This window comes from Zootoca vivipara, chromosome Z1, assembly GCF_965207765.1.
Source record: "Zootoca vivipara chromosome Z1, rZooViv2.hap1.1, whole genome shotgun sequence".
NCBI classification, from domain to species: Eukaryota; Metazoa; Chordata; class Lepidosauria; order Squamata; family Lacertidae; genus Zootoca; species Zootoca vivipara.
In genome coordinates this window covers 45,902,977-45,975,065 of record NC_142583.1, presented here as the reverse complement: position 1 = coordinate 45,975,065, position 72,089 = coordinate 45,902,977, and the positions used below count along the sequence as shown (strand labels likewise).

General features: G+C 41.3%; 1 protein-coding gene across 1 annotated transcript; it reads right to left on the bottom strand.

Moving 5' to 3' along the window:
• Positions 1–39,773: 39,773 nt before the first annotated feature.
• Positions 39,774–70,939, bottom strand: LOC148687361 (uncharacterized). Its single transcript, XM_088660798.1, has 4 exons — positions 70,794–70,939; positions 70,466–70,529; positions 68,709–68,894; positions 39,774–40,202 (listed from the first exon to the last, which is right to left on the bottom strand). The coding sequence occupies exons 1-4, from the start codon at positions 70,937–70,939 to the stop codon at positions 39,792–39,794; spliced, it is 807 nt and encodes a 268-aa protein (XP_088516924.1). The 3' UTR covers positions 39,774–39,791.
• Positions 70,940–72,089: the final 1,150 nt, after the last annotated feature.

Genomic DNA, 72,089 nt, shown 5'->3' with positions numbered 1-72,089 from the left:
TCAGTTAGCCAGTTTACTTCCCATTCTGCCAACGAGTGGTTTGGATATTGTGGTTTTATAGGACAGAAACTAATAAAGGATGAGCGAGTTCAACGTTTCTTTAGGCTGTCTTCATTTGCAACACTTGATCATCAATGTGGAACGCTGTCACTTTGCTTCCTTTGTGAGAAGCAGAATTGCGTACCTCTTAGATTGTGTTTCTCCACCCTCCAAAAAGATACGAGTTACACTTGGGGGTTGCTTTGAATGGTCTGTTCCCTGATGTGCCCTCATATCTAATCTCATATGTGTAATCATTTCTTTCTGTTAGATTATGCTGCAGAAATGGCTATGATATACCATAGGGAACATAGGGGAGTTTTCCTTTCTAATGGTGACTAGATGCAAAGGAGGAAAGAAGAGGGGGTTTGGGGTGCTGCTGCTGGTCTCACAACAGAGAGGAAAGCTACGGCAGTGGGAATTGATCATTTGACCCATAATCCTTTGCACAGTCTCTTCTAATTTGACTTTTTAAAGTTGAAACAAGGTCCACAAACATTAAGTTGGCCCCTACTATATTTTATTTTCTACTAACTGTAGGACAAATGAAAATTCTGAGGAGGGGAAGTGTGTGCGACTGGGTATCTTGTTCTCTAGAGGTCCAAGTACAAGCTAGCAAACAGATTGGTAGATAACATTGATATGCATCCTCTCCATAAAGAGGATTGTGCAAAGCAAGAGATTTCTGACTCTCTGGGCACTCCCTGCTATAAAGGAATCTTTTTGCCCAACGTGGGGCTCGAACCCACAACCCTGAGATTAAGAGTCCCATGTCCCCATGCCCTACCAACTGAGCTTAGTCTTCCAACCCTATCATGCTATAAAGTTATTTTATTCAAAAGACTGATGGCAGAGCACGTGCTTTTCAATCCCTGACATCTTCAGCAACAAATAGGAAGGACTCCTGCCTGGAATTCATGGAAAGCTGCTACCAATCAGTGTCAAATATGCTCAACTTCTTGGAGCTGTAATTCCCCAGATCTTGAAAGCCACACAGGTTCACCATGCATGTCCTGCATGAATGAATTATGGCTCTGCACATTAGAGGTTATGGACTGATGGACATTAGGAATGGGGTCTACCACCAGGGTCATCCCCCAGAGTTCAGTATCCCTGGGTTTTGGTTGCATGAAGACTGGACACTAGAACAAATGCCTGCTTTGTACTATGGAAGATCAATAGCTATTGATAACTATCAGATTTGGCAAGTTTGATGTATTCCTGTTAGGATTCCCCGCCCCCCACAACTCGAGAATAAATATGATAGATATGCCAACACTTTACTACTGATACTTTGGAATTATCCCTATTATTTTGAGTGTAGCAGACATATGATGCTAGAAGGGTTTCATATTTTAGCTTTTGTCCTCTATGGCAGCCTTCCCCATCTTGGTGCCTTCCAGATTTTTCAGACTACAACTTCTCATCATCCCCTGCCAGCATGGCTGAGCTGATGAGAACTGTAGCCTCACGGTGCTCTGGAGGACACCATGTTGAGGAAGGCTACTCCATGGCAACATAACAAAGATGTCTGATGTCAAGGTTACAAGCTTATTTTTCATGTGCATGAAAAACCCTAAATCACAACTTCAAGCATGAATAATTTCCGATTTGTTAAGTTTTGTACTTGGTGCATCTCCTTCATTAACACCATTTATTTTGTGATTTAATTCCTGGACTTCCGAGGTACCTTGGCTCTGAAATGAGCTCAAATGCCGATAATAGCATTGTTCTTATCCTAGGATTGCTTTAAGTTGGCATGCCAGCACAAAAGTTCACTAATGACAAATTATCTCATGGAAACATTCATTTCTGTTTTGTTCCTCAAGGACAGGTTTTCCTTGAGATTTTATTTGAGGCCTTGATGAAAGAAGGATTTTGTAGTAAGTGGGGTCATTGATAAGTTGGACACTTTTGGTCAGGTTCAGACCGGGAAAACCAAAGTATTTATCAAAAATCTGAAAAAATGTGCACATTAATTTGAAGCACTACTGGACCTGCAGCACACCTGACTGATCCTACCCCCCTCTTACCTGCTCCCTGCCTACCTCCATCCCATCCAGAACCTGAGTATGATGCCTACTTGGCTCATAGCTAGAGAAGCATTAGAGGTTTGTTGGAGTTGGGGGAAGACCTCCCTATCTCTACCCATTCCATCACAGCTGGAAGAAAGGAGCAGGGCTGACCAGGACTCAGGGCTGACCAGGGGTTGGGCAGCTGCAGAGGCCCCAGAAACTCTTTGTGCCAAAGAGTTGGTCCACCCAGAAATGGAGAATGATGTCAATTTGAGATGGTAGGGTGTAAGGCAGGCATAGGCAACCTTGGCTCTCCAGATGTTTTGGAACTACAACTCCCATCATCCCTAGCTAACAGGGCCAATAGTCAGGGATCATGGGAGTTGTAGTTCCAAAACATCTGGAGAGCCAAGGTTGCCTATGCCTGGTGTAAGGCAAGAGGGCAACAGTGGGTGGAGTCAGAGCCAATAACAGACAGGGAAAATTAATTGTAAACCATCCCCATCTTCCTTCCTGCTGACTTCTACAAGTACAAGACTAAGTCAGAGGAGGAAGCAGGGAGCCAAGGGCCACTTTTTGGACTGATCGTAAGCAAGCAAGGAGACAGGTGATAGGTGACAGCAAAATGAGGGCAGTGACCCATTCACCACATTGACAAGCCTCCTGCGCCAGTCAGGCACAGCAAATGTTTGAGCAGAGGTAGAAGCTGCTCTTTGCCAGAATCATTCACCAACTCACACCTCTGGGAGCATGGAGAGGTACTAATAGAGGAGAGGAGAGCATGTGGTGGTGGTGGGGAAAGCCCTGCAGGGTATTCATAAAGAAAATGAAACTCAGAGGAGATAAGTAATTAAAACCAACAGGAATGTCTCTTGAAATGCAAACAACACCTCAGATTTATGTGGGAAGAGGGGCAGGGTGGGAAAGAGTTGAACTTCCTCTCCCAGACCCCATAGCTGCTCAGGTTTCCCACAACTGTTATTTACTTAGCAAAAATAAGCATGCTCATTTCATTTACACAATTAATGCTACATCTATGGTAGTTTCTCATTTTTTCCTAATTTATTATGAGCCTCCCCACGTGCCAAATGTTGGCTTTTATTTTTTGCCTGTTCCCCTTAAGCTGGCCAAATTTCCATGTTTTGTTTTAAAAGCAACAAGCGTGATATAAATATAATGGCTATTAGATTCCACTTTTCTTGGAGTCTGATTGCACCGAATGGAGCTTGAAGCAGCTGTCCGTTGCCTGAAGTTATTAATGCTAGAATGTATCAACCTCTCATTTTTGTAGGGATTCATTCTATTTTTGATAAAAACAATATCCTGGACAGTTTCTAACATCCTCAAGCTTACAAGCAAATGCATTCCTGACATTGTTTGTACTTACATTTCATATTTTGCTCAACGTTTTTAATGGAGAGAGACTGTCTGCCTCATCCACCTTAAAAACAAAAAGAAAGTTTAAGCATGCTCTTCCCAGGCTTTTTCTCACAGCTTCTTTTTTTAAAAAAATAATAATTCAAGGTGCATTTGAAATATCCGAATTGCAATTTTGCAGTGGCAGGAAAAAAGGAGTTGAAATGCAAAAGAGGATTTATCTGCCCCTTCCTTTGTGACTGCCAAAAGCCAAACACAGTTTCAAACACCCTTAGCATTTCCTGGCACTTTTTTTAAAAAAAGGAAAGGAAAGGCATGCAGCAATAGTAATCAGTGTCTTTAAGGATAATCAGTCCAATTTATGTTTCAAGTGTGAAATGCCCAGAACCAACACAGCAGGATGCCTTTCATCATTTCATCTTTGAGCAACTAATTAGTGGAAGAAGTGATAAGTCTTTGGATTCTATTTAATCCACCTTAACTTGATAGGAAGATGACTCCAGATCATTAAATGGCAAAAGCACATTAGTGAAGCACCATAACCATTTGATTCAGTTGGACTGAATGTTGCCTTAGGGGCAGCTAAAACAGCAGGGTCTGCCATTGCTTTGTTGCTAACATCAGAAGATGGTGGCGGAACAGAGGGGTATAGTCACCTTTAAGGACCATGTGAAACTGTCACCCAAGTGATTTTTGATTGGCTCCTTTCCGCTCATTTCTATAGCATGTAACAGCATCCTGTTATCTGAACCTGGGCTGAAGTTAGATGTGGCTTTATACCATGTCTGACGTCTTCTTTTGGGTCACTTCCATGGTTTCTCTTTCAGGAATGCATACATTTGGAAACTTTGGGTGTGTTATCAGAAACATCCCACTGCATAGATTTCAGACATGGCTTTGTATGATGGATGCCAAGAACTGCAGAGGCCTCACTCAAAAATGCAGCTTTAGATGGGCTGTCTGGAACTATTTTAATGGGGATTCTGCAAAAGAACAGCTGTAGAAAACCCACCTAATTTTGGATAAATTTTCTATTTCATATTTTTATTTAGGTTGCCCTGTCAATGTTGTTTTACGTTAACCTGCCAGCGTCCTTTTTACTTTGCATTTTCCCTCTTAATGATTTTACCTGAAACTATTCTATGTTCTGTCTATTTGTCATTTGAAATAACGCAGACTACATTTGATTGTAGCTTCATTCCTCTGGGTTCTAAAATGGTGTCTTGTGGTGGTGTTGCACATTTAAAGATCATTGGGAAGGTCTGAATAATGCATAAAAATGGTTTCATTCTATTTTTATAGCAAGGGTGGCACAGCTTCTATTTTTAAAAGAGAGCATCAGATTTAAAATGCAGCTATTTTATGAACATGTAACATTCTTCCAGAAGATGTAATATTCTTTGCTGCTAAGGCTTAGGCTGGTGGCCAATTGCTAGCCAGTGCAATAATTTCAGCAGTGGTGTAGCACGAAGCACGATCATGGAAGCCTGCCCTATTCCTGCAGGTTACAAGTCAGTCTTGTCTTGGGACAGCCCCACACAGAGTACAATAAATAATAAGACAAGGAATATTTTGTGGTGCCACTTCTCTGTCCACTAACACTAGGACTGGCTCCCTTTGCATAATCAATTTACTGTCCAAAACAGCACTACAGTTCCCCAGGTATTATAAGTATCATATTAGTAAGTTGAGTATGGGTGTTGTCCTACACACAGCAGCTAAAGGAGAAACCGCTCAACAGAGCTGGGATTGACTTCTAAGCAGATGTGCACATCAGATTTAGGGTAATTTTTATTTTATTTTTTAAAAACCCACTTATTATAAATTGTTTGTCACTTAACACTATCTCAGTATCTTTTCATATTCATGATATGAATGGTTAAAGTGCAGGCTGTCGTTCAATCTTCCAGTCCATTATTACACATAGATAGATTCTAAAAAGCCTTATTGGAACACATGATATCAAAACTTTTCATGGGCAAATGAAATAGGATGTTGCTTAAAGTCCAGTTCAAAGTGAATTTGCATGTTTTCGTTCCGGAACAACATTCACAGGAATTTCAAGGGAAGTAAAAATAATTTCAATAAGGTTAGCAACATTTCTCTCTTTTTTCTTCTTCTAAAGCAGGCATCCCCAAACTGCGGCCCTCCAGATGTTTTGGCCTACAACTCCCATGATCCCTAGCTAACAGGACCAGTGGTCAAGGATGATGGGGATTGTAGTCCAAAACATCTGGAGGGCCGAAGTTTGGGGATGCCTGTTCTAAAGAGTAATTATTCTAGATTAAGTGGAGTAAAGTGTGTTTAGTTTATCACTGGAAGATGCAGAGCTACAGTAAGTGTCATCTTCCAGCAGGAAACAGAATTAGCAGAGACAGTAAGCTGATTCAGACTATGATTATCTTGGCTTAACAGGCCAAGATATGAGAAAGCCTTTTGCCCTTTTACTCTTCCTCTACATGCATGCAATTAAGCCTGTAATTCTTATTAGTTACACACACTTTCCCATTTCATCTGGACTAGAAAACTATGGTTACCAGCTTTGGAACAAACCAGGATCTTTAGCCTACTTCAAGATCCTTGCTTGCTCCAAAGCCAATAACCTTAATTTTGCATGTTGGGCAAAGTGAGAAACTATGGATTATTGGTTTAAGAACAGTTTGACCAAAACACAACTAAATTGGATAGACAGTCATTTTCAACTGATTCCTCCAAGACATATTTCAAGACAGTATGGGATAGTCAAAGGTTTTTTATATACAGTGGTACCTCTACTTACGAATTTAATGCGTTCCGAACGCACATTTGTAAGTCGAATCCCATAGGAATGCATTGGGAGAAAAAATCCGTAAGTAGAAGCAACCCTATCTAAAAATTCGTAAGTAGAAAAAAATCCTATCTAAACCGCATCCAAGATGGCGGACGGAGCTCCATTCGTAAGTAGAAACATTCGTAAGTAGAGTTATTCGTAAGTAGAGGTACCACTGTATATAAAAAAATCATTCCAAGCATGAAATGTACATTTCTGGGAACAGTTGCCAAACCTCAGTGGAATGTCATGAATTAAAACGGTTATAAATGCAATGCATTAAAAAAGTTAATGTCGCTGTGAGAATAGCTGTAGAGTTTGTTTTTTGAAAAGTTATCTGCAAATACAGCCGCTTCCAAGAAATACATCAGGGACCAGAACTACTGAAGAGTTACTAATTCTGTCCTTGACTCTGCTAATGACTTTCTGTAAAACCCAGTGAAAGCAAATCCATCCGTCTGCGAAATGTTGGTGGGAGATTGACTAGTTTAATCTTGCAACAGATGGCCTATACTCTTGCCACAGCTGAAGGACTCTCCTCAAAGATATTTTGGGTACATTCATACAGCATTCAAAAAGTGCCTTAAAGAGCGTCATTTTAAAAGGACATGAACTACTTAAATGTAAAGCTATATTTATGTAGCAAAGTTTACACCTGACTATGTCACAGAGAACATCATGAGAACCTCATCTCCTAGTGAGCCCTGTAAAAGCCCTTTAAAATATTCCATGGTTTGATGGGCCCAGGTGTCTGCCAGTGTTTACAACAGTGCCCATGAAATGTCTCAGTAAATATCCTCTAAAAAAAATAAATCCACAATTCATGAGAGACTATTTGCTCTTCCTGATCTCAGTTCATGTATGCATTGGATTGGCCTTTCCTGCACTGAACACACTCCTTAGAACATGCACACATTTCCTCCCTCCTTTTTGTTCTGAACAGAAGAGTGGTGGAAAAAAGCTTATCTTTCAGAGGAGTGTGACAATGGTTCATGTAGGCACCTTTCCCCACACTGAAATGGGGAAATGCCCATGCCTTTTTGTAGTCTTATCTTTTTCTGCTCTTTTAAATGTGACAGCCATTTTTTAAAGTGTAATGCCACACCTCCACGGCATTTTTTAAACATTCCAAATATGACTACTAGGCCCAAAAGTTTGGCAAACCCTAGAAGATTGTAACATCAGGACAAAACTGTGCCATGGTGTCTCTGAGAGGAGCGACAGAGCCTCAGAATGGATGTTCACATATGATCACTTCAGAACAAATGGTCTTCTATTTCTCACAGGGAAATCTACCAGAAGTCTTTCAGTGGAAAATCTCAGGCTTCTTCTTTAGTCTTTCACAGAAAACTGGAGAGTTTTCTCACTAAATCCTAAAGGCAAAGCAAGGCAGTAGTTTGACAGAAGAGAACACTACTTATTTCTTGCATCCGATTAAGTGGACTCTAGTCCACAAAACCATAGGCCACCGTAAAACTTGTTAGTCTCCATTTAAGGTGCCACGGGAATCTTGTCAATTTTGCTGCAACAAACTAACAGCCTGGGAACTGCTATTTCTTTGTACTTTTTGCAAGGCAGGCCAAGCAATGTTGACAGGGTTAAACTTCCTTCCTTCCAAAGGTGTTATAGAAGGGCTATAAACTAACCATTCCTGCTTCATACAGGATGTGTGACACTCTAAAATGGTAATTTCTCCCCTATTTAACATTTTGCACCCAAGAGAAAGCATTGAATTCAGCAGCCACAATGGCAGTGTGGAGTGTTGGTAAACATGTGACAAGGAGAGAAGATTTAGGGGGCGATAATAAGTCTGTGGGTCTCAGAAGGGCTTTCTTTTGTCCAGGTCATTATGTCTAAGCTGCCAGTGGCAACTAATGGCTAAAATAAACTCTAATCTGTGAGTCATTGCCATGGGGTCCCCTTGAAATCCCAGGCAGGAGCTGAAAAACCCACCCCTTTATTTGTCGGCTAACCTTCCTCCATTCAGCACCTCGTTGAAAAGAAAGTAAGGGGGGACCTTAAACTATCTGTCGCTACTACAGGTTGATGGCTGGCTTCTTCTTCCTGCGTTTTACACTCCCTCCTTTTAGGGCGCAAGCCTGAGAGCAAAAGAATTACAAGACTGCTAAGCAGGGTGCCATTCACAAACTGAATAGGAATGAAACTCTGCAAGACAAAGGGGCAAATTGATTAATTGGGGGCTCTAAGTTCTACACACACTAATCTTACAAAGAGTGGGAGGAAAGAATGCAAGTCAGTGAAGACAGAACAATGATTCTTCTCTGTCTTCAGTATTCAGGCCAAATAGAAATTGCCCCTCCCTTAAAAAACACACAAGAAGTGGCTATCTTTCTCTATTGCTAATAAGCAGTGTTTGCATTTCTGGAACATCTCCAGCTAAAGGTATCACACCCCTCCCCGGCACTGATGGTTAGATTAGATAATTGTCGTCTCCATGTAAGCTAAAATAAGAGCCAGATGTGATACCATTTGGGTGACTATTCTGCTGAGCTTCAAAGAAGCAAAGCGCCCGTAGTCAGAAATTAACTTTGACACAGCTAATGGAGAAATTAATTGAACAGAATTTAGGGTCTAAAATTTCAATGTTTGTTTAATGTACTTGGAAGTCTAAAAGACTGGCTGTTGGATGGAGGGATGGAGGATGTGCCTACTTTTAAATGAACCTATGCAGAGAACGCATCGGTGGGACGCAGGTGGTGCTGTGGGTTAAACCACAGAGCCTAGGGCTTGCCGATCAGAAGGTCAGCAGTTCGAATCCCCGCGACCGGGTGAGCTTCCGTTGCTCGGTCCCAGCTCCTGCCAACCTAGCAGTTCGAAAGCACATCAAAGTGCAAGTGGACAAATAGGTACTGCTACAGCGGGAAGGTAAATGGCGTTTCCATGTGCTGCTCTGGTTCGCCAGAAGCGGCTTTGTCATGCTGGCCACATGACCTGGAAGCTGTACGCCGGCTCCCTCGGCGGCCATAACGCGAGATGAGCACCGCAACCCCAGAGTCGGTCACGACTGGACCTAATGGTCAGGGGCCCTTTACCTTTATGCAGAGAAATGGGTGAGTCTACCTGACTGAGTTTGGGCCACATCAAACCAAAGCATCTTGAGTAGGGTGTACACTGAGCCACTGTGTTATTGTTGTTTTTAATAAAACTGATTAAATATAGGCAAAATGCGTGTATATATTACATGCAAAAGCTTCCTGTGATACTATTAATAATTATAAAATTATGCTGCAGGAAGATAGTATTTTTTATACTTGTATAGGCATTGTGGTGTGTAGCTTTTTATGTGTTGGATACTTTAGGAAACCTGGAGTGCATATGTGTATCATGTTATACATTTAACAATGTGCAGCAACAGGTTGTTGTGAGGAGAACCATATATGCCACTTTCAGCTCCTTGGGGAGGGCGTAGGTGGTATATAAATGTAATAATATTTTTTAAAGTTTCCTTTCCTTCTCTATCCCACACTACAAATTGCCCCCTAATCTCCCACTATAGATACGGTAGCTCTAGCCCAGCTTGGCAGGTGTTTAGTGGCAAAACAGATTCCTAAGCACAGGTCTGTGTCACCAAGCATCTAGTTTTGCCTCTGGAAAAGGACTGTTTCTCTGTACAAGTAAAACAGCTGCAATGATTATGGAAATGGATGCCCACTGGATATACACTGTCTGAATAAATACAGGCTTTTTTTAAAAAAGAAAAAAGGAAAAAATGTGCGTAGGGAAAGCAGAGAAATGTTATATGAAAAAGTAGCACAGCTTGTGTTAAAACGATGAGATGTTTTCTTCCGGTGCTGACATCTGAAGCTATAATGGGTCATGGTTAAAGTAAAGTGGAAATAAGCAGTCACCAAATGGTCTTTTTTATTTGTCTGGACTTCTGTGTTCTAGCACTGCTAAGTAGCTTAGCCTTGCCAGAGAATGCATAGAAATCAGAAAATGAAAACAATACCAGCTGTCTACAGTGTACAAGAGACGCAGGATGCACTTTGCAAAGATGCAAATTGACAAGAACAATGCAATCAAAAACAGCAGTGGGGAAATGCAGCCATTCACACTTTTTCTGTGCTACTGATTTGCAAAGAATGATTTGGGGATTCAAATACCGTACAGTTCCTTTGCTCAGTTCACTTCCTTTCAATCAAAACAAATTTGTTTTTATTTTATTTTAATCAGAAACGCTAAAATATTATAAACAACAAATATGAACCATTATTGTGACAGGCTATAATTTTCTTTTAATTCTTCATGGCTACCTGCTTGCTATCTAAGCCTATAATCCGCAGGGATGTGATGCTCTTGAACTTGTACAATCAATGTATTTCCTAAGGCTCCAAGACTATGCATATTTACTTGGAAGCAATCCCTCCAGAATGTAGTGAAATTTACTTGAGAAAACAAGTGGTGTGCTATTTCAGAAAATACATTACAATAAATACATAATAGAAATAATGCATACATATTTATGAATGTCAATTTGGATGCACAGAAATAGATTCTGTTTTATTTGATTTTTAAGATCAGGCTTTCACAGGAAATAAAATCCAGGAAAGTTGAACACACTATAAAGTAGGTAAAGTGTAAAAACTTTTTTTAATAGTTGAAAAGTCATAAGCAAAATTGATTGATTGATTTATGTTAATTACCGTATATCTCATATTTCCTCTAAGGAGCTGAATCTGGTGTGCATGGTTCTCTCCTGTAAGATAGGTAAAGGTAAAGGGACCCCCCTGACCATTAGGTCCAGTCGTGACCGACTCTGGGGTTGTGGCGCTCATCTCGCATTATTGGCCAAGGGAGCCAGCGTACAGCTTCCAGGTCATGTGGCCAGCATGACAAAGCCACTTCTGGCGAACCAGAGCAGCAAACGGAAATGCCGTTTACCTTCCCGCTGTATTTATCTACTTGCACTTTGACGTGCTTTTGAACTGCTAGGTGGGCAGGAGCTCACCCTGTCACAGGGATTCGAACCGCTGACCTTCTGATCAGCAAGCCCTAGGCTCTGTGGTTTAACCCACAGTGCCACCCGTGTCCTGTAATATAGTTTTGATTAAAAGACGATGAGTTGCCCTAGTCCACCTATGGCTAATTAAGGAACTGAACCCTGATCTCTCTAGTCCAACACTCTAACCACTAGACCACATTGCCTCCAAGTTTGTTTCAAATTAAAATAGCTAATAATTTCAAAAGTAGGCAGAGCAGCTTTAAAAAAGAATAAATATAAATTTTAATATGTAAATCCATGAAGTGACCAATAGTTTGTTTTTGTTTTTAAACCAAAAGGATATCATATTCAAATATTGTATTCAAAAAATTCCTTAGCCTATGTTCATCAGTTGAGCCATCACAGAATCATAGAATTATAGAGTTGGAAGGGATCCTGAGGGTGATCTAGTCCAACCTCCTGCAATGCACATAGTCTCTCAACCAATTAGAAAACATACTGGACCCTGCTTAGCTTTGCAAATATGCTAGCAGTTTTATTGCTGCACCACTAGGAGGTTGACAAGATCATGTTGCTTGGCCACACTGTGTGATTGTAGCATTCAACGGATAGAAGAAGAAGAAGAAGAAGAAGAAGAAGAAGAAGAAGAAGAAGAAGAAGAAGAGGAGGAGGAGGAGGAGGAGGAGGAGGAGGAGGAGGAGGAGGAGGAGGAGGAGTTTGGATTTGATATCCCGCTTTATCACTACCTGAAGGAGTCTCAAAGCGGCTAACAATCATCTCTTTCAACAATCATATCAAAGCAAGGGGACAGAAGCATATTCCATGTCAAAAGTAGAAAGTGGCTGACATCTCCAAACTGGAGCACAATGAACCATGTAACCTTATGTCCAATATTTTAAAAGGTGAATGTGTCCCCCCCCCCCACGTCTGGATGGAGAAGCAGAAGCAGTCTACTGTGTATAAATTGGGATTTTTAGCCTTATCTGGTTTTAAGGGAGAAGCCCAGTGTGAGAAAAATTGATAGCAGACAGAAAGATGCCAGTGTGTGTGTGTGTGTGTGTGTGTGTGTGTGTGTGTGATGTGTATTTAACTGGGTGAAGGGTGGTGCCCCAGAACATATTACAGTGGAACCTCAGTTGCTGAACGCTTTGGAAGTCGAACATTTCAGTTTTCGAATGCCGACAACCCAGAAGTGAATGCTTCTGTTTTCGAATACGCCCTGGAAGTTGAACGGCTTCCAAGGCGCGTTTATCCATTTTTTCAATGGATTTTGCCGACCATCCATTGAGCCTCGGCTGTCAAACGTTTCGGAAGTTGAACGGTTTTCTGGAATGGATTATGTTTGACAACCGAGGTTCCACTGCACTACCATTCAGCGTCTGCCATCTCAACTGACATTATTAATACTAATTATTATTAATTATTATGACCTTGCTGTCAGCTGTCATTTTGTGATTGTGCATTATGTTTAATCCAAATATAAGCTGAGCATGCTTAGAAGCCTCCATATGATCAGCAAACCCAAAAATGCTGGGTTCCTGATCACAGCGTATCTTCTAAATACCGGTATCTTCCTCTGAACGCACTTCTAAGCCTGGGAATGTCCGGGGTTAAGCAGGCAGGGAGCTGGAGTAAGTACTCCTCTCCACCATGGAGGGGGAACCTGTGGCTCTCCAGACCTTGTTTGACTCCTTTTCTCATCAACCCCAGCCACAACAGCCAATGATCAGGGAAGAGGGGGGGTGGGGTTTACTTCAAAGACCAATAGCAGTTGTGTGTAGAAATTAGCTTACAGCACAAAGGTAAATATTTGTACTCATTGCTCCACCCATTTTTGACTCTCATGCTTCCTTGTGAGGAATGGGAAGCCTTGGTTCTGTGACTGCCAGCTGCTTGCCTGAAGGTTTATCCTATTCATTTAACTGTGACACATTATTTTGCAAGCGTGGTCTTCAGGTGAGATTTAAAAGTGATGAATGTAACATGACAGGTGTCGACCAACATGATAATCTCATTAGCTTCCCGTTTGGCCCCATAAGTCAGTTAATTACCTGATATGATAAGTGGCAATGCTGATTAATGATGACTGATCTTGCCAGCGGTGGGGAGAGCAGTTTAGCAGTTTCACACGTTCAGGCTGTCAAGAGATAATTGCGGTTCCCATGCAAATAATGCGATATGCGGACTCACTTCAAATTGTTGCTGAGGTTAGTTTCTAATAAAGTCCCTTTCACACACACAAAAGGCACAGTACTCCCAGATCGGGGAGTGAGGGGCTTAATTTGGAAAGTGGGACATTGCCAAAAGGGGTTCATATTTTCACCTATCAGATTTCCCCAGCTTGCATTTTGATGCCAACAATACCATGTGAATGCTGCTAGATGATATGAAGACCACTGATGCCACGAAGTCCACTGATGCCACAATAAACACCCACCTGGAGGTGCCCCAAAACAATAGTGCTTTCAGCATCACCAACTTGGACCTTTTACAATCTTAGTAAAAACATCACTACAAAATATTGGACCATGCATATCTCTGCCACCCATAAAGTGTGGCCATTATCTATGTTTAAGAATGCAGAGCTATTCTCCATATGAACTAAAATAATCCCAGTGAGACCATAACTAAGAGGAAGTGCAAACCACCCTCAATAAATACCACAGTTGCATAGGATTCTAAGTTTCCAACAGCTGAGCCTTTTAATTGGAGGGTGGGTACCTCAGCTGAAATGTGGGCCCATGTGAGAATAGAAAGCAAATTTAAGGAAAGAATTGCCTTTATGGCCTATCAGAGGCGGCTGCCCTGGTTCTTGCATATCTAGCTGAGCAAGAAAATGTCCCAACATATTAGCTTAGGATTTGTGGTACTTTGTTTTGTGCTGTTCTTTGTTTTGCATTTTATACACATCAGAAGCACAGAAGAATGGAGACTTGTTTCCCAGAAATGAAAATTCAGATGCATACCACCTCCAATGTAAAATAGCTAAAAAACCATTGACAGTCGTATCCTCCATGAATTTGTCTAATTTCCTTTTAAGGCTCTCCAAATTGGTGCCCATCTCTACATATTGTGGTGGCAAATTCCACAGTTAACTATGCAATGAATGCACATAAAATATAATAATATTATAATATATAGTAATTATTTTATATAAAATGTTTCCTTTTGTCTGTCCTGAATCTTTTAAGATTCAGCTTCATTGGATGTTCCTGAGTTCTAGAATTATGAGAGAGGGAGAAAAACTCCTCTATCCACTTTTTCCACACCATGCATAGTTTTATCTACCTCTATCATGTCTCTTCTTGCTTGCCTTTCCTCTGAACTAAAAAGCCCAAATGTTGTAACCTTTCTTCATAGGGGACTTGCTCCATCCCCTCGATCATTTTGGTTGTCCTTTTCTGAACCCTTTCCCCAGCTCTACAATACCTTCTTTGAGGTGAAGTGGCCAGAACTGCACATGGTATTCCAAGTGTGGCCTCACTATACATTTCTATAAGGGCATTATTATATTGGGAGTTCTGTTCTCAATTCCAATTCAGGCTGCTGTTAAAGGTATGGAAGCAGGCCAGTAAAGCATGGCAATTCTAGCAAGATGTGGGGAGAAGGATGCTGGGTTGAGAAGCTGAAGTACCGGTACCTACTCCTCCTCCCCCTGACCCAAGTAAATTGGGTGGGTCCTTTGCGGGGAGGGAAGTGGCAGCAGCTGTTTCAATCAACTGAGTGTTTGGAACATACTTATTATGCACTCGGATCATGTGCAAAGCAACACATTTGTGTGTGTGCATGCACAAGGGATCCAGCCTCTTTGCAGTGAGCATAGGGATGCCCATATGGCACCCATATGAATGAGTTGGGGCATTGGAAGACAACATTCTGTGATTTCCTGTACCAGATATCTAGCTGAGCGTGAACATATTACAGAGAGCATAGCCTCAAAGCAGCAGCTAGGGAATAAACAAAGTTCTTCTTTTGCTTGATTCCTTGATAGAGGAGCCCTCTGTGCTATTGCAAATAGGCACATCCAGTGCCTTTTTTAGAGAGAGAGAAAAGTGTCAGTACTCACTATGAAGTTGTTACAATAAGTGCCACACTTTTAATATTTGAAAAAGGGTACCAGGGTACCTACCATTGAGTAACCCCAGAAAAAAGCACTGTCACATCTATAGAGTAGAAATTCAATTCTGAACAAATACCTTCCCTCATATCAGTAGCTGCTAAGCTTGTGTTCTTTGGGAACATGCAAATACAACTTAGCTGTAATTTTATGAATGTATGTTAAGTTGAGGCATGGGCCTGCTAGATCAATGGAAAACAGTGGGAAGATTGAAAAAGCGAAGACCATGCCAACACAGTGACATTGGCATGGAAGCAACAGCATCAGTCCCCTGCCCCACATGGCATCGCTGACCACACCATGCTGCTAGTATGATAACTGGTTGGGCCTCAGTGTGAGGCAAAGTTTACTTGGTTGCCAGGCAAACATTTAGCTTGGTAGAAAATGCCACTTAGCTTGCCAGCCACAGTTAGGTGTTTGTGTCATGCCGTGAAAAGCAATCAAAAGTAGGGGATTGGTCTTGTAGCTGCTGTAACCTGAAAACCGAACACTTTTGCTTGGGGTTTTCTCTATCAAAATTTACCAGAGCTAAGGGGCCTTCTGCTAAAGGGATGCAGCAAATGAAAAGCGACTGGTTCCAAAAATACAGCCAGGCGAAGGGTCTCAAACCCTTGGTGAGTTTGGGACTTCCTTTGCATGCGGAGACAGGATCCCGCAATTAAGTGGACAAGACCAATAATGGGCCAAATGGCCAAGAAGGCAGTTGCACCCACTATTGGTCTCGTCTGCTCAAACTGTCAAGAAGGCAGTTTCTGCATGTGCTGCAAAAGTGACAGAAAGTGAGGGGCAGATGGGGCTCATCAAACATGGGACAAAAAAATAAATAAACAGAACAAATAGGGTTTGGGGAAGAAGCATTGATTGGAAGCAAAGTAGTATGGCTGCCTTGAAACCTTTGCTGGCACAAACAGCGTTGCCATCATGAGCACAAATCATCATGAATGCACAACAAACAAGACTTCTGGAAGGGTCTCCAAGTTAGGCATTTAACCTCTACATTTTTTTTTACATTTAGATCTAAATGTATTTCTATCGTGTACATTACGCATAAAAAGAACAGAACAGGGATATATGTTCAGTTTCCCTAACTGCAATAATGCAACCGCTTCACACATGCTATGCCATTCTTCTGTTGCAATAGTTATCTTTAATTTGTTTCTTTCTGCCTGCTACTGCTTTTAATTGCACTGTTTTGTCTCTCATTTCCTCTTATCGGGTCCTGGTGCTCTGAAAAGCAGTTACCAAACAAGCAGCTAGCCAAAATCTTTTCACTTTGCAGATAACAGCTAAGGAGCAAGGAACTGGTAAGTGTCTAACAATCATGAATAGTTTCATTCTTTGATTAGCTTGGTATTCCCATATCCTCCCGTATCTTTGCAAAAGCTCAACTTCCTGTATGTATGTGTATGTGTGGTAAGAAAAGGAGAGAGAAATCTCTGGAGAATTTCAGTTCTCATAAGAAGCATCAACATTTCACACAGGACCAAGAAAATCTCCACATTCTCTAATTTAAAAGGGAAAACAAAACCCATTATAAACAGAAATAACAAAACATGCCACCGGGGAAAAGAAGATGGCAGGAGCCCATTAAGTAAATAGCAAACACCAGAAACAATGTGAAAATAAATATAAATACCCAAAGCAGGTTGCATGGGAATGTTTTATGGGCATGAGTTTTCTTTCTGCTTCTTCCATAGCACCAGAATATTTCTGACTGAATCTCACGATGCAGTTGACTTTCCCCTGTTTTCTTCTATTTCAGAGATTCTGCTGTTGTTTTCAGTTATCACAACAAAAGTGCTACCACCTGATATTATAGGTTGGGGATTATATGAATCTCAACCCATGTCAAAGATAGCCCCTGTATGCATAGGAAGTTACATTTCAGGATGTAAAGTTTCAGCCTTGACTTCTCCCTGCTTTGTTAATTTTATATGTGTAGGGCTTTGTTATTGTGATGAAGCATTTCTGCATGAAATACACCTTTGAAATGGTAGAGTCCAGGTACATGAAGTGTTTGGCTCTAACTGGCTTACAGAAGCAAATGGATCACCATGGACTCTGGAACAGTTGTTGGATTCCAAAGGTGGTAATGATTAGCAATTACATTTCACACATCATCATTGCCATTATTAACCATACATCAGGGTTAGGCAACATGGTGCCCTCCAGATGTTGGCCTACAACTCCCATCAGCCCCAGCTAACATTGTCTATGCCTGCCAAACATCTGGTCACTGAATTTTTTGGAGGTATCACAAAAGCATGCACCAGTTCTTACTGTATATTAAGAGCCTTCCCTCGATTATCCTGAAACACTGAGAGAAGAAGTGAATGAAAGTCACATGTCTCCTCTACGTTTTGCAATAATGATCATGTGCATTTAAACTCTTGAGAAATAGGATTAAAGTTCATGGGATTGTCAGAAAGCTGTCAGCAGGCTTTCACCACACTTCCTGTGCTGAGGATCTTGAGATTCTCATGGGGGTCAGTGTATGCATGCACCTTTAAGTTACTCTAACTTTTTAAAATAAGCTCCAATTGTTTTCTGTTTGTTCTGCTTTATCTGGACACATGCTGAAGCTGTGTTGTTATGCTGGACATGTCTTTCTGGCAAACCTCAGACTAACATTTTCCAGGTGCTCTGAGTACATCAGCCAAAAAGATATCTTTTGAGTGAAATTCAGTGCATGATAATGAACAGGCTGTGGCCAAGCGGGTCAGTTGGGTACTGTGTGCCTTCTGGAAAACATTTCAGCTTGCTAACTTCTAGGGATAATTCACGTGAAAGTATCAGTTATAGTTATAAAATAAATCCAGTTGACAAACAAGAAGCAAGATGATGAAACTAGAGATAAGACAACTGAATAGTCAAAAGGGACTCCACGCCCCCAATTAAGACCCAGTTAGGATGTAATATTAGAAGTTGTCACTGGGTCAAATACCGTATTTTTCTGTGTATGAGACCAGGTTTTTCCCCTAAAAAAATAATGTCAAAAATTAGGGGGCGTTTTATACATGGATACACCTACCCCCATTTTCTTAAATCTGAGTCCACAAAAACAGGGGGCATCTTATACATGGGGGTGTCTTATAGATGGAAAAATACGGTAGGTGCTTTGAACAACTGAGGTGACAGGGAAGTAATTAGCTTATTGCCCCAAATATTCAACCAAGCATCATTGATAGCAAAGGGATACCCCTACTGGCACTTCACTCCTTTCATTGGTTGAGCAGATTGTGCTACAGCAGTCAATTGGAAATAATTATACTTCTACTAACACACAGTTGTATGATTAACGAAGGGACACAGCTCATAAGAATAGCCCTACTACATCAGGCCAGTGGTCCATCATGCCCAGCATCCAGTTCTCACAGTGGCCAAATCAGGTCCCCCCTGCAAGAGAGGGCACATGTTGAGGTGGGTCCTGGCAATCAGGCCTAGGTGTTGGGGCGGGGACTATTGGAGCAGCCACAACACCCAGGGGCGTAGGGAGATGCCGCGACCCCCGGGGCAGCAAATTGCCATGCATCAGGGGCGCGGCGTTGCTACGTAACAACGCATGCGTCGTTACCTAGCATCGGATCCAGTGTGTGCGCAGTCAGCATGGGGTGCTGACTGCACATTGCGCCCCCCCCCGGGCTATTGCAGGGATGACCAGAGTTGAGTTGATACTGCACTTTTGCGACACTGTAGAAAAAGAAATGTGGAAATCAGCATGAAATAACCAGAATTTGGGCACCTCAGGAATCTCTACTTTAGAATGAGGAATCTGTGGCTTTCTGGATACCACTGGACTTCAACTGCAGACCCTCCAAGTGTCCCTATTTTTCAGGGATGTCATTGATTTACAGAAGCTGTCCTGGTTTCTGATTTGATCCTGGAATGTCCCACTTTTCCTTAGGCTGTCCCTATTTTCACTGGAGAAATGTTGAAGGGTATGGAGTTATCCAACCCTTGAGCCGTCTGAAGGCAATCCTGTACAGGGAAGTTTTAATGTTTACCGTTTTATCATGTTTTTATATATACTGGAAGCTGCCCAGAGTGGCTGGGGCAACCCAGTAAGACAGGCATCCCCAAACCTCGGCCCTCCAGATGTTTTGGACTGCAATCCCGACCATTGGTCCTGTTAGCTAAGGATCATGGGAGCTGTAGGCCAAAACATGTGGAGGGCCACAGTTTGGGGATGCCTACGGTAAGATGTGTGTGGTATAAACAGTAAAATTATCATATGGAATGGGGCGTCCCTATTTTCATCGGAGAAATGTTGGAGGGTATGCAACTGGGCTACATCAGGCCCAACCATTGGCCATGTTGGTGTCTGATGGGAGTTGGAGCAATATATGGAAAACCACAGGTTGCACGGTACATGCACATTCTTATGATCACTTGTATGCATATACATATACCATGAACATATATGTACAATGGAACATTTATATACGGAGAGAGAGATTTTAGGTGTGCTTAATTTACCTAATTTATACAAGTTATATAATTTATCTTTTTCTTGTGAAGAACTTGAGTGACCTTGGAAAAGACTTTTTTATTTTTATTTTTAAAAAGTATGCACACAATTCTGTTTGTTTGGTCATATATACATATGCTGAAGGTATTAACAAAGGCATTCAAAGTCCCTCCCTACAAGAGATTATTTTTGGCAGGTTTGTTGATCACACTCTTATGCTTGAGGGGAAACAATGCAAGCGATATAGCTAACTATAGAACATGAAAAATAAAATATGTTTAAACAATAAATGAAACTTAATCTATCCTGAAACAACAGGTGTAATCTGGTTAGTTTACATTGTATGACCATTTGAGCAAAAAAAACCTTGATGGAAGTCCCTGAAGGCATGCCTCAACATGAAAGGAATGCCATGTACATTTCGCACATTTGGAGTTAACCTGCAAAAGCATGATCAGGTTAGAAACCTGCACCTTTTCTTCTTTTCTCTTAAAGATCTCTCGGAAAATTGCCGTAAGGGGGTGGGGAGAAGGTGGCGAGAGCATACATAAGGAAAACGGAATGTAATCGTTGGGAGGGAAATAAACAATCTCTGATGTTCAGAAAAAGGAAATTAACAAAATGGTTTATAGGCAGAAATTACCTAGGATCCTCGAGATCTAAAGAAACCACAAAAATGAGAAGACAAATAGATACAATCTTGAAAATGAAGCATAAGGTATCAGCTATCTGAAAGTGCAGTTGTTGCAGATTATATGTAGCATCCAGCATGGTGCCAAATCCTTTGATGAAACCAGCTCTCCTTTTGCAAACAAATGAGGTGGTGACTAGTCCCCATTAATCTTCCTTAAGTATCATAGTAAGACCATAGTAAGATCTGTGCCTAGAGACTTTGGAAAGTACACCCTGCGCATCAGTAATGTACGTATTCTTTCAGCTGTATTATATCAGTAAATACCAGAATAGTCAGAGACACAGAGTACACATTATTGCACCCATTTCACAGTAAACAACACCCGCCAGTGCCAGGTTGCCAATATGCCCATCATCATGCCCGTAGTCACTGGAGTTTTCATCCTTATCAATGTTATTGCGATTGTGCTTCAATGGCGGTTGGGTTTTTCTGTTGGTTGGGGAAATAGCAGGTATTATGACTAATAATTCACTCCTAGGCACAGTTGCTGGGGAGTAAGTCTCACTGAAGTCAGCGAGACAAGCTACCAAAGAGCCACACATCTGGTCAGGCTTTAAGTTTCAAAACAAGTGAGCCTTTATCCAACTTTGCATAGCACTTGAAACAGACAAAATGGAAAAGAATGAGTATGTTTTATGAAATTATATAAAGAGCAGTGGAGAAGATGGAGGAACTCTCTGGGAGTGACTAGAAAAGGTTCTAGGAACAGGACTGGGTCTAGCAGGTCTAAATCCTTTCTAGGACTTGCCATTCCCAGCTTTGAGACTTGGTCCTGATATTACGCAATTCTATGTAAGTATGGTATATTTAGAATCAGAAGGTAATTTCTCCCAGGTACAAGCATGTAATGGTGGCCTAAATTCACAGTGGTGGTGAGAAATCCTCCAGCCTGTAGGCCAAGTCTCTCCATTTGACCTGCAAGACCACAGCTGTTGGTTTTTTTTAAAAAAATTCATAAGAAATCAATAAAAGGAATTGAAGCGCAAACATAACAAAAAAAGATAACAAAGAATAAAAAATGGAAACTTTAAAATGCCACAGCATGCCCTGGAAGGACAAAAGTACAGCACAGCTCCAAAGGAATAGTAAAATATTGACTCATACAAGCATTTCCACTACAAATAACAAAGTTATGTAAAAATGAAAGTATTATTCACCTGTGAGTTCCATCGCTATTGAAAATAAACGTTCTATAAAGTCTTAGATGAGCCAGATATTTGCATATACTGAGCGACACCGAGTGACCGTGTGCTTCAAAAGTTTAATAATAAATGAAACCAAGTTCTGCCCTGTAAATATCTTCAGTTTATATCATTTCAAGGAGGGAAATTTGCCAACCCCCATGTGCCAACAGGGAAGGGGAGTAATTCAATTCAGTTCGCATTTTAATGCGAACCTACCTAATTCACCACAGAGCCTAGGGCTTCCCGATCAGAAGGTTGGCGGTTCAAATCTCGATGACAGGGTGCGCTCCCGTTGCTCAGTTCCTGCTCCTGCCAACCTAGCAGTTCGAAAGCACGTCAAGTGCAAGTAGATAAATAGGTACCGCCACAGCGGGAAGGTAAACAGTGTTTCTGTGTGCTGCTCTGGTTCGCCAGAATTGGCTTTGTCATGCTGGCCACATGACCTGGAAGCGCCCTCAGCCAATAACGCGAGATGAGCGCTGCAACCCCAGAGTCGGTCACAACTGAACCTAATCGTCAGGGGTCCTTTTTTTACCTAATTCACACTTCCTGAAATACAGGAACTGAACCACAGCTATCCTTTGAAATTCCACTTTTCTAAATTGTGCTATGCTGGCCTCCAACCAAAATAATGTGTACAAAAAATGGATATAACGTGTTTTTAATGTTTCATTTTACACTGTTGACCTACCATGGGACCTTCGGGGGAAGGGCAGGATATTATTATTATTATTATTATTATTATTATTATTATTATTATTGTTATTATTATACACTATGGTGAAGATAATTGCTTACAAAAACATGTATACCATACAAACTTGCACAAAAAATGGCTCATTTGATCATCAGCCAATGTGTATTTTATTTGTAGAGAGTTGCTCTCTCTATCTGCTTTTATCTAGAATATAGGAACTAGAGATAAAACCTTTGCGCATGAAAATACTTCCAAAGAGACTTCCTGTGAAGAATTCCTTCTCAAAGAAACAAATCCTTCCTATTGCAAGTAGATCATCTCATTTCAGGTATATGTAATTTCTAACTAGCAGCAAATCTGTTAAACTGTGGTTTTGATGTACAACATAACTAACACCTTCCATGTAAAAGGTCCCAGGAGTGGCTATTGGTATATCCAATTATGGTAGGGTGGAGAGTCCATTCATTCCAAGGGCCACATTGCAAATTCCTTAGCCTTCACTGGTGAGTGGGCAAAAAGTGGGTAGGCAAAGAACCACCAAACCACCATCCACAAAAAGAAGCAACAAAGAGGGTGGGAAGCATGCAGTTATTTCTCCCCTGCCCATTGTCACAAACACATATACAGTGGTACCTCGGTTTTTGAGCATCTCGGAAGCCGAACATTTCGGTTTTCCAATGTCGAAAACCTGGAAGTAATTGCTTCTGTTTTCGAATGCACCTCGGAAGTTGAATGGTTTCTGCTGAGGTTTTTTTTTTTCCAATTTTCTCAATGGAAATTGCAAACAACCCTTTGTGTCTTGATTTTTGAATGTTTTGGTCTTCTGGAACAGATTATGTTTGAAAACTGAGGTACCATTGCATATCAAACACCATGTGCACAGCTTTCTCTCTCTCTCTCTCTCTCTCTCTCTCTCTCTCTCTCTCTCTCTTCCCAGCCCTCTTCATTCCAGGACTGGGGTGGGGTTCGCTGTAAAGACCTCTCTGCCTAACTCTTTGGAGATCTAAAGGCGATGGGCAGGTAGGGACGAGTGAATCTGGTTTGTCTCCATTTCTCATTTTCCAACCCTAAATTCAGCTCTCCACATTTGTGCCAAAAGATTTGTGAAGCTTTTTAAGAAAAGAGTCCTCTGCATCAGAGTGCACATTCCTTCTAATATTCAATAGCAAAATCAACGGCATGTATGAATCCAGTCCCAAAACTTTGTGGTGGTGATGTGAAGAATTGTGGCTAGCTGTCTAAATGTGTTACTATTGAAACCGTGTAGATGGGAACAATTAGCACCTACTCATGTGAAGCGAGTATTTAGACACATACTGAGATCGTGGCCCTGGATCAGCTTTGGGCCAAGTACCACAATGTTCTCTTACTCCAGTGGAAATGATTATTCTAAAACTTGGGTGCCTAATATGGGGAAAGGTAGCTTTAAAAATATGTGGTGTAAAAGGAATGGCGATGTTTTGAACCGATTTCATTGAGTGTGAAGCTGTGAGAAGATTCTGTTTCTTCATGCATTTGCAGTGCAGATTTTTTTCCACCCTGCCAGGGATTTGATATTTCCAGTTGTTACTTCTTCTGCTTTGTCGAAAGGCGTGAAAGTTACAAGTCTGAAGCTCAGGCGCTTTTTAGCAAATTGCTTTTGGCTTGTAAAACAGACTCATAAAAAAGCATCTGCAATTTAACCAACAAGAGATTTCCACTCCTTGTTGGCCAAGACTGAACTTGGATGTCAGAAGCTGATCTGTTTCACACACACACACACACACACACACACACACACACACACACACACACACCAGTGCTAGCTTCTACACATGGATTTTTAATTAAGGTTGAGCTTGGGTGGGAGGTTTCAGGGGAGTTGGTCTTGTGTCTTCCCTACCTCATCATGAATTATCTAATTATGCCTTTGCTGTCTACTCTAGGCATTGTTTCAGTATCTCCTGCCACTCTGCCTGTACCAGTGGCCAGGCCCTCTGCCAATGCTCCTGGCTTGGCTAACACCTCTATTACCACTTCCCTGTGGAGATGTGCACCTGTCGCCTGTGTAAATCTGGCACAGCTAAACAAACACGCTATTACCCTTTCCCCGCTTCCAAATAAAGCATTATTGAATAAAGCAAGTTATATATGAATACAGACAACTAGGAAAGATCCTTCCCCAAGGACCACTTCTCACAACATGCACATTAACCCCAACATGAATACTGGGTTTATAATAATAGAAATTATGTGTCTATTGCATCATAAGAACATTTTATAAAGAATATCCAGTACAGTATAGCTAGAAATTAGAAGAATATAGCTGGACTCTGAAGTCAAAAAAACCCGTCGACTTATTGATATAAGTGCATATGGTGCTGATGTCCTGTTGGGATTTTCCAATTTTGCTATGTGATCAACCAAGTCAAACCAAATAACGTGTATTTTTTAAGATTGTCCCCTATATAGTCATGCTGGTATATGAGCCAACTCCTAGGGGCCTGTCGTAGTCTCATTGCTGAGCAACAACATGCAGGGCTCAGTGGAGTAGGAAGCCAGCCAGCCAGAACAGTCTCTGAGGTGTACTTGCCTGCAAGCAGAGTCAACATCCAAAATCAGGTCCAGTCCTAGGGTCCTGCAAACAGCAATCCGTGGGGTCAGACTGTCCAGGGAATCCAATGATCATGGGGTCAAGACGAGCAAGAAGCAGCAAGGTAGGCCCAGGAACTACAAGTATTGTCACCAGCATTTGCCTGCTGCTGGAAGCTCTGCTTCAGAAGGCTGAAGCTAGCTGGTTCTCATCAGCACCTTCTCTTCTGAGTCCTTGAAGGCTGATCAGCTGCAGGTGGAGACACTCTGCCTTCTCCCCCTTCAGGCTGCTGTTCAGCAGGTGAAACTGACTCCTGGCCCATGACAGGGCTGAGGGCACTTCACCCCCCCTTCAAATAATTGTGGGGGCCAGGTCCCCCTAAAGTTGATGGGACATTGATTATGCAGGGCAAGGCTTACCTGCCCCTCCATAGTTTATTCAAGTTGGCTCCGCTGTGCGCTGGCATTACCTTTCATATGGTAGCTGTTTTATGTAACATGTTTATATGTGCATGAGGAGGGTGCAACAGTCATGCCACTTGGGACTGGTGTAGCTCCCGCAGAAGTGGGGGCTCGGCAGATATGGTGCGCTCCATTTGTTTTACGTCCCTTGCCCCCCCACCACGCTCCACTACTGGATACAAATGTAATAAATAAATAAATAAATAAATAAATAAATTTCCTTATACTTGGCTTTTAGCAAGAAAGAAAGTCTTGAAAGAGAATAATAATAATAATAATAATAATCTATTTATTTCTACCCTGCCCATCTGGCTGGGTTTCCCCAGCCACTCTGGGCAGCTTTCAACAGAACATTAAAAACAGAATAAAACTTCAAACATTAAAATTTTCACTAAACAGATGTCTTCTAAAAGTTGGATTGTTGTTTATTTCCCAGTAGTACAGTGGTACCTCCGGTTGCGGGCAGGATCCATTCCAGAGCTCCGGTCGGATCCCAAGGTTTCCGCAACCGGAGGGACCATTTCTGTGCATGCGTGTGGTGCGGAAGGGCGCTTCTGCGCATGCACACACAGTGAAACACTTCCGGGCTTGCGACTTTCTCATCCTGAAGTTTATGTTACCCAAGGGTAACGTAAGATGAGATGCTACTGTAGTCCTAATTTAAATATGGATTTGCTAATAACCTTGTGTTGATAGTCCTGATGGGCAGCACAATCCTAAATCTGCTTAGTCAGTAGTAAATCCCAGCTGTGTTCAATGGGGTTTACTCTCCATCAAGAGTAGTCAGCACCGCATCTTGATTCAGTCTTGCATCTGAATTGCCTGTAGTGACGAATGAATGGGAGAGATGGGAACTTCAGTCACGTCGAAGCCTTCTTAGAAACCCATGCATGAATCATTGGAGAAACAATTCAATGACCACAGGGACAGAGGACCGGGGGGGGGATTTTAATGGGGCACAACTGGAAAGCACAGAATGTGTACTTAGTGATTTTTCAAGTGCATCCAGCCTCATTGTAAATGCCTGAGCTGTGAAGAGCAAATCAAAGAGTAGCCAAGCAAATGTTACACTCATGAAAATGCTGGGTGGCTTCTTCTGTGACTAGAATTTGGGGACAAAGAATTTGGGGACTAATAATTATCTGAAAATAAATAAATGAGTAATCTAATGCTTATAATAATGGAGACACAGTCGCAGTAGAAAACAGGTATCCATGAAATCAGAAGCTTCTGCAGCTGGAACGCATTATGAAAATGCAACATACTTCTTGGATTTTCAGGCCCAATTTAGTCAAGGTTGGTTGGCAAGGGGTTGGCACATTTTGATACATTTAGTTTCATATATGTTGGTGGGTGTGGAACTCAGAAAATAGGGGCAACAGCACACACTCCAAATGAACCTACTTAAGAAATATCTCACACCATGTGGAGAAACAAGTTGGGTCAGCAATCATAGGAACCAGTGCTTGAATGAGGATCACATTTGCCCTCTCCAGCCTTGGTTGTTACCAGGAAATCTGAAGGTCCCATGGGCATAGCCAGAGGGGGCAGGGGGGTGCATCTGCCCCTATCAAGTAAAACAATAGAAATAACTAACTGACCAATCATGTCAGTTCTGCCCCCCCCCAACAATAGCCCTGCCCCCACACCAAGTCCTGCCTCCCCTCACAAAAAAATGCCCATGGAAGGTCCCCCTCACATAAATTGTTTACCAGCTGCTTTTCACCCCTTCAGCTATCCTCTGCTTTGTTGCTATTTCTCTTCCCCCTCTATTCTTCACCTTTTCTGTTTTCTTACCACAGTGGCCACATGAAGCCACTAAGCACTACTTTATGTTCTCAAAAGACGACGATGTACATTCAAATGCCATATAGATCTACAACATGGGTGTGCAAATCAGGGGTCCACAGACCAGTGGTGGGTTGGCCAGAGCCAAAAGTGACTGGACTAATAGCGTGGTATACAAGTCCAATAAATAAAAGTATATAAATAATAAATAAAATGTGATTTTTGCAACTGTGCAGTAGGTTATATTCCACCCATGATAGTCATAGGATTCCACACACACACAGTTCAATAATTGTCACAGTTCAATAATACATTCCCACCAGGCAAAAACACTTAAGGAGTACGTGGAGGTGGACCTATGAGTTGTCTGGCCTGGTAAGAGTCTTGAGGGCCAGACAGAAATTCTTGGAGAGTTATGGGCTTCCTACCACTGGTCTATGGAACGCGGGTGGCGCTGTGGTCTAAACCACAGAGCCTAGGGCTTGCCAATCAGAAGGTCAGCGGTTCGAATCCCTGCAATGGGGTGAGCTCCCGTTGCTTGGTCCCTGCTCCTGCCCAGTTCGAAAGCATGTCAAGTGCAAGTAGATAAATAGGTACTGTTCCAGCGGGAAGTTAAACGGTGTTTCTGTGCACTGCTCTGGTTCGCCAGAAGCAGCTTTGTCATGCTGGCCACATGACCTGGAAGCTGTACGCCGGCTCCCTTGGCCAGTAAAGCACTGCAACCCCAGAGTCGTCCACGACTGGACCTAACGGTCAAGGGTCCCTTTACCTTTATCCAGGAAACAGTGTTTGGGCTTCCCCACTGTTAGGGATGGGAGAGAAATTTGAATCAGCATAAGAAGGAAGCGAAGCATATGACAGGTGTAGTTCCAAATATTCCAGGCTTGAGCAGGTGTTTGTTAAGGGAAAGCTTCACTCCCATATAGGAAATAAAAGAGTACCAAACCATATAAAACCAGAGTCTGGTGTTGAATATCCCTGCCTGAATTTCAGATTATGCTATTCATGGTCCCCACATCTCCATAATCACAGTGTTCCATATCTGATGAAGGATTGGCTAGAAATTGAAATAATGAAATAAGTAATAAAATAAACACATGCAACCATTATTTTTTTACTGCCTCCCCATTGGCTCAGGCAAACATCACATTTAATATAATCACATTTAAACCATCCAACATCTTTTCATATTTTCCATTTTGGGAGGCATTTTCTCTCACTTTACTTCTTATTGTTAAAATCTCTCTTCTCCAAGTCAGCTACAATATAATTTAACTGCTTGGTTTGATTTAACTGTTGTATGTTTACCTATTAGGATTAAAATAGGCAAAAATCCTATTACTGTTAATGAAGTCCTCTCCTGGAACAAAAGTAAACATTCTGCCTGTTAAGCCATGCAGTCATTGGTTAGCACTGAAAGGTAATTTAGGATCTATGATGACAGATGTGCTGTACCATGAACTCTTATTGACCTCGCAATAGTGTGTGCAGTGGCTACAAGCTTGGGCCAGATTCTCTGCTCTGTCCTTTTATGATCCGTAGCTTACAAAGCCTTGCCTGGTTCAGCCAGGGGCTATTGAACTACCGAATTTACTGTCTCCATGTGAAATTATACAGCGCACTGCAGTACTGTATTTTGTTCCTGACATGTTTATGGGATAGCAATCTTTTGAGTGTGATTGGAGTTGTATCCTTAGGTAAGTCTGAAGCTGTTGCCATACCCAGCTTTATTATTAAATCTAAATCTACACCCAATGCTGCTCTGCCTGTGATGTACACACACACACACACACACACACACAGAGAGAGAGAGAGAGAGAGAGAGAGAGAGAGAGAGAGAGAGCTTCTAAGTCCTCAAAAGTCATTCTGCAGTTGGTCTTAAAATCAAGTACCCAGAGAGGGAGAATCTGTTCACAGGGCTGTATCCAATGGTGTCCTACCCACTGACAGGAGGTTCTTCGACGCAGCAAAGGCTTTCATCAGTGAAATGGGGGAAGGAAGCAGTTTTTGTTAGCAGCCATGTCCCCCCTCCCCAAACCTCCCCTGCAGATCTCCAAAACCTGTTGCGGAGAGTCAAAGACCCTCCAGAATAGTATGGGAGGTGGCTCAGAGGATTAAAGCGGGGAGGGGAAATTGGCACCCTCCCCCGCCTCCCTGTTCAGCTGATGGAACATTCCATTGGATCAAAGAGCCTTTCATGGAAGGTGGCTGCTGGTTTGAGATTCACCTAACTTGAGACTGAGATAGCTTTTTCCCTACCGCCTCCTCAATTACTGTATCTCCATTACTGTGCCCAGCGATGGGATCTTGGATGAGGGTAAACAGTTGGAGTGTGAGATGCCTCCTGAGGAGATGCGGATAGACCTGCATGCTCTGCAGATTGCGATTTTTTGGGGCGATGAAAAAGTTATGGCAAATTTGCACTGGAAAATGTGGGATAACAACCGCTTGGTGCAACGTCATACAACCTCCCTGCAAACAAATCATTACGAAATATAATAAATATAATATCTAATAAATAGTGTACATCCTCTAAGCTCCCTGCAAACTTTGTGCGAACCAAGCTATATGAATGCTCAATAAATTGGTTGTCTGGAAGCAGCCTCAGCCTTCCCACCCTTCCAGTCCAAATACATATCTTTAAAGAACATGGTTTCTCCCAAAGAATCTTGGGAACAGGCATTTTCTTCCCATGGAGCTACAGTTCTCCTCCTTTGCCAATATGTTCTTCATTTTCTTTTCATTAATTAGACTTTTTAGTCGCTTGTCACCCAAAGGTCTCCAAGAGCAAAAAAGATATATAGCACATAATACCTTAGAGAAAATAGTGGGGGAATCTTTTAATACTTCATAGAACATAATATCCATTAAAAATACTCAAATGATAAACAAAGCAAAAACCAGACCCATTAATTAACAAATAAACAAAACCTCAACCTTACCCTGTCCCCCATTAGACCTCTGGCCAATAACTGGGGGCCAGAGGTGCTCCCCATCAGCCCCAGGGCAATTGTCATTTGTAGCTGAGTCTTACTTGTGCTGGACGGGGGGTGGAGCCTCCCCATGCCCACAGCCAGCTGTTTCTTCTTTGGCTGAGTGACAAGGCCAAGGTGGTTCTCCCCCTTGCAGTTGGTTTCTCCTGCCTGCAGCTTCCCAGTGGATCTTGGTCCCTCAGCTGATGACAGAAGTCCCAATCCCAGGAAAACTGAAGTAACACCCGTAAAATTGGCTAAGATATATAAACTAAAAACCAACCTCTGCTGGAGGTGTAATAAAGAACCAGGAACATTTCTACACATGTGGTGGACATGTGAAGAAATTTCAAAATTTTGGATAGTTGTACATAAGGAAATGAAGAAAATGATGAAAAAATCAATAATAAAAAAATGCAGAGATGTACCTGTTAGGTTTGATAAATGAAGAAATACCAAAAGGAAATAAAAACTTTTTTTTATATGCCAGCACAGCAGCAAGGATGGTAATTGCAACCAATTGGAAAACATCAAAGGTACCAACAAAGGAGGACTGGATTTCTAAATTTAGTGAATATTTATTAATGGCAAAGTTAACAGCAGCAGTAAGAAATCAATCAAAACAAAAATGGAAAAACAAATGGAAATGCTATGAGGATTATATGAAGAAACATTACTCAAAAGATGACATGCTAACATGCTTAGAATAAGAGATGTGAAGGAAAATAAAAAGAAATAGAATTAGAAAAAAATTGAATATAGTATTGTACAGAAAACAGAATGCACAAATGGTAACAAAGATATAACAGAAGTCGGAAAAGTGAAAGGGGGGGAGTCGAGAGGTGGGAAAGGGGAAAGGGGGACGGGAAATTGAGATGGGAAAAATGATGTAATGAATTGAAATGTACTTTTCTTTTTCTGTTATCTTCGTTATTTCTTTTTTGTTGGTGGTGATATTGCAGAAATGGAATTGTAGTGAATGTATTGATGGTACAAATTGCAATAAAAGGTTAAAAAAAAGTAAGAAAGAAAGAAAGAAAGAAAGAAAGAAAGAAAGAAAACTGAAGTATGGAAAGGAGTCATGGCATGGACTATTCCCCGTGACCTTGGATTTGTTTTAGTGATCTGTGTAGGAAGAAGGCAGCCTGCAACAACTCTTTTTTTTTAAGATTTTAAAATAGATCTTTATTCAAATAATTACAAAGAAAAAACACAAAATCCAAGCACACAAAGAAACAAAAAAAAAATGAAAATTACATTAAAGGTACAAAAAAAAGAAAAAAAAGACAAAAATCCAACAATATAAGAAAAATACATATTCCAACAAAAATCAACTCCTTAGTACACAAGCCCGAAATAAAGGGAAAAGAAAAAAGAGCTTATATACTCACTTTAATAATTAAAAAGCCCCTGAGGGAGACAAAGGAAGAAAGATAGAGAAGAAAAAGAAAGAAAAAAGAAAAGGGAAAAAAAAGAAAAAAAAGGAATATAAGCATTTAAAAAGTTTTTTCCTATTATTTGCAAAACGCGTCCCTAAATACATTATTTTTCCATTGCTGTATCTCTTCCTTCCATACAAATTCTAACAAAGTTTTAACGGTTTAATAAAGACTTATGTCAAATTCTCCTCTTGTAATTTGTTTATTCTAAGCACGTCACTAAATTGCATTCTAAATTCTCCTTCTCTAAATAATCCTGTACATATCTCCATTCCTCCCTGATTCTCTGCCTAGGTACTTCTCTAATTATAGCTGTCAATTTCGCCACCTTCAAATATTCAATTAATTTTTCATGCCAATCTTGAATTGTGGGTATTACATCTCCTTTCCATCTCATTGCCAATAGGATCCTAGCTGCGGCACAAGCATATAACATAATATTTACCCTATCTTTGGGTATGTTAGGGGGGATAAGATTTAACAAAAATATCTCGGGGCTTTTTTCAAACGTACATCTCAACAATTTTTTCAACTTTTCATAAATTTTATTCCAAAAGTCGGCTACCTCTGGGCATGTCCACCAGCAATGATAAAAGTTCCCAATTTTCTTTTTACATTTCCAACATTTGCCATCCCCTACTTTATAAACTTTTGCTATTTTTTCGGGCGTGACATACCACCTGTGGAACATTTTCATTATATTTTCTTTGATTGACATGCATGCTGTAAAATTAAAATCTATTCTCCACAATTTCTCCCATTGGCTTACTGAAATCGGACTCCCAATATCAATGGCCCATTTTATCATCACACTCCTAGTTAGCTCATCTTTCAATTCCTCCTCTAATAAAAATTTATACATCTTCCCAAGTGGTTTTTTATCATTTTTTATTATTAATTCTTGTAGCTTGGACTCCTTCTCCGGAAAGCCAATCTCTTTATGAATTTTAAAAAATATTTTGGACCTGCCCATAGTGTAGCCAGCTCGAGCAATAATCTTTAATCATCTCATATGATTTTAGGATCCATTGTCCGTCCACTTTTATTAATAAATCTTGATAGGTTGGCCACTTCTCCACCCCTCTGAGATTGCCCAGAACCATCATTTCTACCGGAGACGCCCACCATGCACTTTGTGGTTCCACCCACCCTTTAAATTCTTTCCATATTTGAAATAATGATTTTTTAATTATATGGTCTGTAAATTCCCTTTGACTTCCTTTAGATTCCAATAAGAGGTAAGCGTGCCACCCTTTGATATTTCTAAATCCTTCTAATTCAAGGAGTTCCGGATCCTTTAACGTGAGCCACTCCTTAATCCAACAGAAGCTTGCTGCCGCGTAATATAACTTCAAGTCTGGGACCCCCCATCCCCCCCTCTCCTTTGCTTCTGTTAACAATCTGTATTGGATCCTGGGTTTCCCCCCTGCCCAGATGAATTTACTTAAGATTTTCCTCCAATCTTCGAAGGTGCTTTTCTTTCCTATTATTGGGAGCATTTGGAATAAGAACAAGACCCTCGGCAAAATTGCCATTTTTATCGTAGCTATCCTTCCAGACATCGATAAATTTAATTTTCCCCATCTTTCTAGATCCTCTCTTATCTCCTTCCATAATTTTGAATAGTTATCTTCGAATAGATTAATATTATTGGGGGTCACATTTATACCTAAATATTTTACCTTTTTAACTATCTTCCATCCTGCCAATTTTTCTAACTTTTCTGCCTCTTCCCCTCTTATATTTTTTACCATCAATTTAGTTTTGTTAACATTCACCTTGAAACCGGAAGCCTCTCCATACTCTTTCAGTATTTGTTTGACTTTATTTATCGAATTCACTGGGTCTTCTATCATTATTATAATATCATCAGCGAAGGCCCTTATCTTATGTGTGTATTTTTTTATTTTGATTCCTTTAATCTCGCCCTCTTCTTTAATCTCATTTACTAGACATTCTATTGACATAATAAAAAGTAAGGGCGAGAGCGGGCACCCCTGTCTAGTTCCTTTGCCGATTTCGAATTCCTCAGACAGGTCCCCGTTCACAATTAATTTTGCTACTTGTTTTTTGTAGATTGCCTCAATCCCTTTTACAAAATTCCCTCTTATTCCAATTCTTCCCATTACCTTTAGCATGAACTCCCATCTCAAGTTATCGAAAGCTTTCTCTGCGTCCAAGAACGCAAATGCCGCTTTCTTCCCCGGATGCCAATCCAGAAATTCAATTATATTTAAAAGCAACCTTATATTATTAGCCATTCTCCTTTTTGGTAAGAAGCCCTGCTGATTTTGTCCAATTATTCTATTCAGGACCTGTTTTAATCTCTCCGCCATAATAGTGGCATAAATCTTGTAGTCTGTATTTAGCAACGAAATAGGCCTGAAATTTGCCACTTGGATCTCCTCATTTTGTTCTTTTGGCAGTAAGATTATATACGCCTCCTGCCAAGACTGTGGGATGTTGCCTTCCTTTAGGATGTCGTTTACTAATTTCTGGTATGTCTCTATTAATTCTTCGCGGAAAATCTTATAATGTTGGCACCCCAATCCATCTGTGCCTGGGGATTTCCCTGCTTTCAATTTAGATATTGCTGTATAGATCTCCTGCTTTGATATTGTTTTATTAAGAAAATCCCTCTCTTCTTCCCTTATTAATTCCCCTTTATAATTTTCTAAATATTTCGATATTCCCTCCTTATTTCCTTCTTCTTTCTTATAGAGGTTTTTATAAAAATTTACCAGGCATCTATTAATCTCTTCCGGTTTGGTCCAACATCTTTCCCCCTCTCTTACTTTAGTTATAATTTTCTCGTTTTGTTTTTTCTTTAATTGCCATGATAAAAATTTCCCGCTTCTATTCCCAAATTCAAATGCTCTTTGTTTATTCCATTTTATCCTCTTCTCCAATTCTTGCTCTACTACACTTTCTAATTCTTTCTGTAAAATTTTTAACTGGCTTGCCAAATTTTCCCCTTTAGGATTTTTCCCCATTTCTTTCTCTTTTTCCTCTATTTTCCTTTTTACCTCCTCTATCCTCTCTCTCCTCTCTCTTAATTTCCTTCCTTTTTGTTGTATGTAAAGCCCTCTTAGGAAGGCCTTACTAGCGTCCCATACCGTTGTCAGACTCATATCCTCTTTTAAATTATTTTCGAAGAATTCCCTCAATGCAGCTTTAGTTTTTTCCACAAAAATCTCATCCCTCAGGATTGTTTCATCCAACCTCCACCTCCTACATTGCCTTGCCTGTTCTTCCAATTTTATCATAACCGGGTTATGGTCCGTAATGAGTTTTGCTAATATTTCGCATTTATTGATTTTCAACATTAAATTTTTTGTCACCCAAATAGCGTCCAGTCTGGCTGATGATTTCCTTGCATCAGAATAATGTGTAAATTTTTTCACCTCAGGGTTCCGCTCCCTCCAAATATCTATCATCCCAAAATTTGATATTAAGTGCCGGAAACTTTCCGGCAATTTACCTCCCCTTTTTCTCCCTGTATTGGACCTGTCTAGCTCTGTTTTCATTATTCCATTCAAATCCCCTGCTAAGATAATTTCCTCCTCTTCCACATATTCCCCAATTAGTTTCCCAACATTTTCATAGAATCTTACCTTGCAGTCATTTGGAGCATATATGTTAACTACTACTACCTTTCCTATCACTCCTATCACTCTCCCCTCGGTGTCCTGGAATAATTTTTCGGCTTTCCATTTTGTATTTCTTTTTCTGTTATCTTCGTTATTTCTTTTTTGTTGGTGGTGATATTGCAGAAATGGAATTGTAGTGAATGTATTGATGGTACAAATTGCAATAAAAGGTTAAAAAAAAGTAAGTAAGAAAGAAAGAAAACTGAAGTATGGAAAGGAGTCATGGCATGGACTATTCCCCGTGACCTTGGATTTGTTTTAGTGATCTGTGTAGGAAGAAGGCAGCCTGCAGCAACTCTTGTGCTGCTTGTGGAAAGAGCCCCAATAGAGAATTTTTCTGACCCAGCAAAAATCGTGGTTAGCAGCAGGGTTCCTTACCGCAGGGCATGGCAATGAAAACAGTTTCAAACCAGGTTATATTTATAATGTGGAAGTAGCTTTAGGACACTGCTGTACTACAAAGGTCATATGATTCATCCCTGAGTGAATCCAGATGCCAGTCTCAAGCTGTTGGAGGTTATAGGGGATTAGAGAAATTCATGGAGAATTAGGCTATCAAAGACTACTAGACATGAAGGCTTTATATATAGGAGAGATGGAGGAGAATTTCATTCAGTCTGCATTTTTAAGAAAACTCAGCTAATTTGCACCTCCCAGGCTACTGCTACACTAATCAGAATGTAATTATCTGCCGGATATTGCACTTTTCTGAATTTTGCCACCCAGTACTTGGCTCAAAAAGAACTCCAAAATGGGTCATGAAATATGTATATTAAGATACTCTCTGTATTTTAAGGTAAAATATAGTTATAAATTAATCAACTGAGATACCCAGTCAGGTTGGCAGCATATAATTAATAAAATTGTTATTGTGTTGTTTTTATACATATTTCATGATAAAATATTTAAATGCAATTTTTCAGACACATTCTTTTCAAAATGCAGATTCAGAAGGACATGGGATAGAACGGGCTTTGGAATGGACTCTTTAAAACATTAGCATATAATGCTTTCAGGTTCGGAGTCAACATGTCTCTTTGAGCCTTTTCAGACTGGTGGTTTTCTTGCAGGTGTTTTCTGCAACATATCATTATAATAATGGAGGGGTGGCCAACTCCCAAGAGACTGTGATCGACTCACAGAGTTAAAAAGTGGCAATGATCTACCCCATTTTGGGGGGTTCAGGTCAAAGTTGCTGAGCTTTTTTAGGGGAGCCAAAGTATTTGAGCTTCTTTTTGGGGGGAGCCAGTGATCTACCACAGACACCCAGTGATCTACCGGTAGATCACAATCTACCTGTTGGATGTGCCTGTTAAATGCATTGATGGAGGTTTTATACTGGGCTGCCCACACACCATTCTGCTTTATTAGCTCTGTGCTGCTTCCCCAGTGCAATCCTATTTTTGCCACATGGAGGGTCACTTTTGTGCTATATTGCACCAAAAGCAGGGCAAGCCTCTTCTGCTGGAAAATGTGTGGCAGGAAAATTTATAGGATTTCAGCAGGGAACCACAGGACACGCACCAACTGGAAACGAAGCCGTATGTCTGCCCCAAAACTCTTGCAGGCGCAAGCAGGAATGAAAGCAGTGCTGCATATAAATGCCCCAATGCCATCATGAGTACAAATAATCATGAATGCATGACAAAGGGCATACTGTGGAGCCCAGGTCGACTTGTGGACTTCCTGTGGGCAAAGAGAAAATGAACTTGTAATGGTCTAGATTTGAAGACTGAGAAAAATTGGCTAATAGAAAATAGAATAGCTGGATGTTAATTGATGAATACTACATTTAGATGCAGGACAGAGAACCAGAAGTCTTTTAATCTTTTTCATTTTCTCCCCCCTCTCCTTTCTTCCCCCCTTCCTTCCTTTCTGCTTTTCCCTTTTCTCTCCCTCCTCTCCCATTCCTTTTTAGATTAGAATTTAGAAGTATTTCTTTTACTTTGGTGTATTTTTAAAAAGATACTTCGTATTGGATATGAACTTTTGTATATCTTTAAAGGTAAAGGGACCCCTGAGTCCAGTCGTGACTGACTCTGGGGTTGCGGAGCTCATCTCGCGTTATTGGCCAAGGGAGCCGGCGTATAGCTTCCAGGTCATGCGGCCAGCATGACAAAGCCGCTTCTGGCCAACCAGAGCAGTGCACAGAAACACCGTTTACCTTCCCGCCGGAACGGTACCTATTTATCTACTTCCACTTGACATGCTTTCGAACTGCTAGGTTGGCAGGAGCTAGGACCGAGCAACGGGAGCTCACCCCGTCGCAGGGATTTGAACCACCGATCTTCTGATCGGCAAGCCCTAGGCTCTGTGGTTTAACCACAGCGCCTTTGGGCAATATAAATAAATATAGATATTAACATAAAAACAAACAGGATGCTGACCCAGAAGGGCTCTTTTTCTGTACGTAGCAGAATTTCTTTACGTTAATGTAAGCCTATAAGTATATTCCAACTCCTAAAAGGGCAATCAAACCCAGTGCTAACTCCTGAGAGAATTGAACAAGTTCACCAGGAAATCCAGAAAGGTTGCTTGACTCGATGATTGTTGTGCAGTCTGGGAAAGGAGCCTGTGCCAACGTGAATGGGCTTCTTGTTGAGCTTTACTCAAAATGAAAACAATTGTTTAATGACTCCCACACCCCACTTTGTGCCCAGATGATAATTCTGTTTCATCTATCAAGCGTTCTCACAAAATACAAATTTCAGGAGTAAATCTGGGGATGAGGTTTATTATGAAGCCACTCACATTCCATTTTAGTAATCCCGTCTGCTTCTAAGACAGATTTCAGAGACGTATTCGTGTTCTGCTGGATAGCTTTAATGGGATTACCTTTAAGGCTGTTTTAATAAGTGGTGTTATTAAGTTGTCTGGCTCACACTGAGTCTTATACATAACCACTGGAGTTTCCCTTCTTTTCTCCTGGTTTTGTTACAAATTGGAATTAGTGTCTATCTGGTGTAGGGTTTCATGTTTTAAAGAGGATTGATTCTTTCAGTTAAATCCCTCTCACTTTTTTAAAAAATTCTGCTGATCTTGGAAAATCCCATTCTCTCAGTCTACCGAATATGCCTAGAACTGGATTAGAGAAACAGTATAGGAAATATCCACCAGGGATTCTGACATCAGGCCTCCTATAGAAGAAGGAAGTACACAAACACATGCACACAACTTTGTGGCAAGTATTTATGAAAAGCATCCAGTTTGGAAAAGAATGACAGTGAAATTTTCTCTTTCAGTAGCAGTAGTTTTAAACATTGATCAGGACTGGGCCGAAAGTAGACTGGGATCTACTGGTTGATATCTGGCTTCCATTTGTCTGACAATAGTGGAAGATTCTGCTTCCCCCTAAAAAAGAAAAGGTTGCTGAAAAAGAAGGCTTGAGTGCAAAAGGACTTGTGACCCTGGTTTTGGAACTGATAACAAATTCCTGTGCTGACCGTCTGCTCAGAGGTACACTGCTCAATACTTCTTTGTGTATTTCTGTGTACGTATTCCATGGTTTTGTACCTGGTTCTCCCTGTGGATCTCAGGATTCTAGTTTCTTTTTACAAAAACTGCTTGGTGGAACTGTCCAATTGCAACATCTTTTTAGGATGTGTTGGCACGGGATTGGGGAATTTTTTTTGGCTTCACCCTGTAGGCTGACTTTGACAGGTGGGTGGGAAAACTCACCTTTCAAGTGCATTACATCATCACGACTGAACAGGATTGGCAGGTCGATTGTCCCACCTACCTGCCCCATGTCCCTTGTGCCCCAAGTCCCAAGTGACCAACAGCTGGCTGGTGGTTGCAATTTTTACTGTGCATTCCCTCATAGCCTTGGTTTGGCTTAGCATTAAGTCCAAACTGGACCAGTATGGGCCTGTATGTGGCTAGTGGACTGCTCAATACATTCTGAAATACTGAATACATTTACTTGAAGAATGGCCCATAGGTTTTAATGTAACTTACTGGAAATAAACCATGCTCAGGTTTGAAGCCCAGTGTCTCCTCCCTTTCTGAGGCACGTTGCCGGGGAAATTACTATTTTGGTTGTCTGCATTCAGTCTTCTATGGGACCTTGGGAAAATATTCCTTTTGTTTCTTGATCTCTCACGAACCTTAGAAAGAAGAGGTTTGATTCTTAAAAGACTAAACTGTGTATGTATAATTTAGCCCAGGATCCTATATATGCTTCTCTTGCAAGAGTTTGGAGTATTCTTAGATCTGGCACTGCTTCTGGATGGGTGGCAGCTGCTGTAAAGAGGCTTTGTTTTAATAGCTACAATTTATATGCCAGTGACAAAGGGGGCTTCCCCCCAGGTCCTAGCTGAAATACTGTGTGTGTGTGTGTGTGTGTGTGTGTGTGAATCCCCTTTCCAGTCACACTGGGAGAATCAAGAGAGAAGCCTTGCTAGATAGATCACCAACCCCATGCCTGTAATTTTTTTTAAAAAAGAAATTAATACATGCTATGTAACTAGTAAATAACTAGTCTCCCACCCCCCAAACTGAGATTTATTTTGAAATAGGTTATCCTTCAGCAGCAGGTACAGGACACTTAATAGAACCTAGGGAACGGTCGCTCATACTTGCCTTCCTGTATGAGCTTTTCTTTTCTATCCCTGTCCGTTTTGAAGATATACCACCAGAAAAAAATGGGTCCTAGTCTAAAAGCAGTTCCCAGTAGTGAAGTTTTTGGGGTGACATGGAAATTAGGATGGGCGTTGTACATTCTGGCATAAACCCAATGAGTCACAGCAGGGTCATCAATGCTGGTTCGCTGGGGATTGTTGATCTCCAGCAGGTAGGGGTGCTTGAGGCAGGAGTGGATGGCCATGTGCTCAGACTCGGCAGCACGGTTCTCTGGCAATGCATCATAAGTGGCCGGGTCCAGCTGCAGCGGCAACGGCAACGGGAACAGGGGTGCGGGCTTGGGGCTCCGCCATCTTGAGAGCGGCTGGGATGGAACCTAGTGAACATCTAGTTTGACCCTTATTTTGATTTGCCACACTGAATGAAAACTCTGCCCCCCCACCACCACCAGTGGAGTCATTGGGAAGACAAAGGAAAGAGTCATAAGGAAACATTTGTTGGTTTCATTTTCCAAGTGGAAAAGGAAAGATGAAATGTAAGAATGACAATAAAAATAAGTAAATAACTTTTGGCTGCTTAGATTCCCAGATTTGTTTGCTGCTCCAGTCTCTTCCTGCAAGTTGGCTGTCAGCTGCTATTCATCTTTCCTACCTTCCAAATATGTTGGTTTTTTTACAGTGATAGCTTTCCTAAATGCCACCTTATGAAGTCACGTTTTTGTTTGTAGAAGGAGTTGGTGGGTGACTGACGGCGAGTGCCACCATCAGCTGGCTGCCTCTCCTAAGCAGGTCCTGCTGAAGCGAAGAGAGCTGCCTGGGAACCATGCCTGACAGGTCCGTGCGCATTTGTGCTGTGGAGATGGATGGCAGCTTATAGATGTGCAATTGCTTGCCTTGCTCAAATGAAGATGAAAAAGACTCGCCTCTTCCAGTTGGTTATTGATCCTCAGAATTGCTGAAATGTCGGCGACAAATGTTTCCCAGCGACAGCCTCTGATCAGCCCCGTGGTGATTTTCTTGGACCTCCGTGGCTCCCTTCCTTTCAGAGTAAACAGCAGGTATGATCAATGCTTCTGCCATTCATTTCAAGCTGTCCCTGTGACTTAATCACAAAGACGTTCCAATTAATGTAGGCTCTCCCAGATGAATCTCTTAGCTTGGGCAATTTTGAAACCCTCTTCAAACTTTTCCCATTCTGTCCCCCTCCAACTAGCTCACATTCCTAATCTTCATGTGGTGCCTATTAAGAGAGCCTAAATATAGAATGTAAAATCTCTGTATATTTCAAGTTATCTGCAACCCACAAGGATGAGGGGGGAAAAAAATTAAACAAGAGAGTAGTAGGCAACGGGCCAGCAATAACAGGGCTTTAACTAGCATATGAAGTATTTATAGAACACATAAGGAACAAAGGAAATGCAGTTTTTCCACCAGGGAAAGCTTCTCTCGAGGTTTCAGTACTTTTGTCCTGTCCTTTAGCCTTGTTTTGAACAAGTGTGCCAGCACTGGAGTTCAGGCAATTCATAGTTTCATTTATGAAGAAAATTAAAAATACAGGAACCAAAGTGAATTAAATTATCATATCAAAGCTGCAGGCGGACCTGCTCACTTGGGAGCATGGCCACTGAATTCAATGGGGCTTATTTCCGAGTAAATGCATATAGGCCTGTACCAAGTACCAAGATAATCTGACAGATGCTCATTTATGAGTTGCTTAATGAACAATACGGAAGTTATTTAGCAGATTGGCTCATGAATGAAATCAAATGATCTTGAGGGAACATGCAAAGCATTAAGAAGACAAAAAAGCCCTGCAGGATCAGCCGAAAGTCCCAGCTAGCCAAGCAGTCTGTTCTCACAGTGGCCAGCTAGAGGTCTACGGGAAGTCCACAAGTAGGGCCTGAGCATAAAAACCCTCTCTCGTTTTAATGCACGAGGGGTGTATATTTGTACACATGGCAAGGAAACCAACATTAGGGAAAGAACAGCCTGAGAAGGGATAGGCATATTATGGCCTGCTAATTGGGTGCACATTTTCCATGGAAAGCAGACGCCTGACCCAACTGTGTGCATTTGTTTAAATAACTTATAATAGTTCACTGCATTTCAGCCATGCTTCCAAAGAGGTTTAAATAGCAGACCAGAAATGCTTCTGGTTGATCTAAAGTTGCAGAAACCAACCATCTCCCCTGCTTTTTTTGATCCATGTAGGGAAGGAGTCGCCAAAGAGAAAAAGAATATGGAACAGCTCTGAATCTATAAACACATTCATATGTCAAGCGGCGGGTGTCTGTGCTGGGGTAAGGTGGCTTTCTCTAGCACAGGGGTGGCCAACTCCCAAGAGACTGCAGTCTACTTACAGAGTTAAAAACTGGCAGTGATCTACTCCCTTTTTGGGGGTTCAGGTCAAAGTTGTTGAGCTTTTTTAGGGAGGGGAAAAGCTCCATTTGGGGGGGGGGTGCAGGGCAAAAAATGAGCTTTTTTAAGGGGAGCTAAAGTTGTTGAGCTTCTTTGGGGGGACTCAGTGATCTACCAGTGATCTAGCATGGATGTCCAGTGATCTACTGGTAGATCAGGATCTACCTGTTGGACGTGCCTGCTCTAGCACCACCCTCAATGTCCACCTGCAAGGAAAAGCCTATATGTAGAAATCTGTATGTGAGCTGTAACCGTGCCTGGCTGGGGCTCCAACTCATGTGGAAAGCACACACATATAGCGGTCTGCAAGCATAAACTTTCCACTGCAGATGTTCATGCTTAACAATGGGGGCCAAGACCAAGGGACAGTGCACATAGGGATGGGAACAGCACTGTGACCCTGGACCCACCCCTGTCTATATATAAGAGTATAATAAGAGCCCTATCTAGTCCAGCATCCTGCTCTCATGGGAAGCCCATAAACAGGACATGAACACAGTAGTTCTCATCATAGCTGCCAAGTTTTCCCTTTTCTCGCGAGGAAGCCTATTCAGCATAAGGGAAAATCCCTTTTAAAAAGGGATAACTTGGCAGCTATGGTTCTCATGATCCCCACAAACTGATATTCAGGGGGATGCTGGATACTGAAGGCAACATATCCATCACAAAAAATAAACTCAGAACATTCATGGTATGAAGAGTTAGAGAATTTGTTGGGAATCTGAAGTAAGATAGCGAAGTTTGCCCCCAATTCCAGTCACCTACAGAGGCAGCTTAAGGTCCAAAATAGTTTACTGCTGTAGAAGGTAAGGCTTCAGTAATATAGTTCAGGGCGTTGATATATACATGCAGCTTGTAGGCTTTTGACTTTGGCAGATATGTACATACAAGTACTAAGTATTTCTGTTGCTCCAGCAGTTCAAGTTGTAACAGAGACTCTGACTCACTTCTCAAAACTGACCCCGACACAGAAAGGAGAAGACCCCGGACCAAATGAGCTGACATGCCTTCATCACTTAGATAGACGGCACTGGGCTATTGCCATAGCAACTAGCTTGGCTGACCTTACACCGGTTGGCTTATCTCTTACATGGGGTGATTTGTACTCATGATGAAAACCAACCCCTTCCTCCATGTCCTATGAGATCTGTACTTATTGCAAACAAAGCAGTATGACCACTTCAAAACTGTTGCTAAGCACAAGTGATCTTGAAAGTGGGATCCTATTTAACTGCCATGATAACACCATGAGCACACATCATGATGACGGCTCGATAAAAAAGATGTATGGAAGCACTCTGCAGCAGGGGGCAATGCACTAGAAGCACAAGAAGATTTACAAGGAGAAGCAAGAACAAAGATAACTCACAACTTATGGATTCCAGTCCTTGCAAAGTTCCCATTTGGGTTCATATGCCAGTCATCCAATGTGTATCGGAACAAAGCTCTCTTCCTTTTTCATTTTGGTACCCTTTGGGGATGAAATGGGAAATTGTGCGTGGAATGATAAGTAACTCATTGCACATTCCATATTGGCTGAGCTTCCCAAGTTAAATAAAAATGTTAAAAACCTCTTTCTTTCTGATTTCACAGTTGCTTAGCTTTACCATTTATTTCTAGGCATTAAAATCTGTGCCTGTTCCTTTGGCTCCACTGGACTGAGGAAACAATGGGACCAAAAGGCAATACTTAAAGACTACTGAGCGTGTAGAGGAAACCCAAATGACACAGGTCAAAAGCTTTTAGCTGAGGATCTTTCTGTACTCCGAACCTGGTACAAATCAATAAAAGATCCTCGTTTCTTTCTAGCTATTCCATGAAGAAGAGAAGAGAAGGTTGTACTCTATACTTCTAATAGGTAACTGACCTCTATTGTTAACTTTGAAAGGTATCAAATAAAGGAACCCTTAGGGATTCTTCAGAGGCTAAACAGAGAATTTTAGAGCTGGAAGGAACCTGAAAAGGTGTGTGTGTGTGTGATGCGCACAACGATTTCTACTGTGTGCAGATGTGGCCCCATGGCCCCCAAAATGTTAGTGACCGTTGCCCTACAGCATGCATTATTATTACCTACTTTATTTATTTATTTATTTATTTTAACTATTTCTATGCCATCTTTCATGTAAACATCACAAGGCGGTTTATAAAAAATCATTAGAATGTCATTAAACCTTACAGAATAAATAAAAGAGCAGACATCATTGTACATTCCTGATTATTTAGGCTTATGGTAGTATTGGGTGGTTATACGCCATCTCAATTTCAATTCTGTTTGTACCCACTGAAGTTTTGTGGGTAGACGTACTGCTTCCTTTCCATAATGTCCGGCTGGAATCCAGCAACTTTTTGTACTTCAAATATTCCAGTTCATTGTTTGTCCCACTTTGGTTGTGTTGTAGCCCATCCAGACACCAACAATGTGACGACATGGCGGGTGCATTGCCAAACAACTATTAAAGCAGAATGATGTGTGGATGGTACAGTCAAAATACATCATTAATGTACGATTGATACATCAATAACATGTTGCAGAATACACAAAAAACAAAAACCCAATCTGGAGGTCCCTAAGTTATTATGGTCCAGTGGTATTGATCAGCAGCAAAGAGCTAAGAGAATAAAGAAGTTTTTGGCAGATTCCAACATGCCATCAGTTTTGATATCTGCCTTATTTCAGCAGCAAGGTGGTACAAAAGTGAAGGTGCGACCTTACTCTTAGTAAGACAGTTTGGAACAGAAACCTGACTTCTTATATTCCTACCTCTAATATCAAAGAGAGAAGTCTATTTCCACTTAATTGCCACATGCTTGATTCAGACGACATACTATTGGGGAAGATCACTAGTAGATGGGGCAGTGCAAGCTGTCCTTTGGAGAAAAAGAATTCCACCATCACTGATCTTCTCACCAAGACTCATTTGATAAACTTCAAGGGAACAATTTGCAAGCCACAGTTCTAAGAACATTACATGAAAGTTCAAACCTTGTTCAAACCTAAACACGCATCTCTTACCTGTACAGAACTCTCTGAAAATTTTATTGTATCTAATAGGAAGGTTTAAAAGCATCAAAACTTTAAGCTGAATAGCAAATAGTAACTAGCGAAAGCAATGAGAGGTTATTTCCATCACCATGGATCTGTGCCATTGATGACTTCATGTCTATGGAAAAGTTTAAATATTCTTCCTTACATGAAACCTTGGAAATGTTGCAGATGGATGGTGATTTTGAGAATACCACTGAAGTTTACAGGAACCTGTGCCATGGCAGTGCTGAGTAGGAAAATAAGGTCACTGATGAGAGGAAATTCTATGTGCAGGAGTCTTATAAGAGAATTCAAATAGATCTGGCAGAGAAAGGGATGTGGTTAGACATTGGCATCTTTAAGCTGTCAGCAGCATTACAACCCTTGTCTTAAAGGCATGCTCAATTTCAATTGCTTGGTACCTAAATGTAATAAGTAGGCCTGTCCTGCTGCATCACAGGATGAGGAAACAATGAACAAAAATGGCTCGCGATCTTAGCTAGTACCTAACATTTCCCTGAGTTGTGGCGTTACAGATTAAATTGTGCAAAAGTTAAAATTCCAATTAAGATTAGTGCAAACTGTGCAATACTTGGTGGATTACACACATCATATTCTATGATTTAAAATGTGTGTCCACAATGCACTGAGATCTGTTCTCCATTGGGCTGTTTACTTGTGACGTATATCTAAAAATTATGGCGATGAGACAAATTACAGTTTAAAACCGAGGCCTAACTTTTTTGGGGGAAACAAGTGGTTTACTGTGTAATGCACCTGTGTGATGCAAATTTGCATGTGCTGGGAATAGCAAGGTAGGAGCTTCCATGATCAGGGGAATCACTTCTCCGATTATGGACTTTGCTGCTGCAGCATTCCATTCTCTCCCAATTTTTTGAGCCCATTTGGAAATCTGAGTATTCCTCCACCCCCTCCTGCAGGAATACTATGTCCCATTACGAAGGCAGATGAAGTGTGTGTGTGTGTGTGTGTGTGTGTGTGTACATGCACGCAGGCACGCACAGGCACACACATACACACTTTGCTTTTCCAGGCAGTCGGACTGAAAATCAGATCCAGTAAAATTATAACAGATTGTCCTAGATTTGTATGATTTTACACAGGGTCCGCCAAACCCACCATTAAATTAAAGCTCACTGTAGCAGACTGCACACACCTGGTCTTTGATAGGTAGAGATCCTCATGTACCTTCTTGATTTGGACATTGAAAAACCACCAACAAATCACAGCAGGCACTGATGGATATTGGTGGCCTATGATTTGACAGTGGTTTAAAGGTGACCCCTTGTAAAATTACTGAGACACCAGAGCTATGATTTTGCACAGTGGCAGCCCTGGAAAGCACTATATCCACACTTTTTATAGTCCCAGATGTAACCTTTGATTTGATTATGGAGGGCATTAAAATTATGCAATTCCAACATGATTCACTTTACTGAATCTGACTTGTATCTTCGCATACACACACTTGCTGCCTCTCTCTCTTTCTCCACTTTGTTTCTCCCTTCTGTTTCTCCCTATTCTTCCTCTCTCTGCCTACTATGGAACCCCCGTTTCTGTCCCCTGGCTGCTGCCTTCTTTCTGCTAGGCTCCCAGATCACTTTCCTTTTCCGCCTAGCCTTCCCTCCACTTTCGTTTTTACTTTCCTGGTATTTGAGCCTAATTTGAGCCTTGAAAAGCAAAGAAAGCTGAAATAAAAGGGCAAATACCATTTTTCAGATTCCCTTCTTCTACCCTATGTACTTCTCAAGAGGTAGAAAAGGTAAATACTCGTCTTACTTCAGCAATGTAGGAGGAAGTGGGGGGGGGGCTCAGGGACCTGTGGACAACGGGGGACTCCTAAAGGGTGGCACCGCATCCATAGGTAGTGGCTCAGTGTTGATGTCAACATTACAATGGTAGCATTTCAAGGTCTGTACATATGGACAGACAGCCTCAGTGATCATTGCAGTAGGACTTGAGATCATCAATGTTTAGGTAGCCAGTAGCAATGTTTTTTTTATTTTTAAGGAACTGCTTCTTTCCAACAAATATATGCTACACTCATTTTTAAAATAAATATCAAATACAGATTATATATATATATATATATATATATATATATATATATATATATATCCAAAGGAACAGGATCTTCTATTCTCTCCATAGCTTAAAACCTTAAACAAAATTACTATTGACCCCTTGCTCTAGTCACTTCTAAATCTAAATCTAAAGCTATTTTCACACAAGTCATTTTTCATTCTCACACAGCGACTGCTATAATCAAAACTATTTTAGTGCCAACCTGGAGGGAAGGGAGATTGTTATCATTATTTCTATTTTTAGATGCACGGTATGTGCTTATTACAGCTTGTGAGGAATTATAAATACCTATATATAAAATAGATTTAATAGATACCATCCATATGCATCACACAGCAATCATCCAGTTGAAAAATGGAAAGCCGTGAAGCCTTGCATGATTGTAAGAATAATTCTAACTAGTGATTGTTCATCCCTTGGTGTCAGACTCCTCAGAATCCTGTCTCATTCTCAAGGAGACTTCAGATTCCTCTCTGGTTTTCTGATCATTCTCTAGAAGTCTTCTCCAATCTGATGCCTTCCAGATGTTTTGGACTACTGGCCATCATCCTTGACCATTAGCCATGAGGGCTAAGGCTTATTCAGGAGGCACCAGGTTGAAGAACGTTACTTTATAGCTTTGTGTTCACCCAGAGAACTATAAAAAATACAGTCATACTGCTCAAAAGATATTCGGTGCTGCTATATTAAATTACTTTTACAGTACTGTTAGTTTTACACTGGCTTAAAATAGGTTTTTAACTAGTTTAAGACTATTCTACAATTTTTATAGAGAATTCTATTACTGTCAGTCTCATATGCTGAGTTGCAGTGATTTTTTATTAGCCATAATTCGTGGTTTTGACTTTAGCTTTCATAATGCATGGAGTTTTTTTTGTGTGTATTGGAAGTCACCTTGGGAGGGCATGGCCCTAAAAGGTGGCTTACAAAATATCTTAAAGGAATTGAAGTATAATGATGGACATTCACAACATTTTTCAATACTGAGTAGTGTCAACGTAATGTAGTCATCAAAGAAAACTATAAAGCCAATCTTTTCAGCAACAACCTTTGGTAGAGCATTATTTGGAAGAGCATGACACAATTATTATTATTATTATTATTATTATTATTATTATTATTATTATTATACCTCCCTATACCTGCAGATCTTGGGACATTTCACACAATAAAATCATAATATAAAAACACAAAATACACAATCAAAATAAAAACAAAAACAACCCAATAACCACCCCTGCCCCAAACACATTTTAAACGGGCATCAGAAGTCAAATCAGCCAAAGGCCTGATTAAAGATAAACGTTTTGGTGTGGTGAAATGTGATGAATATGTAATGAAGGTGCCAGGCAAGCCTCTCTGGGGAGAGCATTCCATAAAGGGGGAGCCACTGTAGAAAAGGCCCATTTTTATGTTGCCACCCTCTGGACCTCTCGTGGAAGAGGCACACAAAGAAGGACCTCAGAAGATGATCTCAGGGTCCAGATAGGTTCATATGGAGATAGGTGCTTCTTGGGGTATTGTGGTCCTGAGCTGTTTAAGGCACTATTATGGCTTTAAAAAACAAACAAACAACTGGTTAATTTAAAGCAGTAAGCTCATTCACACATCAGTAGCATTGCTTCAAAAGAGGAAATAAAACAGAGTTTCCATTGCTACAGGAAAATGTTCCTTCTATTTACAAGTATGACTTTGGACTCTAAGCTTGCATGGTTGGGAGGTAGATTCCCATGGCTGCTTCATGCAAAAGAGAGGTGGTGGCAAGGGGACACTTGGGGGCTTAGTGGGCAACCCCAAGCCCCCTGGCTTACTGAAGGTATGCAAGGTTGTTCATACCCAACAGAATAAGGATTGCTCAAGTGAGTAGATTCTCGAATGCATATCACCATCTCAGTATGATGTTTGAGGTGTTCCACCTCAAAGCTTCTGAAAGTGTTTGGTTTTGAGAGCAGAAGTGTTTTGACAGAGACAATAAGGTCAGCAGAAATGTTGAAAGGTTTTGAAAAGGAAACGAGTCCCTGTCGCATACAGTTTACTCATTTAATAGGATCTTTTCATGTTCAGGAGGACGGCCAATGTGCTTCTGAAAGACAGCCTCACCTCCATAACCCATCCCTGTCATCCAAGTCACAGCCTATTATTAATGAAAGCATGAGCCGCTGCAGCAAGTTTATCGTTCAGGCAACAGCAGCTGCCTCATAGATTTAAGAGGTTGTTGGGCTCTATTCTAAAGGCAGTGAACAGTAAATTGGATATGGAAATATCACCATACAGACAAAGGGGAGGGGGGGGCTACCATTAAAACATTCATATACTGTATAAAAATTATAGCTGAATGATAATATAAATCGGGTCCTCCCTCAAAGAGAATACGTGTTGCGGTGAGACCTGGAGACTGACCACCTGTGTTGTGGGTGGGTAAGATTGGTCAGCCACAACACCCAATTGGTAGGTCCCTCAATGCTGGGTTCAATCTGGCCAATGGGGTGCAGTCCAAACGAACTGAGGGACCTCTATATACCCATGCACGTGACCCAGAGCTTCCTCTTTCGGTGTGTGCATTCGGAACACCCGCCCATCTCTCCCTACTTTTAGGGCTTTGTTGCGCTTGACCTTGCTATGCTGTTGTGTTTCATCTGTCGTTGGGACAGGGGCACATCAGGAATTTTCACCACTTGGCTGATTGGCTGTTGCCATTTGGGTTTTGCCTGCCATGTAGCAAATTGTCACAACTTGTAAGGTTGCGGATAGGAACTGGTTCAGGTGATAGGGATGGGAGAACGCTCTCGCCATCCCTATGTGAAGGGTATTCCGTTAAAGGTATCCAGGGACTCAAATGGTTTGGTCAACCCCTTTGAGGGGGTTGTGCCCGTGCCTGAGTCCAGGGGGACATCTGGGTGGTGGACATAATCTGTTCCCGGCTTTCCGCCTATCCAGGTGTTCACCCTTGGCTGACCTATGCTGGTGCCCTGGGTCAGCGCTACCTGCAAGGGTGCAGGGAGCTAGTCAAACCAGAGCCTATGCAACCGCTCACTTTCTGTAATCAATAAAGTTGTGGCCTAAATTCCGCCAAAAAACCAAACCAAAATTTGAGTCAAGTGTGAATTTATTTAGGGGGGAGGTCTCTGGGTCTGAACACGCAAAATAGAGCTACTGCTTAGCTGAATTAGGGACTGATTTATGTTTGCACTTTCACACCCATATTTTCATTGTATATTTTTATTGAGAGTATTTTAATTTAACAAAATAAAGTAAAAATAAAAAGTGTCTTAAGAGTAAAAAGGTAAATTATATCACCATTTATGCAAACAATTACAGTTCCATATATGCTTGTGTGGTATATAGACATATAAATGTTATTATTAACCAAATACATATACCCAGTGCTTTTTTTCTGGGGGATGGAGGGGTACACATACCCTAAAGATTTTGTGAATCTAAGTTTGGCCTTATTGAGAGGCAGTATTTCAATATGAGTAGGAAAATGAGAGTACCCCTAAACATTTTTTTATTTAGAAAAAAACACTGCATATATCATTATTTATAACCTACTAGATGTTTTAATAAAAACTACCGTGCCATCTTTTTACAAACATTCCAAATATCATTGTACGTGTCCATGCAAGCAATCTATTCATAAGTTGCGAGTGTTGCCATATCTTCAACCCATTGACTAAAAGGGGAGCATAGATTTATCTTTCCATTGCATCACTATCAGTTTTTCAGCCATAGTGAGGGCACAAGGAATCCATATACATTGTGCAGTAATCAAATTCATTTTTTTAAAAAAGTAGTATAAACATCAACAGCTGGGAAACACTGGCCTGCGAGCGCTCCAATTGGAGAACAGCCTTTACCAAAGGCGCCATGGACTTTGAAGATGCTCAAACTCAGGACGAAAGGGAGAAATGTACTAAGAGGAAGGCATGTTTGGCAAACCCTCACCATGATCAACTCCCACCAAGAAACCTATGTCCCCACTGTGGAAGGACGAGTGGATCCAGAATTGGCCTCCCCAGCCACCTATGGACACACCATTAAAACCGTGTTCATGGAAGACAGTCTTACTTGGCTATGAGTGATCACCTAAGAAGAAGATTAGGTACATAATTCAGAAGACTGCTTAACTATGAAATTTTTAACTTGTTCTGCACAGTAGTCATAGTTATACAATCCAATACTTTCTCCCCAAACTTAGTAAGTGTAGGACATTGTAAAAAACATGCGTTTCAAAGAAGCGTTATCCTTATTACATCTTCAACAGCATGCTGTCTTTTTCTATATGTTCCCCATTCAGACAGCAGTTATACTTATATTGTCCCTCCCCAACACCCTTTCAGAGGAAGAGCAAAATAGTTGTCAAAAGCATTGCCCTCACTCTGAACTGGATTTGCTCTGAACTGATTAGCAGCTGTGACATCATTACAATGACTAGGTGTCCCTTGATTGGCTAGGTTAAATTTAGGAAGATGAAGAAGCACTGAAATTGTACTCGAAATAGCAGCAACCTGAAGGACACAAGGACTGAAAGAACATGTAAACAACTAAAGAAATGTAAACCCAAGGAGTTTTCCAGGAACTGTTTTGACTCCATTTAAAATACAGCTTTCATTGCCAAAACGTTTGTGGGTAAACATTAGTACAACAGTAAATAGAATGCACATATTTCTTTAAGTAGAAACGATTTCTTGCTAACAACTGAACACCCTAATAATTACAGCTTTTGTGTTAAATAGTATTATAGGAGACTACTGCTCTTATCTCTGTCTGGAGGAATTAAATTGCAGTAATAAAATATTTTCTTTGTCCCCCTCACACTGGCAGTTCATTTTGTTCTTTCTTCTCTCATTATCATGTTGCCTTCTGCAGCAGTTGTGTTGTGCACATGCTATAAAGAAAGGCTTTCCAAATGTGGGGTGGCTGTTCATGCTGTGTATAAACCCACCCTGGATACCAGTGGAAGACAACGATTGATCCGAGTTACATCATATGCACTCACAACACAATGCAGGCAGGGTACTTTTCTATGAAGTCTGTTGCCAGAGACACTGGTTCAGAACTCATCATATTGCACCTTCAGTCATAGTGCCCTAGGAAGGTATTTTATATCGAGTCTGACCATTGCTTCATCTAGATCAGGGGTAGGCAACCCAAGGCCTGTGGGCCGGATGTGGCCCAATCACTGGCCCACGGACGGTCCAGGAACAGCGTGTTTTTACATGAGTAGAATGTGTCCTTTTATTTAAAATGCATCTCTGGGATATTTGTGGGGCATAGAAATTTGTTCACTCTCCCCCAAATATAGCCCGGCCCACCACATGGTCTGAGGGACGTTGGATTGGCCCACGGCTGAAAAAGGTTGTTGACCCCTGATCTAGATCAGTACTGTCAGGGCTTTTTTTTTTCATCTGAAGCTCATCAGAGCTCAGTTCTAGAACCTCTCAGGTGGGCACCATTGCCATTCTAAGAGAACAAGGGAGAAGTTCATAGCGAGGTCCAGCACCTATTTTTCAAGAAAAATAGTACTGAATATTGTCTACAGTGGTTCTCCAGGTTTCAGACAAAAATGTTCCTCACCGTACTGTAGCTCCCAGGGATTGAACCTGGACCTTCTGCATTAAAAGCAGATGTTCTCCCACTGAGCTACAGTACTTGTGTACACACCAGCTGTCTTCCACATTTATAGTGTAAATAACTTACTTTCCCTGAATTACACAGTCGGGTAGATTAACTGTCTCAAGACATTTAAATTATAATGTTATGACTATCTCATTAGCAGTTATGACAATTTGCCTAAATAAACTAATTTGTAAAAATCACCTAGCCTTTGAAGCACAACCCTCCCTCCATGATAAACTGGGCAGCGTTTATCTGACTGGTATTTGCCACATTAAAATTTTAGGATAATTATTCTTACCTATAACGGAATGATTTTTCAAAAGCATGGTTTTCTGAATATCCCATTATTTTTACAGTAGTTTAAACCAAGCACAGAAAACTGGTGAGCTGTTCGGCAGTGGAATTTGCTACCAAGGAGTGTGGTGGAGTCTCCTTCTTTGGAGGTCTTTAAGCAGAGGCTTGACAGGCATATGTCAGGAATGCTTTGATGGTGTTTCCTGCTTGGCAGGGGGTTGGACTGGATGGCCCTTGTGGTCTCTTCCAACTCTATGATTCTATGATTCTATGACTTTCTGGTAAAAAAACCAACAACAACAAAATAACCCACCAACAACAAAACTCTCCTCCTGCCTTCCTACAGGCTGACTGGCCTGGCATATGAGACTTTTCTGCCCACGATGGCCCAGAATTTTGCCTTCCTGCATTTCATTGGATGTTGGCCTGCACCACTGCCAACCACAAAGATGGGTGTGGTGTTCCCCCAGGCTGTGCTGTGAGCCAGCTGCTTTCTGAGGATGTTTCCTGTTTCAAATTATAAAAGAGAGACATTCTAACAGGCCAGTTTTCATTCAAAAGCAATTTCTACAGCTGAGAGTGAAGTGTAGAATTGGAAGTGCTGAAAAATACTCAGGATTGCACATGAGAACTGTGTAGGCATTGTCCTTTACATATCCATGTGAGGGAGGGGAAAGGCCACACCCACTGGCCCCACCCCCACTGTTAATTCGCTGTTGGCCTGGTCTAATGCAAAAAGTCTGATTTGTTTGTTTCACAAGAACTCCGAATCAGCTTTAATTATGTAGCCTGAATTTGCTGGGATATGACTGACTCTCACCTGAAAACAGTGATATTCCGGAAGCAGCCTTAGCTAAATAGTTCACAGCAATCCGTAAGAGTGTCAATCAGAGTAGAGGACTAACATTAAATAATTTGTGCGCATGTGCCTAAAAAGAGCTGGCTTTGCCGTTCATGTAATTTTGCAGCAATCTGCAAGTGCTTTAACAAGAGCAAACTTAAAGGCAACTAAAAAGGAGCTTTGGATGTGTGATCTGCCAAACACTGACTGTGCAGGCATAGAATCTCATTTCACATATCAAACCAAAGAAAGATTTCTTTGGGAAATGGTGCTTGACTCCTAATATAGTAAATTATTAAAAGCTGGACAAATTGTGTACCAAACCTGGAGGTAATAACAACTGTCAACAATGTCACTATGTATAATGGCTGCATATTGCCCATTATCATCCTGTGCTGGCCTAGCATCAGCACCAGAACCCTCGGACAGCTAGCTGCCAGAGACACCTGCCTGTAAACTGGTTACCAGTATCTACTCATAGATTACCAGTGTTTTGCAGATATGCTTTCAAAGCTGTGAGCACAAACCACTAGTTTGTTGGCCAAACTAGGCCCCACATAGCTCTAAATCAGGGTCCCCAAACTAAGGCCCGGGGGCTGGATGCGGCCCAATTGCCTTCTAAGTCCGGCCCGCGGACGGTCCAGGAATCAACATGTTTTTACATGAGTAGAGTATGTCCTTTTATTTAAAATGCATCTCTGGGTTATTTGTGGGGCCTGCCTGGTGTTTCTACATGAGTAGAATGTGTGCTTTTATTTAAAATGCATCTCTGGGCTATTTGTGGGGCATAGGAATTCGTATATCTTTTTTCTCCCAAAATATAGTCCGGCCCCCCACAAGGTCTGAGGGACAGTGGACCGACCCCCTGCTGAAAAAGTTTGCTGACCCCCTGGTCTAAATCTCCCCCAAACAACATCCACTTGCCTCACACCAGATGTCAGGAACAATAGGGAATTTATAATGTTCCTCGTGGTTCATTGCAGTGGTGGCTGGCACCCAGTGGGATTGGTAGGTGTCAGGGAGCCAGCCAGCAATAAATTACATGGAGTACATGAATTTCTTCTTTGTTAGAAGAAATTAGTCCTGCTCAGAGGAGCCAGGCTTACAGAGCACAGTAGGTCTTGCCCCCGTGAGGCAGTTGTAGAGGCTGAAGACCCCTGCCCTCCCACAACTGCCTAAATCTGGCACTCTGCTGAACTCACAAACATCCTCTCCTAGCATCTAGTCACATGGCAACATTCATTTGGGTCACCTGTCATGGCAGTGGCATTGGGTGACTTGTTATGTATTCAGTGGTCTGTGCTTGCCTGATCTTGAGTCTGGACTAAGCATTCTGAGCCCCTGTGATTCGATACATGATATCCAGTCACAGAACATATCAGGATTTGGGCCTCTGCCATTGGCCCTTAAACTCTGTGTCATGATTCGCAGCATGGAAGTTTAGACAGCCAATCACGTTGGGAGCTGGAGTGGCCCAGGCCTTCAGAAATGTACATAAGCAGTTGTTTTGCCCCTGTTGTCCAGTTCTGTTAGTTCAATCAAGGTTCTTGCTGTCAGCACTGTGTCTTGCCTTGTGGGAACCCACCTACACTTCATGACCGATAGGTGAGAAGCCCCATCCACCTGTCAAAATGGCCCACATGAGTGGGGGAATTCCCTGGGTCAGATCCCCACCCACCTCTGCTTCAAGAAATGGGATCTATGTAAGAGGATGATGGTGCAATGCATTTACTGGTGGATTGTGCTCTTTGTTGGTTTCCAATATAGAAGTAATGCAGGTAAGCTTCGTTCTGCAGCCAGCGTCAATTTTCTGTTAATCAAGGAGATTCAGGGGAAGCGCTGCCATCCAAGTGGAATCCAAGTTTCATGTCATTTCAATCTGGAAGCAATCCATGGAAAGAATAGTCTGTCTGCTGAAACCTCTGCTTCAGACAGGTCAAGAGGAATTACATCACATTAACACCTTCAAGTGGAGACAGATCGGAAATGCCTTTTCTGCCTCAGAATCAGCTCAAAGTTAAGAAAGCACTGACAGCATTTCACCCTCTGTCAGTGGGAGAAGCCAGTGTTGCCTTCTTAAGGAACAGTGCCAGTTATATACTTTTTAAAATCTCTTTGGAGATGAGTTTTATCACAGGACTGCTGGATCAGCAGTTCCTATCCCTTGTGACTGATTGTAGCATGTGCATTTCCTGCTGTGGCTTGTGTGTAACACAACTGTAACGTTTCATCTTAAATGTGTGCATTTTTTTTTAAAAAAAGAAAAATCATTTTGAAATCTCAAAGCCTTTGAAAATGGATTTTGCGGCAGAGGGCTTTAGGCAAGCCAGTTGTGTGAAACTCAGCAGCAAAACAGTCTTGCCTTTGTACTGAAATATAACTGAGAAATTTCACACTGTCAAATGTGGTTTGCATTTCATTTTCTACCCAGTTCTAGAATAAGATGTTTTATTTGCAGCTTCAGTTACAGCATGTTGGACCGAGTTACTATTCTCAGGTTTTCTGGCTTAGACACTGCACTCTTGCCACTCCAATATACTCACAGCTATGTCAAGGTGTGAAGTAAACATAATTCAGCTCCGACCTCAGCCTTCCCGCCTAATGAGATTGTTCAGTTTCCCCTCAGCTAAAGATGCTCTGAGGTGTTTAGATCAGATTACCTGGCCTGCTTCAGCTACAATATGTTGTACAGCTATGTGCATAAATGTCTATTCCTATGTACTCACAGAGGGGCAAATCTGAAAATGTTTGTTTCCTCTCAGTTTCTTATTTTTCCAGTCTTAACTTCAGTTCTCCACATAAGTATGCATTTCATTTAAAAAAAGTCCTAGAGAAAATGCATCAATATTTTAGTGGCATTCTCTCCTAATATGCATATTATTGTATATAATTATGCCTAGTATACTTTTTTTAAAATCCTAACATTGTATGCTATTTCCACCAATGAATACATTTTATGCACCCTTTAATCTAGCACATGCATTTTTATACCTATTACAGCAACTGGGTTGCAAATTTGGAGAAATGTGAATTTTGAAGGATGCCTGCATTTTATGTATGGCGGCGGGGAGAATGCAAATCAGGCAGAAGTGTGTCGATGTGGCTTGCCACTAGTCCCCCCCCCTTTTCTGCCCATTCAGCCTCAAGAGCAGTAGCAACATCAACAACATGTCTCCTCTCCACATCTTCTGCCTCCCCAGCCTCTGAGGCAGGAGACACAGAGGCAGTGGGCATGTTTAAGGGAGAGCATTCAATGCAGGAGAGGCCAAGCCAGTGCAAACAGGAACTGAGCAGAACAACTAACTGTATCTGAAGTGTTGGTGCATTTTTGAGGGGATACTTATTGAGAACATTTGAGAGCACCATAGGAAGTACGGGCAAGCACATGGTGCCCACGGGTGCTCCTGTGGTGACCTCTGCTCTGAGGCTTACATTCCGGTTCAGAATGAGCATCATATTCTACCAGACAGTGCATAAGAACAAGGAATGTAGGAAGCTTCCCTGTAAAGAGTTCAGTATTGTCATCATTTCCTAGTAAGAGTTCTCCAGGTCTCTTAGCCTGCCTTGAGATGGTGGGCATTCAACTTCCCTAGATGTCTGGCCCACCTTTGTTTACTTCTGGTTAATTTTCCTGGAACACAAAGATTATGCAAGCCTCAACCATGTCCAGACCTTCACATTGTCATATGCTTATTCTACAGTACTTAGACCAAGGGTCAGCAAACTTTTTCAGCAGGGGACTGGTCCACTGTCCCTCAGACCTTGTGGGGGGCTGGACTATATTTTGAAGAAGAAAAAAGATGAACGAATTCCTATGCCCCACAAAAAACAAGAGATGCATTTTAAATAAAAGGACACATTCTACTCATGTAAAAACATGCTGATTCACGGACCGTCTACGGGCCGGACTGAGAAGGCGATTGGGCCGCATCCAGCCCCCGGGCCTTAGGTTGCCTACCCCTGGTCTACAACAAGGGCAGTGAACCCGTGGCCTGTCCAGATACTGCGGGCCTACAACTCTCATAGTTTCTGGCCCTTGGCCATGGTTGTTGCTGTTTCCCCCCCTCCCCATTTCATCCTCACAACCTCATGAAGAATCCCAGAAAAGCAATAGCTCATTAACATAGCACATGTTTTTTCATGTAGTATGTCTTGGATTCAACCCTTAGCATTTTCAGTTAAAAATCACAAGTAGCAGGTGATGGAAGGGAACCCTGCTTGTAGGTTTGGGGAGTTGTTGCCAGTAAGAGTTAATATTCCCATGTTCTTACTCAGGGTAAAGTAACTTCATACATTCATGTTCATTCTTTGCATCTATTTTTGTTGCTGAGTAAGACAGATCCCTGCACCTGAGTTAAGTTTCTCAGGAAGAGAGTCTGAAGAATTGGAGGAAACAGTGGTTGCAAGAAATGAAGTTCTAGGCCTCAGTGACAAATGAAAAATGAACTAATTACTGGGTTCAGATGTGAGATGAGTGTTCTTGTGCTTATGAGATTTTCATAGGCATGTCATTGGCCAGGGTCAAAACAGGATGCCAGTCTAGATGGGCTTTTGCTCTGATCCAGCAGGGTTAAATCATGTACTTGGCCAGGGCCGTCTTAAGCGCCCCTGGCGCCGTGTTGCACCGGATCCCTCCAGTGCCCTCCCGCCCCGTTTCCCAGCGCAGTGGGCGGCACGCGTAGCGCAGCTGCCACAGGCGCTGCTGCGCGGCGGGCGGGCGGGCAGGCGCAGCGCAGTTGCTGTGGGTGCAGCTGCACAGCGGACCGGCCAGCCAGCGGGTGGGCGCAGCTCGTGGCGCCCTCCTGGCGGGCCGGCGCCATGGTGCCGCGAGCCACCCAGCCTGCACGTAGGGCCGGCCCTGTACTTGGCCTTGGGCAAAAGTACTTAGTCACATGATCAAAAAACACAGCAACCACTGAGAAAGAGTGACCGGATTTAGAAGGCGATTGGGCTGGATCTGCGCCCCCCCCCCGGCCTTCGTTTGCCTACCATGACTTAGACACAGAGCATTTAACTTACCTGCACAGCATTTGCTTCCTAACACAGTTGATTTGATGAAGGGCCATTATTGGTTTCTGGTCCAGAGGTTGCTAGATTTGTACTGGACCTGTAAGTGGCTGAAAATGGAAATAATAAATTTTCAAGTGCCCAATGCAATAGGGTTTGAGAATCAGAGAACCTGCATTTACGACTTTAATCTGCTTTCGTAAATGAACTATCAAATAGGTTGTAGTTCAAACATTGATTCTTCTTGACACAAAAACCACACTAGCTCTTCTGCGACATTTGGACAGAACCAGTGTGGTTCAAATTTATGGCTTCAGACAGCAAAGCCACAATTGATCAAACATTCTCGGGCACAACTGGGTGGTCTGAGGAAATGTGATCAATCATAAAATCGGGTGAAAATGTAATAAGCACCCTGTGACTCAAGCTGCAAATGTAATTTGACTCTCCATCTTTAAATACAAAACTGCAGAAGTGACCAGTAATTGAAATTGTGTGATAAATGGTGTATGGTGGAAAGGAAAAATGTTAGCACTTCTAGTGTCAAAATGTCCCAATGCACTTTCCCCCCATGGAGTCACTCAAGCCCTAAATAGGTCAACGGAGCACAGCTGAGATGCTGAAAGGTCAGAACAGTAAAGGAGCTTGTATCAATTTGATTCCCATCTGAATGATCAGCTTGACCTATAGAATTGGATTTGGGGATTGCAGGCAACTTGTTAAGTTGCAAATAGTGTCTGTGTAATGATTTCCGGATTGTACAAATCACTTATTATATGCCACACCGATACTTCTGCTGTTCTGTACTTGCTTTGGAATTCTTCGTGCATATATCATCTAGCTGGCCTTTAATGACCATTGACACTTTTCAGAATAAATGACAATGAACTTTTCCTTGATTTGTTAGCCCCATAAAGTTGGAGCTGGAGACATTTTGCTCCCGAAAACAGTGGTGCAGTTGGGTAATTTTAGATGCTGGGCTTAATGGTCTTAGAGAGGGTCATCTTTAGAAGGCAAAGTGTGTATTGCTTTTCTTGCTTCAAAATGAGAAAAAGCAGCTCATTCTGCCTAGTTGGATCCTGGATCTCTGCAGTGCATGTGACTGGGAGACTGGGAAAAGTTACCTTCTTTCATAACTATACAATCTCCCCTTGCAAATCAGATTTCTATTCCTTTCTTTGTGGCACCTCCTAGTTTCTGATACACTGACTGTTTTCAGTTCTAAATGTAAAATCAATGGTCAGATCCATTGTTCCTCCCTCTCTTCCCATCTTGCATGCCTGATCTTGGCAATTCAGCTTGACTTGGAAATTTTTGCTTCAAACAAAAATTAGATAGATAGATGATAGATAGATAGATAGATAGATAGATAGATAGATAGATAGATAGATAGATAGACAGATAGTGTTGCATCCCATCCCAATGTCTGAGTGGTTCAAGAAGATTCCAGGGGTTCCTGGAGCTTATCCAGTGTTTGCGATTCCTTTTGGAAATGAGGCACAGTGGAGACCGCGGTGTCTTAATGATATATGGTTTATTTACACATATACAACCTGAGCCTACAATGGAGGGGTTCACAGTGTCAGCACCTCAAAAATGTATTGTTTCTCCCATAGCCTCAGCCTTGGATTCAAACAGAAATTAAACATGGCTCTCAAACATTGCTCTGACTCTCTCTCCAGCTTGCTCCTTTATTTCTAGGTCATATCACTGTAGTCTCAGCTCCCAACTCTGGCTTTGTCCTTCTAACTAACTATAAGCTGGGGAGCAGCCCCACCCATTTGACATCTCACACAGAGCCCCTTTCCTTTGCTTTCCTTAATCATAGCTGCCAAGTTATCCCTTATTTTAAGGGATTTTCCCTTATGCTGAATAGGCTTCCTCGCGAGAAAAGAGAAAACTTGGCAGCTATGCTTAATGGTCCATCACCAAGGCTATCACCTCAACACAGGAAGCTAGCCTGACTTATATTTTAACACTTACTGAATCCAGGGGTTAGAAGGATCTCACATGCAGCCTACTGCCTCCTCCGACCAACTCGTGTGTGTGTGTGTGTGTGTGTGTGTGTGTGTGTGTGTGTGTGTGTGTTTCTTCTGGCTCTGGCAATTAATTAATCCTGTAAGATGTATTACTAACATTTCGTGATGTTACGCCAGGAAAAACAGCCATATTTTGGTATCTTTCTACTGGGTTCAGAGATGAGTTCATAGCTGGAATCTATTCTTTAAGCCAATACAAATTCTGTTGTTATTAATCTGACTCCAAACTCTAAGTAATTGCTGACAAACAAGCTTCTTGATAAGTGGTTGATTAATTTTGAACTTACCTAAAATAGAAATTTAAACTGTGTGTGTGTGTGTGTGTGTGTGTGCACGTGCAGAGATACACACACTAACCTAAGACTGCATAACAACACATCTAATCTATTAGATTACAGTATTACAAACTGCAGACTGGGCTTTTTTCCCCCAGCACTCACAGCAAAATCTTTTTCTCTTTCCCCTCTCTGCCTTCTTACTTAAGTTAGCCTAAAGTTTTGATGAACTCAAAAGATTTCTTACTACTTTAGGTTGTTTTGGTTGGACCTAATGAAAATATTAGAGGTAGTCAAACACTGAATGCATGAAGGAAAACAGAATTGCATCTTCTGATCATGCTGCAGTCCCAACCAATGATATGTCCACTGGTGATGCCTCCAGGTGCTAATGTTTTTATATTATTATTATTATTATTATTATTATTATTATTATTATTATTATTCACCTTTCCTTCTACTCTCTGATCTGCTACTGTGGCCTTTATCAGCTTTAGTTCCTTGCCTATCAGTTACCCTACTTCCATCCCTTTCCTTCCCTTTTGACGGTACCCAGATCTATCCTTCCCCATGAAGGTATGTGTAGACTTTCATGGTGGCAGAAAGACCCTGGCGGAATCTACACACACTTTAAAAAATGCTGTTAAAATGGTTTTAAAAAAAACGTTTTGGGAAAAAAAACATTGCATTTGGCACAGCTCACTGTCGCCATCTAGTATACATTTGTATATTGCACTTTACAACACATTTAAAACATTTTATATGCAGCTGTGTAGCTGAGTCCCCTGTCTCCCAGGGCCTGTGAAGGAAAAGAATAGAGGGAGGAGGAGGAGAGAGAAAGAGAGCAGTGGAAGTCTATCTCAGTGGGGAGACACAATCTACACACTGCACCACTGCTATGGAGAGCAGGATGGTGGAGTGGAAGAAAGAGGTGCCAGCAATTCAACATCTTAGCAAGCATGCATTGCTGCCTTAGTTTTTCTCATAAAAAGCTCCCTGGAGGATAAAAGAGGCACATACCAAAATATTATTCAGTCCACCACCACACCTGCAATAAGTTCAATATTTCAACAGTACAAAAGCCTACTAAGAGATGAAACCAAAAAGGTCCCTTTAAATTTTAATCACCCGTATGTGCTATAGCTGTGAATCAAAGGCTGGACAGGGAAAGGAATCCTGTTACCTGGCGAAGATAAAAGAGAGAGAGGAAAGTGCCAGTGAAAACAGCTGAGTGCTAGAGCCATTTCATTATAGGGCAGCTCTTGGCTTGCACCTTTGTTGCTTTGTGGGCAATTTGGTTAGGGAAAAAAAATCACACTTAAGTCATGGCTAGGGAAGTACCTGTATTTTCATAGCATCTGACTAAGGCATAGGATAAGAGCATTAAGCCAACAACAGCTTATTTTCACTAACGAGCCATAGTTAAAAGACCATAGCCAAGGCACTGGGTTGGGGTCATACCTAACACTAAATCATTGGAACCATTATTTAACCTGATGGGTAAACCAGTTCAGTGTCTGTGTCATTCAAGACTTTCAAAACACCAGGTCATTTTGCTTATTTTATCTCTTGCACATAGTATGGAAAAAACAAACAAAATGGGGGGACATGCTATTTTAACTATAGTACCACATGTCATTTAGAATCAGGCCTAGTGTCATGAACTAGGAGGAAGAGGATTCCAGTGAGAGGTGTAGCCAGGACTGGGCTAGGCTGTGGATGGGGAAGGAGATAATGGTTCAGGAAGTACTCACTGAGTGACAGAAAATGGTGAAAGGATGGGGGTCAATGCTGCAGGACTCATCACCACGAACATGGCAGGCGCTGAGACATAGGGAGCAGTGGGTAGGGTGCTCTAGGAGGCTGAGGCAGGCACGGGCCCACAGCCCAGCTCCCTAGCTGGCCAGGTGAGGCTTGCTGGCTCTGGGAGGAGGTGTGTGATTCCTCAGCTGGAGTAAGCTTAGAACAGGTGAGGGTCACCTGCCTCATCAAGCCCAGATTCTGCTATCAGTAGGCAAGGGATAAAAGGGAAGCAGAGCTGATGTGCTGGGTCTGTTGAATGTTGCAGGGACTGTGCTTCAGGACTGACCTCATGTGGGGCTGACCTCTAGGTGTCCTGACCCCTGGATTGGCTGTAGAGGTGGGAGCCTGGCCTGGCTGGACTTTGGACTTGTTGGCTGTGTACTAGCATCTGCCTTGGGATCATACACTCCACGGGAACTTGCTGTCAGGTACCCAGTGGTTCAGAACCCTTAGCTTTCTTTTCTCGCTCAAAAGATAAGATTTCCAGCTTAAGTTTCCATTCAGGCATCTGATCAGGCTTGAGATATGAACAGTGCAGAATACCTAATAGATTTATTAGGAAGTGGTATCGTAACGCAGTCGTTTTGGAAAAGTTCAGCACGGATGAGCTCTTGAGGAAATCAAGCTCCACCTCAGATGATATATAAATACATGAGTGGTGCATGTTGGTAAATTCTCTTATTTGAGTTACAGCCATAAAGTGCCGCATCACCTTTTAACAGCCGTTCTAGGAACGAGAATGTAGAGCATAAATTACTGCTCTGTGTCAAATCTAAGTCTCAGAATGGTTTATCCAGGAAGGGGGGGGGGAGATACAAAGGAGCCTTTATAAATAACAATATAAGAATGCCTCACATCCCAAGAGCAGCTGAAATTTTTGCGGTGCAGTAAAAGTGGTGCAATTTATGATAATCTGAACATTTTATTTCCCCCTGCACTGCCATCTAAGGTTATGACAACCATATATATTATACCAGGATAGGTGTTGCTTTTGTCTTTGGCAAGTTCTGCCCTGATCTTAGGGTGTCCTGTTTCACAGATGGCAGTCCCCTCTTTGAAAGAGTCCTCTCTTTGAAGAGCTGTTTAATATAAGCACAGTTTTGAGATAGGACCATAGGAATGGGAGGTTGGAGGCTTTGATGGTTGCCTATCAAAAAAGTTAGTCCCTGGACACCAGATTGTGCAGGCAGACAGGTCACCTGGTCGCAGTCTCCTCTATGAAGGCGAAGCACATCATATTTCTATTTCAAGCCTATTTCTATATTGCCCTTCATCTGAAGATCACAGATGGTTTACAACATGAAAACACAAAATGACGAATATTGAATACAGAAGTGAATATAGAAAAGCCTTTCTCATTTGCTGGTGTGTTTTCCATTCATCCGCCTGTGTATGGGTATGACGTTTTGTGGCAGAACATTTTAAATTTTGAAAAGCATGATTATCAGACTTCAACAAACCTGGATGAAAACTACATCCTCAGGCCTGAAAAGTCCTGTGTATTAACCCTATACATGTGAAATAGTCTGTTGGAATAAGAAATGTAGATTCAATGAAGTCTTAGGCTAAACTTATTTTGGAATATTCCCCTGGGCTAACCAAATGTATAAATGAGTACATATAAGCCTATAATTAGGATTATACACATACCGGTACTTGCAGTATCTGGGTCCATGCATTATATACAGTATAGGGAAAATATTTTTTTACATAAAAAGCTATTTAAAAGCTCACAACAATAGCAGCTGTCTCCAGAGCTTACCGTAGTTTACTGCATACAGACCAACTTCTAGCTATTCAATATTCCCATCATGAGAACGACGCTTTATTCAGTGCCATTGGTACTTTACCGAGTATCACAGACAAAAGATAAGGTTTTTGCTTACAATCTGAAAAAGGCAGGAAGGGAAGCAATGGGGGAAGGAAAAGTTAAAAATGAATTTCAGTAACCTAGGCTGCATTCAGATGTAGGGTTTATTGTGTTCCTTTTGCTGGCTCTAATACAAGCAGTTCTGCCCCAATTTCTAGCATTCTTTTTTTTTTTTTATAAAAAAAATTAATTATTACAGCCACCGACATAACAAATATGCATACAAACATGCAAACATACAAATATACAGATTACTTACAAAGACACAAACACCTACATTCCATTTCAATACCATACCAATATTAATATCATCCAAATTAATTCTATACAATTTATGACTTATTACAGCAAAAAAATATAAATATAAAAAAGAAAAAAAGTTTAGTCCTAATAATCTTGGTTCTTTAACTTCCCCATTCTATCTCTCCATTAAACTCAGACAAAAAGATGTACAAAAACATAATATAAAGCATGACATAGACTTCTAATACTGTATTCTGACTCTATTCCTCATAGTATCATCTTTTTATACTGTTTTGTTTGTTTGTTTTATACTGTTTTGTTGCTGTCATTTTCCCTTATAAGACAAAAGTTATTCTATTGCAAAGGCTGTGTGGGTGTTGCACCGCTTTTTTAGATAATAGAAAAAAACTGTTCCATTCCTCTATGAATCTATTTATCGGGTTGTCTTTTACTTTTTCTGAAAGGTAAGCCAGTTCCGTATTTTCTAAAATTTTGTAAAACCATTCTTTTTTGCTGGGTGTTATTGCATTTTTCCAATGAGATGCTATCAATGTTCTTGCAACGGCAGAAGCATATAGAATTTTTTTTGTCATTTTTGGGGTATATCTGGAGTGGTTATACCTATAAGATATGCATTTGGTGTTTTTTGGGATTTAATATTAAGGATCTGTTCTATTTCTGAATGGATTTCACTCCAAAATTTTGCAACTTTATCACATTCCCACCAGATGTGATATCAACTTCCCACCTCCTCGCATCTCCAGCATAGGTTACTCGTGTTCTTATACATTTTTGAAAGTTTATACGGGGTAATGTGCCATCTGTAGAACATTTTATTAGGTTTTTAAAAATAGAATTACATGAAGTAAAGTTCCAGCTCATTTTCCATAGGCTTTCCCACTTTGTCGTCATTTTATTATGGCCTATGTCTTGTGCCCGGTATATCATTGAGGATTTGGTTTGTTTTTCCATCACTGTCCAATCTAACAATAATTGATAAGCCTTTGAGAGAGTTTTTCCTTGGAGTTTATTACTTCCTTTTCAAATTCAAATCCTATTTTAATGTCCATTTTGTATCTCTCAAAGAGTTGATGGTATGTAAACCAGTCATTTACTATTTTCTTCAGCTTTTCATATGGCTTTAGTTCTAATTTGTTGTTGTTTTTCCTCCAGCAGAACTCGGTAAGTCGATTTCTAGCATTCTTTTTACACAAGAGTGTTCCACAATGGTGGCTTTTTGATCAATAATGCTACCATGCCGCGCTAAATTTCATTCACACCCGTGGCTGTGGTGTGACCCAACAAGAAACAGCTCTGTACACATCACTGCTCGACCCACCTTACCCACACATGAGTCACTGCTTGTTATACCAAAATAGGGTTTAAATTACCTTGACAATTATTCTAGCTGGCACAGGAACCATCTGTGTCAAGTATGTCTTGTTTATACAGCAGAATAAGATTTGGAAAGATGTTCTGAATCCTTAAACCAAAAGCCTTGCCAAATGCTGAGCCTAGTCTCTTTATCGCAGACTTTCAAAACATTTGCAGCAAGAAAAGAAAGTAATCGCTGCCGGGAAGCAATGCTTATTTAAAAGACACCATTAAAAACTGTTCAGTGAAAGGTGAAAGGAAATTAATTATAGCAGTGGCTTATCTCACAGTGACTGCAAGCCTGGAGAATTTTCTCTAGGAGTGACATTTTAAATCCAGGACATTTGATAAAATAAGAGAATCCTATGCCCTTCCTCTGTTCCCTCTCCTTCAGATAGTTCTTCTTTCCCCTAAGGATTATGGGATGACTTGTGCGAACTGTTAAAGGAGTTAATTAAAGACAGTTGGATGAACTGTCGTTTTTTTAAAAAAATAAAAAAACCTTTTGTAAAAACAACACACACACACACACACACACACACACCCCACCCCATTAAAAGTAATTTAGCACAGGAAACCAATTCCTGCCGCTGGGATTCTATCTTAATCATTAACATGGCACCCTTATAAAAGCTACAGGATAACAAGAGTCTTCAGAGACATATAGTTAAAATCCTGCAGATGGTTGAAGGGCAGAAAATCCAAAGCAATCCCAACCCCTGAGCAAGAATTAACCTTACCCTCACCTGTGTCAGCTTTATTTTATTTTATTGCACATTCCTGATAGCTAGTACAGGTAACACATTGCAGAAAAGCCTTAAAGGATAATTATACAATTATACATTCATAAGCAGCAGCATCGAATGGGTTTCTACTTCACTCTTTCACTGGCTCCCCTGGCTCTCCCATTTGTAAAAAAAAAAAAGTACAATTTCTAAAAGCTGCATGTTTTTCTTATTAACTTCTCATAATCACTTCTTTGGCAGCAAAAAACTAATTTCTTCAGAATGTTCGTTTCCTGAATCCATCTCTACTGCTCTCTAGAAAACCACTTGTCACAAATTGAGGGTTAATCATTGTGCACATCATTGTATATATGTCCTGTGTCCATTCTCCAGTGATTATAATGACTAATGATGAGATTCAGTACAGTTTTCGTTTTGCAAACAGAAAATCAGCATTGAATTCAAACTTAGAAACCCCCAATCCAAACCCCAACATGGATCCCATGAGTCTATCAGATCATTTTATACATGAAGCAGCACCTCTGAAGTTTATTGCTTGGAGAGTCATTAGAGGCACTTGTTTTATTTGCTCTGTCTCTGTATTAACAGTCGGTGTCTGCATCTGCAATCACAGCCAGGATGCTAAAATAGAAAGAGCAGAGCAAGATGCAATGTATCTGGCGCATCAGGGCTGCTACAAAGGGAAGATGGCAGGAGCAGAGGAGGTGTGTTCCTTGGTCTCATCGCTTCCCCTCGCTACCTCCAAAAGCATTCAATGGCCATGAGGTTGAAGAGTGAATATATATATATATATATATATATATATATATATATATATATACAAATTTATTCTTCAAAAATCACATTTCAAAATTAAAAGTAAGCAAGTTTATAAAAAGCACAAAAGTTTTTTGGGGACGGCAGGGTGGGCTTTAAAAATATTGGTGTCAAGGACTTGATCTTAAGAGCACTTGGCAATCTTCTTGGCCATGCTGCCTGTCACCTTTTGATGATCAAGCTGATCAAGTTTTAGCCTTTTTAGCATCTGTTTGAAATCCCCCCCCCCCTGAGCTGGAGACTTTGTGTCTTGAGAATATGTTGCTCCACAAGTGATTGAGGGTGTTCTCCTTCTCTCTTAAACAAGCTCCAAGACAGACCACGTTATTCTTGGACACTTGCAATTTTATTTCCAGTGACAGTGGTGTAGTCTCTCTTTTCTGGAAATTGCTTCTCAGTTCACTTACGCTGTTTTCTAGGTCTTGGATTCTCAGCTTCAGACTCTCTTCCTCTTCCTCTTGCTGCCTCGCCACCTCTGCCTCAAGAGCTTCAAACTGGCAGGTTGTGATATTATCCCGCTCCCGGAGCTCACATACCAATTGTTCTTTATCAAATTGCAGGTTTTGAACCTGCAATTTGAGGATCTCTTGGCCCTTGAGGGCATTAGCCAACAATTCAGAGAGCGCTAAAGATTCTTCTAGAATCTGCAGGTACCTGGACTCCTCTGCTGATGCAGAAGCAGGTGGTCCCTAGGATCTCCGTCCTTAGCACTTTCTCTTCCTGTTGGTTTTCCAGAGTCAAACTCGCTCAACGTAACCAGCTGCACAGAAATAAAACTCTTCAATGTATATAACAAAATAACGAGAGTATATTCATATAGTAACGACAAATTAAGAGCGGCACAGTGGGTAGAAGTCCCACAAAACTAGTTCATACATAAAGTCCCAAATGTTCAAAATGTGTACTGTTTCGGTCTGCTTGTAGCCTCTGTATATTCAAAGGGCCAACAGGTTTGCAAAGGAAAGTTTGTAGCAGTTCCACAAGTCCCACAAACAAGGATTTCTGGAATAGTCATCCTGTTTCGCCCATCTGGGCTTCTTCAGTGGTACAAGCTTCTATATAATATAAATGAATATAATACAGTATTTTAACATCCTTATCTCAAAACACCCAAACACACAAACAATGTAAGCAATCGAACCAAAGCGTACATACTATATAATGTTCAACAAGATCATGATTCTAATGATCAATTGTTTGCTAGCATAAAGTAACATTGCTGTGCTCTCCAGTTATATAGACAGTAACATCATACAAATAAATTCAGGTGATGGCAATTTACAAATCCAGAGTTGCTTTCTTAAAGTGACCCACACAGCCATACTGATATGAAACCATGGATGATTATTATCTATCTAAACATAGGTACTAACTCAGGCATCCCCAAACTGCGGCCCTCCAGATGTTTTGGCCTACAACTCCCATGATCCCTAGCTAACAGGACCAGTGGTCAGGGATGATGGGAACTGTAGTCCAAAACATCTGGAGGGTCGAAGTTTGGGGATGCATGTACTAACTCATAAGAAACAACTGTAATCAATTTCAGTGTTTAAACCTGAGGGATGTAAAGAATTCAGTAAGAAAATGAATTAGTCACAGCCATGTTCAAATATATGAAAGGATGTCATATGGAGGAGGGAGAAAGATTGTTTTCTGCTGCTCCAGAGAAGCGGACACGGAGCAATGGATTCAAACTTCAAGAAAGAAGATTCCACCTAAACATTAGGAAGAACTTCCTGACAATAAGAGCTGTTCGGCAGTGGAATTTGCTACCAAGGAGTGTGGTGGAGTCTCCTTCTTTGGAGGTCTTTAAGCAGAGGCTTGACAGGCATATGTCAAGAATGCTTTGATGGTGTTTCCTGCTTGGCAGGGGGTTGGACTGGATGGCCCTTGTGGTCTCTTCCAACTATGATTCTATGATTCTAGTCTCTTTTTGCATAAGGATTTTTCTAGCCTGCTCTGTGGGTCCCTGATATGTCCAAATCACACAAAAAACCCGTAATGTCCTCATCTGAATGAGATGCTTGAATAAAATGTTGTGCCAGAGGAGCATCTGTTACACTATTCCTAATTCTAGAACGGTGTTCTGAGATTCTTAATTTAATAGGTCTGAGAGTATGACCACATATAACAATTCACAGGGACATCTAATAACATAAATTACATGTGATGTAGCACATGTGGCAAAAGCCTGTAAAACAAACTTAAAACCTGCTTTGTTCGTAAACCTGTAATGCATATTTGCAAGAGGTGCAATGACCACACCTAAAAAATCCCCATGGGGGACTAGATAAAGTACATTGCATAAGCATGGGTTTCAAATCTGTGTGTACCAATATATCTTTGAATGACTTAGTGGGATGTTTAGCAAACATAGGGACTGAGTCACATCCAGGGATGTCTTTTAGTATATGCTAAAAGACTTCTAATAATTTTTGCTAAAAGTCTTCTAATAATTTTCTCAATTTCCGCCACTCCAAAGCTGTCCTTACCGCAAGCTGTCCTTACCGCCGCCGAGAACATCCTCCTCGCACAGGCCACTGATGAGCTGCCCACAAGACAAGCCACCAAGAATGAAGATATTTTCAAATTTTTGAGCGCCAAAAATCCACAGACCTTCAGCATAGTAACTGAGCATGGGAATATCAAATTGATATAGCAAAAAACAACAACAAAAAAACAAAACAAAAAGCAGAACCCTCTTTATGTACGCAACCATAGTGGCGAGGATTTTAATAGCAAAAAATTGGAAAGGTGATGTAATCCCCACAAAAAACTGATTAGCAAGCAAAGATGATAGAATATTCAGAACTTGCAAGGACGACTGGGAGAATAAGAGGAAATACTAACCGGAAATTTAGTAAAGATTGGACAATGTTCAAAGAGTATCTTAAAAAGTACTGTAATAACACAAATCTCCTGACAGATTTGGATTGAATATTGAAGTTTAAGGAAATTATAAAGAATCCCCCTCCCCGATAATTAACTGAAAAGAATAATAAAAACGAAGTGCATATAGACTAGTAAGGTACAAAAAGCACAATGAGGTAAATCTGAAGTTAAAGGGTATGTAATGTCAAATGAGGTGGTGTTAGTCAGTGTCTATGGTCTGTTTATTTTTTGGTTTACATTCCGTGTAAATTGCTTTGCAATAAAGAATCTTTTTTTAAAAAAACCGGAGCATGCAAAACCTCCCTGAGCACATGTGAGAAGGGGAAACAGGGAGACTTGCTCTAAATTCCAGAGCCCTCGGTTGAGAAATATGTTTGAAAATGCTATAAAGGTTTCCATCTAAGCAGTAGTGGGGGGGGGGGAGACATTGTTTATCTTGTGTGCTCTTATCTCTGCAGACACTCATATAATTCTATTCCTATCACCAAGACTCTTTATCAAGAAAAAGATGAAGGCAACAGAAGACAGAAACTGGTTAGTGTGGTCTGTTTTCAGAAAAGCTTCTGGTTGGCTGCAGGTAAAGCTGTTGAGTTTTTCTCCCCTCACGGCACCCTTCAGCCCATGTGGAGACAGTAGAGGGAAATGTGGTGGCATCTCATTTTTACATTTAGATGCAGAATCCCCTCTATTGAACATGGCCCAAAGAACACACAGCTGCAGTGCAGAAAACGCAGGTCCGGGGGAAGGAAATGTAGAAAAACCTTACTTTAATCTTTATACTAGATCATAAGTGTAATTCAGGGTCACAAGGCTGAAATATAGTCGACATAATCTGCTAGAACTTCAGGGGCAATGCAGAGCGTTCCACTGTTTTGCAAACTGCCTGCATGTGTGTC

Excerpts from the sequence above, each read along its gene's own strand:
- LOC148687361 (XM_088660798.1), bottom strand. The coding sequence starts at position 70,939 with ATGCTCAGTTACTATGCTGAAGGTCTGTGGATTTTTGGCGCTCAAAAA. Across the intron at positions 70,530-70,793 it reads GGCGGTAAGGACAGCTTGCG|GTTTACGAACAAAGCAGGTT; the intron begins GTAAGGACAGCT and ends TATGCATTACAG. Across the intron at positions 40,203-68,708 it reads TCCAAGACCTAGAAAACAGC|GTTCCATCCCAGCCGCTCTC; the intron begins GTAAGTGAACTG and ends GATGTTCACTAG.